The 72,089-nt window shown below is 40.8% G+C and overlaps 1 protein-coding gene across 2 annotated transcripts; it reads left to right on the top strand.

Moving 5' to 3' along the window:
• Window positions 1–20,513: 20,513 nt before the first annotated feature.
• Window positions 20,514–42,636, top strand: SMIM3 (small integral membrane protein 3). 2 transcript variants are annotated; one of them, XM_027081533.1, is made up of 3 exons: window positions 20,514–21,001; window positions 40,047–40,177; window positions 41,335–42,636. In XM_027081533.1, the coding sequence occupies exon 3, from the start codon at window positions 41,346–41,348 to the stop codon at window positions 41,526–41,528; it is 183 nt and encodes a 60-aa protein (XP_026937334.1). In that variant the 5' UTR covers window positions 20,514–21,001; window positions 40,047–40,177; window positions 41,335–41,345; the 3' UTR covers window positions 41,529–42,636. The 2 variants fall into 2 exon arrangements, with proteins under 2 accessions (XP_026937334.1, XP_026937333.1); XM_027081532.1 differs by lacking the exon at window positions 40,047–40,177 and having other exon boundaries at window positions 20,524–21,001.
• Window positions 42,637–72,089: the final 29,453 nt, after the last annotated feature.

Raw genomic sequence — 72,089 nt, 5'->3', positions numbered from 1 at the left:
TAAGAGAAGGGCTGTTGAGAAAGAGGAGGTTGGAAAGGAGACTCAGTGTTTTTAGGGAGATCATTTTAGGAAGTCAAGAGTCTAGAAATTGGTTTCTTTACAAATGAATGTGCCCATGGACTCCTGGCAATTCTTTGTGTGCTCCCAATGATATTCCTAACCTAGTGTGATTAATTTACCTCATCTCAGTTTCCACATCTGCCGTTTGGGACTGGCCTTATCTAAATCACAGGATTAATTTGAGGATGGAGTTAAATTACATACCACATGTAAAGCACCGAGCACAATGTCAGACATAGAGTAGGTATTCAGCAAATAATGGATTCCTTCCCCACCTTTCCAACTTGACATGCCCATTTCTTTTTTACATGCCCAGTTTTATGCAAGTACAATTAATAATATATTTTTTATTTAACAGACTAAACAGCATGTTTTGAAAGGTTATGTTGGGGGAATTCCCTGGTAGTCCAGTGGTTAGGACTCCACACTCTCATTGCTGAGGGCCCGGGGTTCAAACGCTGGTCGGGGAGCTAAACTCCCACAAGTTGCACAGCATGGCCAAACAAATAAATTAATAAATAAATAAGGTTAGGTTGGGACCTAATCAAACTTAAAAGCTTTTGCACAGCAAAGGAAACCATTAACAAAACAAAAAGACCAGCTACAGAATGGGAGAAAATATTTGCAAATGATATGACCAACAACGGCTTAATTTCCAAAATATACAAATAATTCATAGAAGTCAATATCAAAAAAACAAACAACTCAATCAAAAATTGGGCAGAAGACCTAAACAGACATTTCCCCAAAGAAGACATATAGATGGCCAAAGGACACATGAAAAGATGCTCAACATTGCTAATTATTAGAGAAATGCAAATCAGAACCACAATGAGGTATCACCTCATACTGATCAGAATGGCCATCATCAAAAGGTCTACAAATAATAAATGTTGGAGAGGGTGTGAAGAAAAGGGAACACTCCTACACTGTTGTTGGGAATGTAAATTGGTGCAGCCATATGGAGGTTCCTTTAAAAACTAAAAATAGAACTACTATATGATCCAGCAATCCCACTCCTAGGCATATATCTGGAAAAGAGGAAATCTTTAATTTGAAAAGGTACATGTATCCCAATGTTCACTGCAGAACTATTTACAATAGCCAAGATGTGGAAACAACACAAATGTCCATCAACAGATGATTGGTTTAAGATGATGTGGTATGTATACATATTTTATAAAATATACAATGGAATATTAGCCATAAAAAATGCAATACTGCCATTTGCAGCGACATGGATGGACCTAGAGGATATCATACTAAGTGAAGTAAGTTAGACAGAGAAGGACAAATATCAGCTGATATCACTTACATGTGGCATCTAAAAAAATACAAATGAATCTGTATACAAAACAGACATAGAAAACACACTTATGATTAGAAATGAAAACAGAGAAGTAACAACTGACACTGCAGAAATACAAAGGATCATGGGAGATTACTACAAGCAACTATATGCCAATAAAATGGACAACCTGAAAGAAATGGACACATTCTTAGAAATGCACAACTTTCTGAGACTGAACCAGGAAGAAATAGAAAATATGAACAGACCAATCACAAGCACTGAAATTGAAACTGTGATTAAAAATCTTCCAACAAACAAAAGCCCGGGACCAGATGGCTTCACAGGTGAATTCTATCAAACATTTAGAGAAGAGCTAACACCTATCTTTCTCAAACTCTTCCAAAATATAGCAGAGGGAGGAACACGCCCAAACTCATTCTACGAGGCCACCATCACCCTGATACCAAAACCAGACAAAGATGTCACAGAGAAAGAAAACTACAGGCCAATATCACTCATGAACATAGATGCAAAAATCCTCAACAAAATACTAGCAAACAGAATCCAACAGCACATTAAAAGGATCATACACTATGATTAAGTGGCGTTTATCCCAGGAATGCAAGGATTCTTCAATATACACAAATCAATCAATGTGATACACCATATTAACAAGTTGAAGGAGAAAAACCATATGATCATCTCAATAGATGCAGAGAAAACTTTCAATAAAATTCAACACCAATTTATGATAAAAACCCTGCAGAATGTAGGCATAGAGGGAACTATCCTCAACATAATAAAGGCCATATATGACAAACCCACAGCCAACATCATCCTCAATTGGTGAAAAACTGAAACCATTTCCACTAAGATCAGGAACAAGACAAGGTTGCCCACTCTCACCACTATTATTCAACATAGTTTTGGAAGTTTTAGCCACAGCAATCAGAGAAGAAAGAGAAATAAAAGGAATCCAAATTGGAAAAGAAGAAGTAAAGCTGTCACTGTTTGCAGATGACATGATACTATACATAGAGAATCCTAAAGATGCTACCAGAAAACTACTAGAGCTAATCAATGAAGTTGGTAAAGTAGCAGGATACAAAATGAATGCACAGAAATCTCTTGCATTCCTATACACTAATGATGAAAAATCTGAAAGAGAAATTAAGAAAACACTCCCATTTACAATTGCAACAAAGAGAATAAAATATCTAGGAATAAACCTACCTAGGGAGACAAAAGACCTGTATACAGAGAACTATAAGACACTGATGAAATAAATTAAAGGTGATACAAACAGATGGAGAGACATACCATGTTCTTGGATTGGAAGAATCAACATTGTGAAAATGACTCTACTACCCAAAGCAATCTACAGATTCAATGCAATCCCTATCAAACTACCAATGGCAGTTTTCACAGAAATAGAACAAAAAATTTCACAATTTGTATGGAAACACAAAAGACCCCAAATAGCCAAAGCAATCTTGAGAAAGAAAAATGGAGCTGGAGGATTCAGGCTCCCTGACTTCAGACTATACTACAAACATACAGTAATCAAGACAGTATGGTACTGGCACAAAAACAGAAATATACACCAATGGAACAGGATAGAGAGCCCAGAGATAAATCCATGCACATATGGTCAACTTATTTTTGATAAAGGAGGCAAGAATATACAGTGGAGAAAAGACAGCCTCTTCAATAAGTGGTGCTGGGAAAACTGGACAGCTACATGTAAAAGAATGAAATTAGAACACTCCCTAATACCATAAATAAAAATAAACTCAAAATGGATTAAAGACCTAAATGTAAGGACAGACACCATCAAACTCTTAGAGGAAAATATAGGCAGAACACTCTATGACATAAATCACAGCAAGATCCTTTTTGACCCACTTCCTAGAGAAATGGAAATAAAAACAAAAATAAACAAATGGGACTTAATGAAACTTAAAAACTTCTGCACAACAAAGGAAACCATAAACAAGACGAAAAGACAATCCTCAGAATGGGAGAAAGTATTTGCAAATGAAGCAACTGACAAAGGATTAATCTCCAAAACATACAAGCAACTCATGCAGCTCAATATCAAAAAAACAACCCAATCCAAAAATGGGCAGAAGACCTAAATAGACATTTCTCCAAAGAAGATATACAGATTGCGAACAAACACATGAAAGGATGCTCAACATCACTAATCATTAGAGAAATACAAATGCAAATGTAGTTTCTCAAAACTACAATGAGATATCATCTCACACTGGTCAGAATGAACATCATCAAAAAATCTACAAACAATAAATGCTGGAGAGGGTGTGGAGAAAAGGGAACCCTCTTGTTGGTGGGAATGTAAATTGATACAGCCACTATGGAGAACAGTGTGGAGGTTCCTTAAAAAACTAAAAATAGAACTACCATACGACCAAGCAATTCCACTACTGGGCATATACCCTGAGAAAACCATAATTCAAAAAGAGTCATGTACCAAAGTGTTCATTGCAGCTCTATTTACAATAGCCAGCACATGGAAGCAACCTAAGTGTCCATCAACAGATGAATGGATAAAGAAGATGTGGCACATATATACAATGGAATATTACTCAGCCATAAAAAGGAATGAAACTGAGTTATTTGTAGTGAGGTGGATGGACCTAGAGACTGTCATACAGAGTGAAGTAAGTAAGAGAAAAACAAATACCGTATGCTAACACATATATATGGAATCTAAATAAAAAATGATCAGAAGAACCTAGGCGCAAGACTGGAATAAAGATGCAGACCTACTAGAGAATGGACTTGAGGATATGGGGAGGGGGAAGGGTAAGCTGGGACAAAGTGAGACAGTGGCATGGACATATATACACTACCAAACGTAAAATAGATAGCTAGTGGGAAGCAGCCGCATAGCACAGGGTGATCAGCTCGGTGCTTTGTGACCACCTAGAGGGGTGGGATATGGAGGGTGGGAGGGAGGGAGATGCAAGACGGAAGAGATATGGGGACATATGTATATGTATAACTGATTCACTTTGTTATAAAGCAGAAACTAACACACCATTGTAAAGCAATTATACGCCAATAAAGATGTTAAAAAAAGAAAACGCACTTATGATTACCAAAGGGGAAAGGGAGTGAGGGAGGGATAAATAAGGAGTATGGGATTAGCAGATACGAACTACTATATATAAAATATATAAGCAACAAGGATTAACTGTATAACATAGGGAACAATATTCAATATCTTGTAATAACCTATAATGGAAAATAATCTGAAAAAATATAACTGAATCCCTTTGCTGTAAACCTGAAACTAACACAATATTATAAATCAACTATACTTCAGTTTTAAAAAAAAAGCTTATTAACTTGGCCAAGATTACATGAAATCCATTCTATATATTATATATAAAATATATCTATCTCTATATATATACACACACACACACACATACATACATACCTTTCACATTTTCTTCATCCATTCACCCATGGAAACAACTTTTTCCATGTCTTAGCTATTGTAATGTTGCAACGAACACAGAGGTGCGGATATCTTTTCAAGTGAGTGTTTTCTTTTTCTTCTGATAAGCTGCTAAATTTTGAAATACTTTGTTACACAGCAGTAAGATAACTAATATAACCAGCTTCCCTTCCCACCACAAGAGTTAGCCTTTGTTGCACTGTACATTTGTCCTTTCATCTCTGCCCCCTCTACCATCCTTGTCATCACCTTGTGTACTTCACATCACCCAACTATCTGTGGCCAAACCCAAAAGTCATCAAACCTGATGAACCGCTTGTGGTACCAACAGGAACAGATCATGGACTAAACTCGGAATTCGAGGAAAATTTAATAAAGGGACTATTTGCAAAAAGTGTGAGTGGGGTGGAGGGTAATCACAAGGAATACTGCAGTACCCCAGGGCTAGTGGAGGTGGGCTTCTGTTTGTAGCCTGAGGCCTGACAGGGTAAGGGGAGGGAGCACTTGCTGGGATCTGGAGACAGAGAGAACTGTGTGAAGAAGGCCCCTGACAGGAGTTGGACCTTTGGATACGGGACAGAGCCAGGCATTGACATCCCAGGGGTAGAGGGTAGAATGCAAAACACCTCGGTTTCTGCTGGTGCTTCCCTCTTAGCTAAACCCAGCAGAAAGTCAGTCATCAAGGAAACCTATGATAGTTTGGGTTCCCTTAGAAGCAGACTATGCAATAACAGTTTAAGTAAAAGTCTTTTATTTGAGAGGTTCAGGGTAAACTAGTAGAGGAGTGAGGAAGTGACACAGGGAAAAGAAGGTAGGCAATAAGATTGTGTTATTAAACCAGTTATCAGAGTGGGTGACTGGAGCTGAGTCCCACAGAGAAACTCAGGAAAACAATGTAAACACATGCCTCAAAATGGTTCCAACAATTTTTCTGTTAAAAAAATAATTCTATCAAATGGTGAGGGAGTTGGGGTATTTATACCTCTACAGTCTTTGGTTGAGAGCTCTCCTGGGGATGGGTGTTAATTCCTGGGTATGTATGGAATGCCAGGCTGGCAGACTGGCCTTCTGTGGTTCCTGGAAAAGCCCTCAGACACAAAGGTGCAGATAGTAGCAGTTGGAAGTCTGTGGAGAACAGAAGTGAGTGAGGTCCAAAGGATTTGAGTAAGGCATTGACAGCATCTCCTACAGGGCCCATTGATGTGGGCTAGATGTGGTACAGATGCACCTCCCTGTACACAATGCAGAATGGAGAAGTGTGTGGAAAGTGAATCTGGAGGGACAAATAAAACTTACATGCATATCTAAAGTAGCTAAGTAATATTTACCAATACCCTGTAAAATTTAGAAGCACCGTTTGGATTTCAAAACAATTTTTCATTTTGATTCTCACAGTTACTGTCCTCTACCCTCTATCACTGTCATGCATCTAATGGTCTGATTGTGTACTAACTACAACAGGAATTACTCCAGTTCATGGATTAGAAAACAGAGGCATAGAGAGGACTTAACACAGTAAGTCAGTTAGGTGCAGGACATTTAGTCAGTTCTGCCACTTAATGGCTGGGTTATCTTAGACAAGTTAACTTATCCTCTTTGGGAGGTTAAGTTAATAACATTAGGGGTAATAACATTTTCACCATAGAATTGTTACAAGGAATAAGTGGTATGATGTACGGAAAATCCTAGCTACAAGGTACACACTGTTAAAGAAATGTCTTTTAATTCAGTAATCTTTTTTGGGAAAAAAAAGGCAAAGGCTTTTATTACATATATTTTTCTTGAGCTCACAGTTTACATCAAAAATTAGTCCAACTGTACTGAGATATCTTCCAACTGTACTGAGATATCTTCCAGAAAGGCATTCTCCTTTCTCTCAGCTACATGACTGTGTGATAATTGAACACTTTTGAATTAAGCCATGAGAATTGATTCAAATCATTATAACCACATTAAGGAGACCATGTGACCATCACTCTGCTTGAAAGCTATAAAACAGAAACTTTCATTTCCTTTTCTTTCTTCCTGTCTGCTCAGAAACTTGTTTAATCTCAAATTCCACATGTTTGGAGAGTTCCATCATTTTACCTTCTTGACTAATCATTAGTTCAATTAGTTCTTTCAGCTACAGTATAAAAAAAAAAAGTTGTAATTTAAAAACTTCCTGCATCTAGTTTTCAGGCTAAAAGCATATTTCTTTAGAGAATTAGCAAGTAAATGGGGCTTCCCCAAAGAGTAAAAAGGCATTTTGCCCAAGGATGTGTAGAGCAAAAAGACCTTGGGAATTTTTTCAGGGGAGAAGGGGAAGGGAGGGAGCACAGTGATCTCAGGAGTCCTGGTGCCCAGTTCGGGACTTCCTGGAAAGAACTGAGCTGTTCAGGGGCCTGTAAAGAGGGAGCTTATGTCTGAGCCAGGACATAACCATATGTGGAACAAGATGGATCACCTCACATTCACATGCTTTGAACTCAAAACGGTAGTCATTTTATGATCTGTGAGTCTTAGCTTTAAAGGGATTTTGGAAGTGTAAGTGACTTCAAAGAATTCCTAATTTAACTCCTTTTTTTTCACTTTTGGGGTCAAAAGACCTAGAGAGGGGTAGGGACTCATTGAAAATCACATAGCAAACTAGTGATAGAGCCAGCAGAAGAAGCCATGGTGTAGTATGATTTAGTGCCAGTTTCGTGCCCATTACCTTGTGCCCATGCTGCACTCACTTCCCTCTGTCTCCCAGGCCCTCCACCATTCCAGTGGAATCCTCTGCTTGTGTGCCTCCAGTGTAGGGAGCTCATGAACACCCCAAGAAAGCTTATTCTGTTCCATTTTCAGACAGCTCTAAAAAAATTGTTTCTTAGAGTGAACTAAGAGTTGCCTCTCCTTGGCTGACACTCTTTGGTTCTAGGTTGGCCCCTAAGATGGCTTGCTCTGTCCCAGTGTATCTTGGAGCTTTGCTCAGAGTCCACATGGCCTCCATGAACCCCCCATCTCTAGATCCTGGTTTCTTGCAATTCTGTATTTTTCTGGTCTGCTTTAGAAGCTGCGAGGAATCTTATATTCTACACATACGCAATTACCTAGTTAAGGTTTCCTCTGGACTGCGGGAGCACAAATGTGATGACTAATTTTATGCATCAATCTAACTGGGAAATGGTACCTTGATACTTGGTCAAACACCTCTTGGTATTGCTTTGAAGGTATTTTTTTTTCATCTCAAATCAGCAAACATTTATTAAGCATCTACTTTGTGGCAAGAACCATGCCAGGCACAGGAGAGGCAGAGACAAATGAAATCAGGTTCTCAAGGCACTTACAGCCTCCAGGGAGGAAGACTGATTGATTCATTGATTGATTTAGGTTGCGCTGGGTCTTAGCTGCAGCACGCAAGATCTTCGTTGCGGCATGTGGGATCTTTTAGTTCTGGCATGCATGCAGGGTCTAGTTCCCCAACCAGGGATCAAACCCGGGCTCCCTGCATTGGGAGTGCAGAGTCTTACCCACTGGACCACCAGGGATGTCCTGCTACGAAGGTATTTTTTTAGATGAGATTGACATTTTAATAAGTAGACATTGAGTAAAGCAGATTACTCTCCATAATGTGGGTGGGCCCCATCCAATCAGTTGAAGGCCTTAAGAAAAAGACTGTCCAGTAGGTCTGTGTCTTTATTCCCATCCTACCCCTAGGCTCTTCGTGACATTTTGTTTTCTTAGATTCCATATATATGTGTTAGCATACGGTGTTTGTTTTTCTCCTGACTTACTTCACTCTGTATGACAGACTCCAGGTCCATCCACCTCACTACAAATAACTCAATTTCGTTTCTTTTTATGGCTGAGTAATATTCCATCGTATACATGTGCCACATCTTCTTTATCCATTCATCTGCTGATGGACACTTAGGTTGCACAGACCTACTAGAGCATGGACTTGAGGATATGGGGAGGGGGAAGGGTAAGCTGTGACGAAGTGAGAGTGGCATGGACATATATACACTACCAAACATAGGGTGGATAGCTAGTGGGAAGCAGCCGCATGGCACAGGGAGATCAGCTAGGTGGTTTGTGACCACCTAGAGGGGTGGGATAGGGAGGGTGGGAGGGAGGGAGACGCAAGAGCGAAGAGATATGGGAACATATGTATATGTATAACTGATTCACTTTGTTGTAAAGCAGAAACGAATGCACCATTGTAAAGCAGTTGTACTCCAATAAAGATGTTAAAAAAAAAAAAGAATACACAGTACAAAAGTTTAAAAAAAACCAGACTGTCCACCTCTGAGGAAGAGGGAATTCTGCCAGCAGATGGCCTTCGGACTTGAGCTGAAGCATCAGCACTTCCCTGGGCCTCCAGCCTGCTTTCTTACCCTACAGATTTTGAAGTTGTCAGCCTCCACAATCATGTGAGCCAATTCCTTAAAATAAATCAATCTCGTTCCCCCCCATATCTCTTTATAATACACACACACACACACACACACACACACACAATTGGTTCTGTTTCTTTGGAGAACCCTGACTAATACCATGTTTTCAAGCATTGAACTTTGCCTTTAGGCATAACATCAGACCTGGAAAGAGAAACCTTGGTTGATCTCTCAGCATCCATCATTCATTCATTCAACGGAGGGAACATTATTCTGTACCAAGTGCTGGTGATAGAAAAGAAAATATTGCAATAAGAGTTATGAACTTAGGGTCTTGATAAAATCAGACCCTGGCCAAAATCATAGCGCAGAGTGACAGAGAATTTAGGCTCTGTAGTCAGACAGTCCTGGGTTCATGTCTGTCTTTGACAATTGCCAGTGACCTTGGGAAGTCACTCACCCTCCCTGAGCCTCAGTTTAGTTTACCCATCTGTAAGAGGGGATTAGATTAGACAATCTTTAGTTTTCCCTTTAATTTTGTACAAGCAGTGTCCTAATTTATCAAAACTTCAGGAAGTGAAGAACTATAAATAGTATCAGTCAACCAATAGGCTGACAAAGGATGCTGAAATAAGATTGATAAATTAGATGCAAAATGGGTTGATGCTCTATAAGGCAAGAAAAACATCTACTTTAGGGCTCAGGAGAAAAACCTACAGATGAATATAAAATTCATATTTACTATGTATACAAATAAGCAGTGTTATCAGTCATAAGCTCTTTCACGTTCATAAGTTGATCCTATTTCATGCTCACTAAAATCCCTGGAGGTAGGCACTGGCATTCACAGTTTGTAGAAGAGAAAACTGAGACTCATAGATATTAAATACTTTGCCCAAGTCACACAGTTAGTAAGTGCCAGAACTGGGATCTGTTTGTAATGCTGTGTTCTCTCCAAATAGTTTGTCCAAGTATAATTTTGAAAATGTTAAAAATATTCATACATATAAGTGAGTGTGTATCAAAGTTTTATTTAGATGTTTAAGGAAGGAAATAGTAGGATGACAAAGAATGCTGACAAAATATTGATGTTAGATGCAAAATTGGTTAATACCATATAAGGCAATAAAAACACAACTTTTGGGGTTATCTTTTCTATCAAATAGAAATAATTTGCATCTCTACTAGACAAACCAACCAACCAAATGACCAAACAACCAATCAACCAAACAAACGAACTGTACCGTATCAAATTTTCTACAAGTTAGCATCTAACTTTACAGAGTTGTAAAATGTCTGGACCCTAATTAACAGTAAGGGACTTCCCTTGGGGTCCAGTGTTTAAGACATCGCCTTCCAATGCAGGGGGTGCGGTTTCGATCCCTGGTGAGGGAGCTAAGATCCCAAATGCCTTGCGACCAAAAAAACCAAAACATAAAACAGAAACAATACTGTAACAAATTCAACAAAGACTTTAAAAATGGTCCACATCAAAAAAGTCTTCAAAAAAACAAACAAAAATGTAAATTAGTAAATCAAACGTACATATTTCTAGAGAGTCAGATGATCTTTAGGCAGGCTTGTTAGGCCATGCTCTTGTATGATGTTGACAAGACATCCGGTTAACCTTTTGGTTTATTTCTGAGTTCTGGGTAAGTTTTTTTATCAGTCCACCTCTATGACTACAAACTTCAAAAATTATCTATAATCACAAAAATGGCTGATTTCATTATATGTTGGGGATATTTGACCTGACTCACGTGCATAGAAGCTTCATTGTTGTATGGTCAGCAAATCTAGGGCGTGGGTACTGAACAACTACTACAGCCAGAGGACTGACTTCTGTTTGGAGCGTTCACAAAGAACTAGGATTGAATGTTCATTACCCGCTATCATTCCACACATACTTTTAACTTGATGGAGATATAATTCACATATCGTACAATTCATTCATTTAAAGTATACAATCCATCAGCTTTTAGTATGTTCACAGAGTTGTGCAATTATCATAACAATCAATTCAGAAGATTTTCATTATTCCAGAAAGAAGTCCCACATTCTTTATATGCTGCTCTGCACCCCCTCACTACCCCCAGGCCTAGGAAACCATTAATCTTTCCATCTCTATTGACTTACCTGTTTTTGATATTTTATGTAAATAGAATCATATAATATGTGGTCCTTGTGGCTGGCGTCTTCCATTTAGCATAATATTTTCAAGGTTCATGTTGAAGTCTGCACCAGTACTTCATGTTTTTTTTATTGCTGAGTAATATTCCATTGTACGGTCATGAAGATTTATTCTATGTGTTCTTCTTAGAGTTTTACAGTTTTAACTCTTTCATTTATGTCTTTGGTCCATAGGAATCCAGTTTTATTCTTTAGCACTTGGATATCCAGTTGTCCCAGCACTTTTGTTGAAGAGACTCTTCTTCTCCCACCTAATTGTTTTGGCACCCTTGTAATCAATTGACTGTAAATGTCAGGGTTTATTTCTGGACTCTCACTTTTATTCCATTGATCTATATGCTTATCATTATTCCAGTACTACACTGTTTTAATTACTGTAGTCTTGTAGGTTTTGAAATTGGAAAGTGGGAATCCTCCAACTTTATTCTTTTCTTAACTTTGTTTTGGCTACTTGGGGTCCCTTGCATTTTCATATGAATTTAATTTATAAGTTTGTCCATTTCTACAAAAAATACACTTGGGGTTTTGATAAAATCGCATCAGATCTGTGTCTGGTTGAGATAATCATGTTATTTTTGTCCTTTACTCTCTTGATGTGGCATATTACATTGATTTTTGGATGTTAAGCAACATTGCATTCCTGGAATAAGTCCCGCTTGGTCATGGTGTTTTTGTGTGTGTGTGGCCTTGTTGCTAGGTGCATATATGTTTAAAATTTCCTGACGGACTGACCCATTATAAAATGTGGCTCTTTTGATATAATTGGATTTACACCAACCATTTCATTTTTTAAATATCACATATGTATTTTTGTTCTTTTATTACTCCTTTACTGTTTTCTTTTGTATCAAGTAATATTTTCTAGTGTTAATATTGCAATCATTTAATGATTGATGTTTAAAAATTGCTCTTCTTTGCTCATCTATTCCAGTATGAGAAAACCAAAGCTAAGAAATTAACCTCTATCAGGCTTTACTTGCAGTCCCTAAAAATAAGTGAATTCATCTTTTCTCAAGGTCCTCAACATTTGCTAACGTTCCTGACCTGCCAGCAAGTGAACTTCTTACTGTCTTACTAGCATGATGCTGGGCTCTGTAAGCCATAAAATAGGTTTATCAGACCAGTCTCCTGGGAGCACTTCATAGTCTTGCTTCCACAAGGAGGTACAACTCTTGTTCCTTAATGGTTACACAATCATATCTTCTCAAATATAAAACTCTTTGGATGGCTTTGTTTGTATAATAGATTTATCCAATTGCAGCCTGATAAAGATTAAGGGCAGTTTCTTTGAATCTTGGCGGTTATTCTTTGCAAATAATTACATTACTAGGGGCTCAGAGAAAGTATTCACTTTTGAACTCCGAGGGATCAGTGGGAACAAAATATCATTTAAAAATATTTCCTTTTAGTTTGTATAAGCCTATCTTGCTAAACTGAGGGTTAGAGATAGATCAGGAAGAAAGCAAAGAAGCAAAAGAGAAAAACAGGACATCCTCGTAGGCATACCAAATACAAAACATTAAAAATAGTCCAACAACAATATTCTACAATGCATAAGCACAATCTACAATTATGTTCCCCTCATCAACTTATTAGGCTTTTGTGATGTATTCCTGACTCACAAATCTTGGACCAGAAGTGTACTTCCATGAAGTTTTCACTTCTGGACTAACAAGAGTCCTAGAAATCCTGATATAGATACAGATATCTACCTGTGGTTGCAATGTCAGCTTATGTGGAGAAGCCTAGCCCTATAAGTCTATTCCAGTTAAGAGTGCCTGGTGCAATCTTTCCCACCAAGTCATTTGGACTGTCCTATGTTGAAGACTTTAGCATGCAGCAGAAGACTTGAGGTAAGCATGCAAGGAAAGCAAAAGTCACTTGATCTTGATTAGACTGAAGGCTCTGTTAATTTCTTAGAGAAAACAATTATATCAGAATAGAGGAGAGTAAAATTCTATTGGGTTGTGGACTTTGTCAGTGTTTCCTCAAAGGTAAGAATATACTGTGGACATGGGGATACTGACAAATCTACTTTAAAAGATGAACATAGGGAAGATAGAAATCATTTTTTTGATGGGACAGCTTGTCCCAGTTTGTGGGCTTAATATTTAATGCATATCCTACAACAGGATTAAGCCAATTAAGAAATATGGAGCGGGCTTCCCTGGTGGCGCAGTGGTTGAGAGTCCGCCTGCCGATGCAGGGGACACGGGTTCGCGCCCCGGTCCGGGAAGATCCCACGTGCCGCGGAGCGGCTGGGCCCGTGAGCCATGGCCGCTGAGCCTGCGCGTCTGGAGCCTGTGCTCCGCAACGGGAGAGGCCAAAACAGTGAGAGGCCCGGGTACCAAAAAAAAAAAAAAAAAAAAAAAAGAAATATGGAGCATACTGAGACTTCCCTGGTGGTCCAGTGGTTAAGACTACACGCTCCCAATGCAGGGGGCCTGAGTATGATCCCTGGCCAAGGGACTAGGTCCTACGTACTGCAACAAAGATCCCATGTGCTGCGACTAAGACCTCGTGCAGCCAAATAAATAAATACTAAAAAAAAAAAAAAAAAAAGAAATAGGGCTTCCCTGTGGTGCAGTGGTTGAGAATCTGCCTGCCAATGCAGCGGACACGGGTTCGAGCCCTGGTTTGGGAAGATCCCACATGCCACGGAGCAACTAGGCCCGTGAGCCACAATTACTGAGCCTGCGCGTCTGGAGCCTGTGCTCCGCAAACAGAGAGGCCGCGATAGTCAAAGGCCCGCGCACTGCGATGAAGACTGGCCCCCACTTGCCGCAACTAGAGAAAGCCCTCGCACAGAAATGAAGACCCAACACAGCCACAAATAAATAAATAAAATAAAAAAAAAAAGAAATATAGAGCATATTAAACACAGCTAATTAACTTTACTATCCCTCCTGATTGTGAATGACACATCGTGGGTTATATGGTTAAGAGGCCAAGCCTTTGTTATTTTAGTCATATAGGAAGCAACAAAGATGGTTTGACATGTAAAAACACATTAATAATTACATTTTTATAAACTATGGAACAGATCTTGGGAAGGTAATATTGAAAAGAATTTTCAAAAAACCATCAGTAGTTTAAGATGGAAGCCTAGATGCCTGGGAACAATGAATGGTTGTAGCTTGGCTACCTATTAACCAGCCTGACAATACACTGGTGCTAAATAAACGTAACTGTAGGTATAATTATAAGGAACTTCAACTATCTAAGAAATGAGGAATTTCTGCTACTGTTTTTTTTGTTTTGAAATAATCAAGGCCATGACAAAGTCAGCAGAAAGTACAGACAGTTCTTCTGGTCAGATATATAATATCTGATATTTGGGCAGATTACACAGAAGTGAAAAATAACTTTTACTATCTCTTGTTGATAACAAACTAAATAGTCCAAGACTAGTTTGTCATTTTAACATAAAGGAAAAAAGTCAAGTTCTACTCTTGTATTAATATAACAATTTGCAGCAAAGACCTTTTTAACAAGTCCTATGAGTAAACCCATTAAAGCAGAGCCAATTTTGTCAAAAGTTAACATATTTCATTCTTTCTTTTGAGACTTACAATTTGTAGGTATTATAAACCATAGAAAACAAGGCTTTCTTTCCCTCAAACTTCTACAACTTACCTATTCAAATTTTGTCTCTTACTAATCTTCACATTCTGGCACAGTCAGCCATTTATTTTACTTCAATACAAAATTGCTCTTTTTACGTTGATAAACACAATCACACTCATAATCTTACATACACGTTCATATTTCTTTGCTACTTCAATTCTTAATATAGTCTCAATGGCCCATATAAATTAAAACTTAAAAAAATAAATTTATTTTATTTTTGGCTGTATTGGGTCTTTGTTGCTGCACGCGGGCTTTCTCTAGTTGTGGCGAGTGGGGGCTACTCTTCGTTGAGGTGCGCGGGCTTCTCGTTGCGGTGGCTTCTCTTGTTGCGGAGCATGGGCTCTAGGCATGCAGCCTTCAGTAGTTGTGGCTCGCAGGCTCAGTAGTTGTGGCTCACGGGCTTAGTTGCTCTGCAGCACATGGGATCTTCCTGGACCAGGGCTTGAACCCATGTCCTCTGTGTTGACAGATGGATTCTTAACCACTGCACCACCAGGGAAGCCCAAATCTTTTTAAGCTTATACATTTATTTGAAGAGAATTGACATTGTCACAACTAGATTTTTCTTCTAGAAAAGTGATAGGTTCATACATTTGTTCGTATCTTATTTTGTGTATTTCAAAAAGATTTTTCTAGTTCCCATCATATTGAATAAAATGGGATCCTAACATAACAGAGAGCCTAGAAATAAACCCACACACCTACAGGCAATTAATCTTCAACAAAGGAAGCATTAATATACAATGGAGAAAAGATGGTCTCTTTAGCAAGTGGTCTTGGGAAAGCTGGACAGCTGCATGTAAAGCAATGAAGTTAGAGCACACCCTCACACCACACACAAAAATAAACTCAAAATGGTTTAAAGAGGGCTTCCCTGATGGCGCAGTGGTTGAGAATCTGCCTGCCAATGCAGCAGACACGGGTTCGAGCACTGGTTTGGGAAGATCCCACATGCCACGGAGCAACTAGGCCCGTAAGCCACAACTACTGAGCCTGCGAGTCTGGAGCCTGTGCTCCGCAACAAGAGAGGCCGTGACAGTGAGAGGCCCGTGTACCGCGATGAAGAGTGGCCCCCGCTTGCCGCAACTAGAGAAAGCCCTTGCACAGAAACAAAGACCCAACACAGCCAAAAATAAATAAATAAAATTTATTAAAAAAAATGGTTTAAAGATTTAAATATAAGACATCATATCATAAAACTCCTACAAGAAAACATAGGTAAAACATTCTCTGAGATAAATCATACCAATGTTTTCTTAGGTCATGCTCTCAAGGCAAAAGAAATAAAAGCAAAAATAAACAAATGGGACCTAATCCAACTTATAAGCCTTTGCACAGCAAAGAAAACCATAAACAAAATGAAAAGACAACCTACAGAATGGGAGAAAATATTTGCAAATGATATAACTGACAAGGGCTTAATTTCCAAAATATACAAACAGCTCACAGAACTCAATATCAAAAAAACCTAGCAACCCAATCAAAAAATTGTCAGAAGAACTAAATAGACATTTCTCCAAAAAAGACATGGAGATGGTCAAAAGGCACATGAGAAGATGCTCAAAATCGCTAATTATTAGAGAAATACAAATCAAAACTACAACGAGCTATCACCTCACACTGGTCAGAATGGCCATCAACAAAAAGTCTACAAATAATAAATGCTGGAGAAGGCATGGAGAAAAGGGAACACTCCTACACTGTTGGTGGGAATGTAAATTTGTGCAGCCGCTATGGAGGTTCCTTTAAAAACTAAAAATAGAGCTACCATATGATCCACCAACCCCACTCCTGGGTATATATCTGGAAAAGATGAAAACTCTAATTTGAAAAGATACACGCACACCAATGTTCATAGCCACACTATTTACAATAGCCAAGACACAGAAGCAGCCTAAATGTCCATTGACAGATGAATGGATATATATATATATATAATGGAATATTACTCAGCCATAAAAAATAACTAAATAATGCCATTTGCAGCAACATGGATGGACCACCTAGAGATTATGATACTAAGTGAAACAAGTCAGACAGAGAAAGACAAATATCATCTGATATCTCTTATATGTGGAATCTAAAAAAAATGATACAATTGAATTTATTTACAAAACAGAAATAGACTCACAGACAGAAAACAAACTCACAGTTACCTAAGGGGAAAGCAGGGGAGGGATAAATAAGGAGTTTGGGATTAACAGATACAAGCTGCTATATACAAAATAGATAACCAACAAAGTCCTGCTGTATAGCACAGGGAACTATATTAAATATCTTGTGATAACCTATAATGGAAAAGAATCTGAAAAAAATATATATATATATCTCACTTTGCTGTACACCTGAAACTAACACAGCATTGTGAATCAACCAAACTTCAATTTAAAAAATGGGATCCTATCCATTTCTCTTTTTTTCCAGCTTTACTAAGATATAATTGGCATTTAACATTGTATAAGTTTAAGATGTACAAAATGTTGTTACAAACTGTAAAATTATTACCACCACAGTATTAGCTACCATCTCCATCCCATCATATAGCTACCATTCCTTTTTTTGTGTGTGCTGAGAACATTAAGTTCTACGCTCTTAGCATACAAATTACAACTTTTAACCAATGTAACTACCTTCTAGTTCCTCATGGAGGTAACTGTAGGCAAGTAACTGAATATGGTTTGAAATACACAAACATTTAGCTACGAGCAAAGCAAACATAAAACTTCCTATGGCCACACACATCCCTTTTAAATTTCTTAAAGGGGCAAAACTGAACATACACATTAATATACCCCAAAGGCTTATCTACTCTCAAACATAAAAATAAGAAGCATGTGCGGTGTGTGTGTGTGTGTGTGTGTGTACATACCATGCTTGGTGACCAATGTTTTTGTATTCTATCTTCCTTAGAAATTATTCAGCCATCTAAAGATTATTCACCAACTTACTTGATTTAATATCAGTCAAAATTCTTAAAGGCTTTGGAAATTATGTTTAAGCTGATATATTACAGAGTAACATAATCACAAATGACATAAACAATTTAGGAAATTCAGGTTAACTACAGTCTCCATGATAAAACACTCTCCATCACTGTATCACAATAACTTGTTGTTAGTCTTCATGGTTTCACAAACTGATATCATCTCGCTTATTTATTTGTTTACTTACTTATTGTGAACATTTTACCACTAGATGTAAACACAATAAAGAAAGAGAATTTGGGGCTTCCCTGGTGGCGCAGTGGTTAAGAATCCGCCTGCCAATGCAGGGGACACGGGTTTGAGCCCTGGTCCACGAAGATCCCACATGCCGCGGAGCAACTAAACCTGGGTGCCACAACAACTGAGCCTGCGCTCTAGAGTCCACGAGCCACAACTACTGAAGCCCCTGCGCCTAGAGCCCGTGCTTCGCAACAGGTGAAGCCACTGCAATGAGAAGCCCGCGCACTGCAACGAAGAGTAGCCCCCACTCGCCGCAACTAAAGAAAGCCGGCCCACAGCAACAAGGACCCAACACAGCCAAAAATAGATAAATAAATAAATAAATTTAAGGAAGAAAAAAAAAAAAGAAAGAGAATTCGCCTTCCTTGGTGACCAGAACATGTAGGAGACTTTCAATGAACAGTTTTGAATAAAGAAATATATGAATACTCAATAATTGTATCAGACAGGAGGAATAGGTCTCATTTTACTACTTTACAAGTGAGGCAACTGAGGCATTAATGATCATTTAGCTACTGAGTGACAGACTCAAAATTTTGGTTTCCTGATTTCTAACGCAACATACCACATTATTTCTCACAACTAAATAAATGCTCATGTGCAAGTGAAAAATATACAAAAGAAAATATACTGAAGAAGAATATTCTTGCACAGATGTGATTCACAGAGAGGGTATCAGAAATGGATTGCATCCTAGTGGGGGCACCTTTAGGCAGTGCTTTGATAGAAGCCAATGTCATCAGACTACAGCTTCTTTTATTCAAACTCCCCCCACTATGCGGGGGGAGGAGGGTGGAATCTCCCAGTAAGTATTACTTATTTCTTTGAGTTCCTGTTGTTTTTCCCTTTGGTATACTTGTAATGGAGGATTAAGAAAGAGAAATGTGAGTTGTCCCCTGATTTTTGTTGTAACAAAAGCTTGTTGCTGAAATTAGCTATTCTCCCCCTCCTACTACCCCAACACAGCATCCATTATTCTTCCCTTCCAAAGCTGTCTTGGTGAAATCAGCCCAGCTGAGACACCAGACCTAATGTGGGATATCTCCCATAGGATATTCAAATTTCTTCTTCTGGCTTGCCTTTTGGGTGCCAGGGCAAATCATTATGAAAGAGAGACTGAGACACTGTCAAATGGGAAAGGCAGACCAAGCCTGGCTGCAACTGGCTCTGTTCGGGGCCTCTTCATTCTCTAAGAAGGAAGCCAGTGTTTATACAGGGCACATGGAGTTACCAGCTGTCCATGCAAAGGAACCTCTGCCCCCTTCCACTAACCAGGGAATATTTTGTATTAAGTTGAGATTATCCTCCTTTAACTTTTTATTTTTCCCTGTCAATAGTTTTGTATTAAACTACTCAGAATTGTGTGGTACTTGTTTTTAGGATTCCATACTTCTCTTTTCATTAAAATATGCTGTTGAGTGACAATTCCTAGAATTTTCGTCAAATAACTTCTCATGTCAGTCCCCTTCATCCTCATTGCTTGCCCTCTAAAAAACTGGCATCTGGTAGTGATGATTTAGAAATCATTTCTGCTCACCTCATTCCTGATTCAGAGAAAAGAGTAGGGGTTAAGTCCGGCGCTTACGCCATATGAAATTTGGTCCTGAGCAAGTATGGTTCCTACTGTACATATCTACTGGGCAAAGGAAGAAACTGAAACACAGCTGGGCTCCAAGACTCCTCAAGTTTGCACTGATGGTCAAGGCCTGAGCTCCTGTCTTTTAAAATAGTAAAACTGAAGAACGCTGGGCTACTGAATTAAATATTGTAGGTGCCGAGATGGGACTGGGAGTCCCCTTCACTGGGTAGATCACAGAGGTGTGTAGGAGATTGCAGAGTTGGCACTGTCCTTGTGGAAGATGGGTGGGGAAATGGTAGGGCCTGGGAGGCCTCTCAGACACTGAGCTCTAATGGGCCTCAGATTGGGCCATTTCACTGTTATCACAAAATAAACAGGAGGCACAGAGGCACGTTATAGCAGGCAACCAAGCAATGTCATTCATGCTGGCCCTCCAACCCTGTCCTCACAACACGACTGGGAGACAGGTGTTCCTGTCCTCATTTTACAGAGAATGCAAGAGTCAGCGAGGTGAAGCCTCTTGTTAAGGATCCTACGCTCAGTACATTGCAAAAGAGGAGCTTTGAGTTCTGCTCCTCCATTCAAACCTCCTTCCAAAGCCAACTCCAACCAAAGGGCTAGACTTTCCCATGTGTAAGACTACAGCTGGAAAGGATCACAGAGGACACATTTTAGGTCAATTCTCTCTGTTTACAATACAAGAGAGTGGAGACCCTCGACAGAAGTGATTGCTAAGGTCACAAGGCGAGTGCGTGACAAGTGGCACTCTCGGAACCCCAAGACTCGGTTTCTTCTTTACTGTGCAGCCCGCTGGGGAGGCAGGGGGAGGAGTTGAGCCGGGCTGCAGCTGCCGAGGCCCCCGCGTTCCGGGGGCGGTCCCTGGCGGCCGCGCATTCCAGAGCCTCCAGAGCCACCCGAGCAGAGCGTGCCCCGTGCCCAGCCGCGCGTCCCGGCCACTGCTGCGCGCTCCCGCCTGCCCGGGGCTTGGAGCTACGGGGCACATTCGGGGCCGAGATCCCGGGGCTAGGGGTCGCATCCCACTGCTAGGACCCGTACCGTCCGAGGAGACCTGGAGAAGCGTTCCGGCTGCCTCTACCCCAGGAACTTTTCGCAGACCTGGCACGATCCAGCAGCGGCGGGGGCCGTGGGTTTTCAAAGGAGCTGTGCGGATCCAGGGTGAGTGGGGTTATTAAGTGTAGTGCCTGGGACTCTGGCTCTCGTGCTGCCTCTACCCCAGTGCCTTCCCAACTGCCCTCTTTTCTTCCACATTTCTCCCCCTTCATCACTTTTGCTTTTCTCTTTTCTCCTTCTGTCCGCCCCTAAGTTCCAAAGACCTTCGGCGCTCGATCTTGGGCTTCCCCGGAGGCCGGAGCTTGGATGGGTGGGCTCCCAACCCCACCGGAAACGGGCCTCTCTCGCGTTTCCCTGCTCCTGCCCGGGGTTGGGGAGCGCGACCCCTCCTCCAACAGGCTCTGCTACCTCTGCTCTCCAGGCGCGGCGTCAGGGCTCAGCTCCCCAGCCTGAGCACCGCTGTAGGCGCTGTGCCGGCAGTTTGGGTCCTTGCACCACCCAGAACAGCAGGCTATCTGTCTTACTTTTCTCAAAGTCCTGCGTGGAGGGCACCAGGGATTTGGAGTCAGGGGTGGTGGGTTCCAGCCCTGGTCTGTCACGAGCAGTTTCTCTGTGAAATGGAGAAAATACCCTTTGCATACAGATCAAATGAAAAGGGAACGTGCAAAGTAACTCGGAGAGAAGCCTTCCTCCCAAGCTCCCTCCTCCTGCCGCTTAGGACTTGGTTGTTCCAATTGCCAGTTCTCTTGCACCTCCGAACCCCCTTGAGTGTAGGGACTGTCTACACTCCTTGAGTGTAGGGACTGTCTCGCATCCTCAGCGCTTGGCACGGGGCCTGGTGAACCGGCGCCCGATACTGCCTGCTGAGTGAGAGAGAGATGTAAACCGTTAAAAACCATACAACTGTCAAGGTTGTTTTTTGGATTCAGTGGCCAGGCTGGGCTCTTATGCATGCAGCTCCACTTGTTTCTTCTTGACTCGTTTTAGTCTTGTTGGCACCTGGGAGCTCGAGTCTCACATTTGTCTATAGATTCCCTCAAAGCTCTAGGCTGTAGTGTTGAGAGCTGCTCACTTATTCAAGGATGAAAGGTTCCCTGATCATCTGCTATGATCTGTGGTCCCAGTGTGGTGGGTAAATAGTCCATAGTCCGGAAGGATTGTGAATGCTTGAATAGGGTGGGGCTGGGGGTTGGGTGAACCTTTCCCTGGGAGTCAGGAGACACTGAGTTACCTTGAGGGGTTTCCCTATCTGGACCTTGCTTCCCCCACCTATAAAATGAGGAAGTGGAGGTGGAAAAGTTGGGTGTCTGTGGTTAAGGGGGATGTGCTTCGGGGGTTATTCAGGGCACTCAGCAATCCTCTGAGCACATATGAGACAGCCCAGCTGAGCCTCAGGACATCATGTACTTCTGTCATAACAACAACCAAAAACAGCCATGAAGAAGCGTTTCTCTGCTCCAACCGAGACCTCCTGTTTCCAGCTGTCTTGGGGTTATGAATCTTGCCACGGGGGTTATAACTCATGCCCCATCAGATCTTCCAAACACTGACCTCTCAGAGCGTCAGAGCTGTGGGCTCCGCCGTCCCATAAAATGTCTGGGGATTCCCTTTCTCTGGCCCAGCCTGAGAATCACTGAGCCGTGGTGAGGTGTTTGAGACATAAATCAGAGACTCTGGGGACCAAGTGTGGTTGGGTCACATATTGGGCCCAGGGGTGCCAGACCAAGGGGGTAAAGAGGTAGTTACAGCCTCAGATGCTTTCCCAGCCATATTCTGATCCTTTTTTTTAAAGAAAAGTGCTTCTCAGAAAAAAATGACTCACAAGCAATTTTTGTTAGCAGTAGCTAGAGAATGGGTAACTGACCATTCTGGTGAATGTAGTGGTGCACCTGGTCCTTCTTGTGGCGTTTCTAAAAGAGGCCCCCGCAAAGATCCACCTTGTTGACTATCAGGTAAAATAAAAGAACATATTCTAGAGGAAATAATACCTACAGGACTTTAAAAAAAAAAAAATGCCACCAGAAAGCGTAGAGTCTGCTCTTCCAGACTCTACACTTCAAGCTCTTCAAGATCAGTGAAACACGGTATATTTGTAATAGATGTTCTGTTCCCCTACACAGAGGTGCCTGCTATACTGCCTATCACACTCTAACGAAATATTAGAATGCTTTAGTGAGACATGTACAAAGTTTCAAATAAATACATGAAGTGCAAAAAAAAAAAAAAAAGAAAAAGAAAAGTGCTTCTGTTTCTTCTCCATGGATTAAAGCATAAAAACACAGGAAATATTTCCAAGGAAAGAGGATCTTTATCTTGATTGTCTTACATTGCCACTATTGGCAGTGGTATCAAAGACGTGTACTCGCACTCACAGTTTATAAGAGTAAATGTACTCGCACTCACAGTTTATAAGAGTAAATGTTGGCATTACCACACATTGCTGACCCCCTCCCTGATTGGCCAGGTAAGCTGAATAATGTAATAATAATCATACTTGACATTTATTGAGTGCTTGCTATTAGCCAGGCATTATTTTAAGCATTTTACATAATGCTATGATATTTACCATAATCCTATGAGGTAGTGACCATCACTGCATCCATTTTATAGATGAGGAAAGTGAGATCCAGAGAGAGTAACTCACGCATGATCACACAGGAAGTAAGTGGCAGAGCTGCAATTTGAACCCAGGCAGTTTGGCTCCAGGGCCTGTGCTCTGAACCTCATTGCAGTTGGGGGGATCTGGATTCAGATCTTGCCTCTGCCATTTACTCACAGGGTGACCTGGGGGAGTTAAGTGAGAATTTGACAGCCACTGGACTAGTGAATCACTGCGGACCCTAGTACCCTTCCAACTCACTAGGGAAACAGACAGTGAACCTCAAGTGAGAGTGGTGTACATCTGGGAGTAAAGGCTAAGAGTTAGGGCAACTCTTAGCCTTAACTAAGGAAGGGCAACAGGTCAGAATTATAATTGCCTGGCACATTAAACAACAGCAGAACAGATTCAGTGACTAAATTGTGTGACTTTAAACTACTTAGTTGTGTGTAGATACAGCTTCCTTATTTTGTTGATTTGGACCCCGGTTGGCTGATTGGGCATGTGAATTGCTCGTAACCCACTACATAGGACCGGGGGAAAGAAATGGAGGAGGGAGAAGGAAAGACAGAGAAAACAACTGGGTTCCCCAAATCAGTTTCAATTAATGATGACATATATCTGTCACACACATCACTCCTCCTAATTCCCTGCCCCAGGCTGACACTGGTACTCAGGACTTTTCAACAAACCTCCACGGGGCAGGAGAATCCTTCTTAACACGGTGCTCTGGACAGCCTCTACGGACTGATTGTGAAGCGTCTGTCTAGCCCTCTCAGACTTCCCACTTCGTTCCTCTGGGATATGTATGGTCAAGGAGGTAACGAGGGGCAAAACAGGAGACCTTTCTTTTTGAGTGCCCCGGGTGGCATCTTAGGAAACACCCTGGGGCTTTTTAAAGATTAATCTTCTTTTTCCCTCAGTCTTCTCTATGTTTTCTTTAATGGTTTTCACCCCAACACACCATCCTGACCTGGGGCGGAGCTCTCCGGGGAGCAGACTCAGTCTTTGAGAGCTGGCCCCTTAGGGGGGTCACCTTGTCCATCCTCTCCTATTGACCTACAGGAAACTGAAGCTCACTTTGAAAGAGGGACTTACTGAGGATCACGTCCTGCATTCGTTTTCTAATGCTGTAACAAATTACCGCAAATTTAATGGCTTCAAATATATTGTATTACAGTTCTAGCAATCATACATCTGGCATGGATCTACCTAGAATAAGTCGAGGCCTCCTCAGCCTGCGTTTCTTTCTGGAGTCTTTAGGGGAGACTTGGTTCCCTGCTTATCTGAGTTGCTGGCAGAACTCAGTTCCTGTGGTTGTAGGACTAAGGTCACTGTTTTCTTGCTGGCTGCAAGCTGAGGGCCGGCCATTCCCTGCTTCTCAGGCCACTGCATTCCTTGGCGCATAGCCCCCTTCCTCCATCTTCAGAGTAAGTAACAGCCAGTCAGGTCCTTTCTCTGACTCTGCTGCCTTCCGCTTCACTTTTAAGGACGCATGTGATTAGACTGGGTTCACCTGGGTAATCCAGGATACTCTCCCCATCTCAAAGTCCTTAACTTTAATCACAGCTGCAGAGTCCCTTTGCCTCTTCCCCTGACTCCTCCCTCTGAGCCATGCGTCCTTGTTCATATTTAAGGTTTGAGGACCGGGATATGCACATCTTTGAGGGGTCATTATTCTACCTACCATACACAGCAAGGTCCACTTCAGCAGAGGGACTTGTTCTGGATCACACATCTCGGCAGGGGGTTCGCACCACTGTGGTGCCCTTGCAGCTCTATCACTGACACCCCTCCACCCCCCAGCCCCCCGAGAGCCGATCTCATGGAGGTCTCCTTTGTCAGCCCAGCAGCAGCAGGCACTTAGTCACTGGCAAATAACAATGATGGATGGTAGAGGCTTAAACAGGATGCTGTGGATTTGGCCCGGGTTTCTCCTCTGCTGGCTCCCTGTTGGTTTCTAAGACTCTGTTATTGGCCGGGTCAGATGGTACGTGCAGTCTTGAACAGCTCTGGCTGCTTTCTGATCTCTTTGAAATATCCTGGTGTTTTTCCATTTTTCCAGCCACAGAGAGCAGATAGAAACTCAGTCAGGGAACAAGTCTTTAGACTGTTAAGAATTTTGGAGGAGATAGAAGCCAACTGGGGTTAAATGAGAACAGAGTGCTCCTCAGGGACCTCGGGTCATTGGAGAAAGTCCTCTGATTTCCTTTTTTCACATTTTTGATAGTTGTGTGTCCTTCCACTGGCCCCTTTCTTTGGAACAAAGGTCCCTGGTGAAATGGACTCCTTGCTGAGTTGGTAAATAATTGAGGCTAACTATTACATAACACTGTTTCCAAGAGTAAATGTGAAGCTGGGATGGCCTTCTCACATTGGACTTGTCGTGAGAAATCCCCTTCCCTTTTATCAGCCTCTCTGTCCTCTTTGGAGAACAGAGAGAGAAAAGGCCATACTCCGGGCAGTAACCCCCCAACCCCTACACATCCACCTCAATGCCCAGCCCCTGAACACAGGGAATCAAAACCTGAATTTGACTCACCAGCCCAAGCAAGTCAGTAGGTGGGAAGCCTAGAGGACATTATTCTGAAAGGCCAGTGCTCCTCTGCCTTGCACGTACAAGGTGGACTGGGAAATAAAGAGGCCCCATAATCCTTCCTCAGTGTACAGAGATCAAGTCAGAAGGTGTTATTCTATTCAAGAGATAAGGTTCTGGGGGCTTCCCTGGTGGCGCAGTGGTTGAGAGTCCCCCTGCCGATGCAGGGGGCGTGGGTTCGTGCCCCGGTCCGGGAGGATCCCACATGCCGCGGAGCGGCTGGGCCCGTGAGCCATGGCCGCTGAGCCTGCGCGTCCGGAGCCTGTGCTCTGCAACGGGAGAGGCCACAACAGTGAGAGGCCTGCGTACCGCAAAAAAAAAAAAAAAAAAAGAGATAAGGTTCTGACTTCAAGGTCATTGAACTTCTACAGGGATGAGGATCCTTTCTGGACCTCCCCCACTAACTAAGTTCTAGGAGTTAAGCTCAAATCTAAAGTTCCCCATCTGTCCATATTCATTTCTTTGTCAATCTCACATTCATTGGGCACTACTGTGTCCCAGAGCAGAGCCTGTGATGGGTACTAAGTGAACAGCAGAGAACAAGAGATGATGCATCTACTCTCCTAGGACTTGCACTATACTTTGAGTGGGCAAAGATGGCCAATAAAAACAAACAAGCAAACAAACAGGCTAGTTTCAGGCTGTGAAAAGTCTATGAAGAAAATAAAACAAGGTATGAGATAGAGGATGGCTGGTAGATAAGATGGTAATTTAATAGGGTGGGTCTGGAAAGGCTTTTCCAAAAAGGTGGCATTTAAGTTGAGATCATGGCCACTGAGACACTGGATATTGAAGAGATCCGGCGGCAAGAGCATTTTAAGAAGAGGGAACAGCAAGCGCAAAGGTCTTGAAATGGAACAGCGCTTGGGACACAGGTCACTAGGTACCCCAGGCTACTAGGTGGCCAGTGGGGTCCCTTCTTGGTACATGAGTTGCCCTCTCTGTCTGGCCTAAATGCTCCATTCTTTTCTGACAATCTCACCCGCTCTTTCAGAGGGTAGAGCCTTACGAAGAGGTGCTATAAACTGGGCCTTGCTGGTAAACCCCCTAGTCTACTCCCCTGTGAACCATTACCTCATTGTTCACATTCTGCAAGCTGCTTCAAGAGATGCCTCCAGCCCAAGTGACTCAGAGCTGGTTCTAGCTGCCTCCTCCTTGGCCTCCGTGTCTAGTGGAAAGGAATCATCAGCACTGTCTGCTCAGAGCTCTGGCAGTGCCGGATTAAGGCCACACCTGCAGGAAGCCACCTGCCTCTATCTGCCTTTTCTCCCACTCTGGCATAATTAAGTTTGCCTGCCATCAGGAAGTCATTTCTTTTATTGCATTCTTCCTTGGAGAACTCCTTGGTGGTAAAACTGGTTGGATAACCACTGGCAGTCTCTCAAAAGTTAACTGTTAGCTGCAGTTCAGATGTGGAGAGTGTGCATTTCTGGTGGAAGGTCAAAGCTGGGACAGACATCAACGGCTGTTTGTTTATGAAACTATCACTACAGTTTCCTAGATCAGTCGCAGAGCAGTCATGGTGCCCAAACTAATGGTGGAGGCTCTGAACTTTGTGTGAGTTTGGGAGCTGTGTTCACTAGCTCAGTTTAACATTTATGAAGCCCTTACTGTGTACCAGGCATTGTCCAAGTGCTTTATGTGTATTATCTCATTCAACTTCCATGGCATCCCTATGAAGAAGTTACTATTAATAGTTATTATTATTCCCATTTTACAAATGAAACTGGAGCTTTAAAAGGTTAAGTTTCTTGCCCAAGCCACCAGGACTATATGTGCTCCCAACACACCAAGTATCTCATCAGCTCTGGGCTTTGTTGATGATGTTTATTCTACTGATCTTGCCTTTCCCCATATTTCTTTCTTTTGAACTCCTACTTATCTTCAAAGTCCATATCAAAAGCCCCCTTTTTTGCCTTCAATTTTACTTAGACAAAAATGAAGGCATGAGGATTAATATTTTTTTGAGCATCTGTTATTTTCCAGGACTCCATACATATTATCTCACTTTATCCTCGCAATAGGATATTGCAGTGCAGTGCTTTTAGTGTCCCTATTTTAAAGATGAGAAGACAGGTTTAGCGTTTTTAAATAACTTGTCCAAAGTCATACTTCTAAGGGTGGAAAGCAGGATTCAAATCAAGTACTCTACTTCTTTCCTCCTTGGAGATAGCATGTAGTTTGTACCTTTAGTCCACTTTTCTGCCTTGTATTGTAATTCATGTCTTTTCCTCCAGAAGAGCCTGAGCCTCCTAAGGGAAAACACTGTATTTCTCTCTGCCTCCTAAGGGAAAACACTGTTTTTCTCTCTATCTCCACACCCACGCCCCGGTGTTAATCACAGTGCCATAAATGTTTACTGAATTAGAATGAATTGCTACTCTACTTGGACTGGAGAAATAGGTCAGCTTAACCAGTGCTGCTGCTGGTTGATTAAAAAAAATTGCTGGGCTTCCTTGGTGGCGCAGTGGTTGAGAATCTGCCTGCCAATGCAGGGGACACGGGTTCGAGCCCTGGTCTGGGAAGATTCCACATACCGCGGAGCAACTAGGTCCGTGAGCCACAACTACTGAGCCTGTGCGTCTGGAGCTTGTGCTCTGCAACGAGAGGCCGCAACAGTGAGAGGCCCGCGCACGGCGATGAAAAGTGGCCCCCGCTCGCCGCAACTAGAGATAGCCCTCGCACAGAAACGAACACGCAACACAGCCAAAAAATAAATAAAATAAAATAATAAATAGCGTTCCCTTAAAAAAATTGTTAATATGGATTAAGCATCTATCTTCTTTGTTGATAAAGCGAAGACACAGTCCAAGTTAGGGATGCTAACAAACTCTAGCCAAAGGGGTGGATATTTGCAGAGAGTCCCTATGGTCAGGAATTATTAATCATAGGACGAACATTTGTAGAGTGCTTACTGTTTGTCAGAACACTGCTAAGTACTATATGTGATTATCTCATGGAGTTCTCCTAACCCTACAAGGCAGATACTATTACTTTCCCATTTTTGTTTTTGTTTTCAGCTGAGTAAATGGAAGCATTAGGAAGTTAAAGTAACTTATACAAGGTAGGTGAGCTAGAAAGTGGTACAGCCACATTTAAATCCAAGCCGACTGGCCTCTAAGACTGGGCTTCTAACACTACTCTGCAGTCTGAGTGTTTAGGAGCTAATTCCCTGCTGTTTCCAAGTATTCTCTCTACTCTAAGAGCTTCCATCACCTTACCAGATTACAGGAGCTTGGGGCTTTGCTGACTTAAGAAATGTTTATTCAGTACCTATACCACTGAGTAGAGAGGGAAGGCATTCTGTGAGGAGAACGGAGCTGTGTTGGGTAAAATCAGTGCTGGGGCAGAGCTGGAACCCAGGCAAAGTCCATTCCTCTCCTAGTCTTTCGTCCTCTATGCATGTTGGCTTTTTTTTTTTTTTTCCATTTTGGTGGAATCTCCCACTACAAGTAGGATTCTATTGTCTCTCCCTGTCTTCTCTGATGTTCTTACCCAAGGTGAGGAATAAATAAGTTACAAGGCTTAGTCATTACGTTCCTCACTGGGTTGATCTGCATTTGGACCTTAAGTCAAAGGGATGAAATACAAACGCTGGAACTATATCCATGAGTGCTTCTGACAGGACACTGCTTTGCTTTGCTTTTGGTGTGTGTGTGTTTGTGTGTGTGTGGTCCTGGAAAACTATCTCCCTGCCTCACCTTTGGGGAAATTGTTTAGGGCTCTGGGCCTAAAGGTCCCCTTAGGTTTTTATGTAGTAAAAAAGGTACAGTCGAGAAGCCTGTACCAGCCACTATGGAAAGCAGTATGGAGGTTCCTCAGAAAACTAAAAATAGAATTACCATATGATCCAGCAATCCCACTCCTGGGCATATATCCGCATAAAACTTTAATCCCAAAAGATACACGCACCCCTCTGTTCATAGCAGCACTATTCACAATAGCGAAGACAGGGAAACAACCTAAATGTCCACTGACGGATGAATGAATAAAGAAAATGTGGTACATATATACAATGGAATACTACTCAGCCATAAAAAAGAATGAAATAATGCCATTTGCAGCAACATGGATGCAACTAGAGATTATCATACTAGGTGAAGTAAGTCAGAAAGAGAAAGACAAATACTATATGATATCACTTATATGTGGAATCTAAAATATGACACAAATGAAACAGACCATGGACATAGAAATCAGACTTGTGGTTGCCAAGGGGGAGGGGATTGGGGGAGGGAGGTTAGGGTTAGCAGATGTAAGCTATTATACATGAAATGAATTAACAACAAGGCCCTACTGTATAGCACAGAGAACTATCTTCAGTATCCTATGATAAACCATAATGGAAAAGAATATTTTAAGAAAGAATATATATATGTATAACAATCACTTTGCTCTATAGCAGAAATTAACACAACATTGTTAACATTGTTAATGTTAATGTAATCAACTACACTTCAATACAAAAAAAAAAGAAGCCTGGCTGGGTCTCATTCATTATATTAGTTTATTCTCTATCACTGCTCTCTCCAACCCGATGCCCCACCGTCTTCTCCCAGCTCCCATCTGAAACAGGATAGTGATGGAATTGAAAAGAGCACTGAGAATCAGGAGGCCTGAGTTCTCCCCTGGGTCCTGCCATTAACTTGCTATGTGACCCTGGGCAAGTCATGTGCTTCATCTGTAAAATGGAAGGTAGATTATGTGGTTTAAACTAGATAGTGTCTAAATTCTGTGTAGATTTCTAGAATACCATTACTTTGTAGAAGTTTCACCTCCACGGAACAAACCCAGTAGGATACAGTATTGCTGTATTAGTTTTCTATTGCTACCATAACAAATTACCACAATTTTGTGGCTTAAAACATACATTCAGAATCTCACAGTTTCCTTGGGTCAGGATTGCAAGCACAATTTAGCTGGGTCCTTACAGAGCTTCAGTCAAGGTGTCAGCCAGACCTCATTGTCATCTGGGGGATCCATTAGGGCAGAATCTGCCTGCAAGCTCTTTCAGGTTGTGGGTAGATTTGTTTCTTGCAACTCAAGGCCAGCAGAAGAGTATCTTTGACCTAGGGAAAGCTTCAGCCCTCTTTTAAAGGACTTCTACCTGATTAAGTCAGACCCACCCAGGGTAATCTTTTCCATTACTTTAAAGTAAGCAATTCTAGAACCTTAATTACATCCGCAAAATCCCTTCACCCTTGTTACTGACCTAACCTAATCACAGGGTAACACCAGGGAACGGAGATTATGGGAGCCACCTTAGACTTCTGCTTACTGTCATTGCTTTACAGAAATAGCCTATTTACAGTTGTAACTGGAGCATACTAGAGCCAGCACTCTATTTTCTGAGTCAGGTCAAATGACTTAATGTATGAAATAAGTTCTAAAACTTACTTGTTCCTACACTAAAACTACTCTGCTTTGAACTTGCTTTTTGAATGCAATACGTTATGCTTCCCTTTATTCTAATGTAATTACTCTCCAAGTTATTCTCTTCCAATACCATTAATGAATATATAGTTATTCATAGAGGAAATAATCTAAATGTTAACTTTTTATTTTAAATTAGTTTTTCTACTTGAAATTATATATTGTAGAAAACTACTAATTTAAGAAGTTTTCTGTGTCCTTAGGTGATTTCTAAAATCTTTTTGTTCCGTCAGTATTTGAGAGAGATGTGTTGAACTCTCCCACTATAATTGTAGATTTGTCCATTTCTCCTTATAATTCTGAGATTAGGTATATTAAAATTAAAAATCATTTTATCTTTTGACATCTCTAGTTATACTTTTTGCCTAAAAGTCTACTTTTTCCGATGATAAGATAGCTCTACTAGCTTCCAAAATTTGTGATAGATGGTATTTCTTTTGTTTCCATTTACTTTCAAAATTTCTGAATCCCCATGTATCTCTTGTAAAAAAAAAAATTATATTTTTATATGCTCTGATAGTTTCTGTTAGTTTGGGTTTAAATTTACTATCTTTTTATGTGCTTTCTATTTGTCCCACCTGTTCTGTTTTTCCCCCCTTTTTCTTGTTTTCTCTGAAAATCATGTACCCTTTTGCTACTTTTAAATGGCTACCCTAGAGATTACAATATACATCCTTAATTTAACAAAGTCCAATGTTATTTGGTTATCTTGCCCTTTCCCAGACAATGCCAGAATATCAGAACACTTTAATTCTGTTTCTTCTGCTATTTATTTACTGTTATTGAATATTTAAATCCTGTATTTTTATCCGAAATTTTATTTCATCTTAATACTTTTCAGTTATTTTTGTTCACTTTAAAGAAATCATTCTGCTTTCTAGATTACATTGTTTCTGTTGAGAAGTTAGCTCTCAGTCTAACTGGTTTTCATTTGAAGATAATCTTTTTTTCTCTTTGTCTCTGGCTTTCAGCAGATTTACTATAATGCACCTAACTATGGATTTCATTTTATTTATCTCGCTAGGACTTCATGGGGCTTCTTTACTTTGTGAATTGATGTCTTTCATCAGCTTAGTTCTTTCTTTCTCTAATGTTGTTTCTGCCCCATTCTCTCTTCTCTCTTTCTAGGACTCCAGTTACGTGTATGTTGTATTGTGTCACTGTTTCCTCTATACCCCTTACCCAGTTTTCTGTATTTTTCACCCTTTTATTTGTCTGCATCATTATATTTTCTCTCTGATCCTCCACTTCACTAATTCTTTTTTCAGCTATGCTTCATTTGCTGTTAAGTCCATTCATTGAGGTTTTTTTCTTTCAATTAACTATATTCTTCAGTTCCAGAATTTCTATTTGGTTCTTTTCAAAAATCTGTTGTGTTCTTTCTTATAGTTTCCAGTTCTCTGTGAAAATTTTCAATCTTGTTTTATTTTGTCCTCAAACATAGTAATCAAGGTTACTTAAAGTGTGTGTCTGTCTGACAACTCCAATATCTGGAGCCCCTGTAAATCTTTTTTTTTTTGGCTGCGTTGGGTCTTCGTGGCTGAGCATGGGCTTTCTCTAGTTGTGGTGAGTGGGGGCTACTCTTCGTTGCAGTTCACGGGCTTCTCATTGTGGTGGCTTCTCTTGTTGCAGGGCACAGGCTCTAGGCATGTGGGCTTCAGTAGTTGTGGCACGAGGGCTCAGTAGTTGTGGCGCACAGGCTTAGTTGCTCTGCGGCATGTGGGATCTTCCCGGACCAGGGCTCGAACCCGTGTCCCCTGCATTGCCAGGTGGGTTCTTAACCAATGCGCCACCAGGGAAGCCCTGTAAATCTTTTTCTATTGTCTGTTGTTTCTGATGGTTCCATTCTAGGCATCTTGCCTTTTTTCACTGCTGCTTATTTTTGGTCATGATTGGACATTTGAATAAAAAATTTGAAATTTGAATGAAAGTTTGAATTGTGATGTTATCTCCTCTAGAGAGGATGTAAGTTTGCTTCTGCCAAGGACCTGAAGGTACTAGTGATCTGGAACAAACTTAATTCAATTTCAGGGACTGTGAAGATTCAAAGCTGGGTTGCAGTCTCCGGGATTGGTATACTTCTTGTTCACTCTTAGCACTAAGAGCGCTCTTTGAAGTCCAAACTCAAAATGCAGGGGTTTTGCTTTCTCTGTCTTGGGAGTCTTGTACTTTTGAGTCTGTCAGAAACACTGCTTAGCCTCTATCCTCCACTAACGGAAATGCTGCTTCACATGCCAGGCTCACCTCCCTGAATTTCTGTCTTCTTCCAGATCTTAGCCTGGTAATTCTTCATCATTTTGCTACTTCTTAGTGTCTTTGAGCAGATTTTTGGGGGGCCTAATTTTTCCAGTCCTCAGTAAGAAGTTTGGTCGAAATTATCTAGTTTGTCGTTAACAGAAGTGGAAGTCCTGATCTTTGTAGATTGCATCTCTCTTTTTTTAAACTGAGGTGTAATTAGCATATGACATTATATTAATTTCAGGTGTACATGATTCAAAATTTGTATATGCTGTGAAATAATCATCACAATAATTCTAGTTACCATCTAGTCACCAAAGTTACAAATTTTTTTTTCTTGTGATGAGAAGTTTTTTAAGATTTATCCTCTTATCACTTTTCAAATATGCAATACAATACTCTTGACTATAGTTACCGTGCAGTATATTACATCCCCACAACTTATTTATTTTGTAACTGGAAGTTTGTACCTCTTGACCCCCTGCTCCCATTTTACCCACTCTCTGACGCTTCTTCCCTCTGGCAACCACCAATCTCTTCTCTGTATCTATTGGTTTGGTTTAGTTTAGTTTTGTTTGTTCATTTGTTTGTTCATATTTCACATATAAATGAAATGAAATGGTATTTGTCTTTCTCTGACTGGCTTATTTCACTTAGCATAATACCCTCAAGGTCCATCCACATTGTCACAAACGGCAAGATTTCATTCTTTTTATGGCTGAGTAAGTATTCCATTGTGTATATACACCTCACCTTCTTTATCCATTCATCCGTTGATGGACAGTTAGTTTGTTTCCATATCTTGGCTATTAAAAATAATGCTGCAATGAACATAGGGCTGCATTTATCTTTTCAAATTGGTGTTTTTGTTTTCTTTGGCTAAATACCCAGAAGTGGAATTGCTGGATCATATGGTAGTTCTATTTTTAATTTTTTGAGGAAGCTCCGTACTGTTTTCCATAGTGGTTGCACCAATTTACATTCCCACCAACAGTGTAAAAAGGTGCCCTTTTCTCTACATCCTTGCCCACACTTATTTGTTGTCTTTTTTGTAATAGCCATTCTAACAGGTTGAGGTGATCTCTCATTGCGGTTTTGATTTGCATTTCCCTGATGAGTTGTGATGTTGAGCATATTTTCATGTGTCTGTTAGCCACCTGTTTGTCTTCTTTGGAAAAATGTCTATTCAGATCCTCTGCCCATTTTTTAAATCAGATTTTTGTTGTTGTTGTTGCGTTGTATGAGTTCTTTATATATTTTGAATATTAACCCCTTACTGGATATATGCTTTGCAAATATTTTCTCCCATTCAGTAGGTTGCCTTTTTATTTTGTTGATAGTTTCCTTTGCTGTGCAGAAGCTTTTTAGTTTAATGTAGTTTTTTTTATTGTTTATTTTTGCTTCTGATGCTCTTGCCTTTGGAGCCAGATCCGAAGGATCCTTCCCAAGACAAATGTACAGGAGTTTACTGTCTATGTTTTCTTCTAGGAGTTTTATGGTTTCAGGTGTTTAATCCAGTTTAATTTTTATGCATGTTGTAAGATAGTAATCTAATTTCATTCTTTTGCATGTGGCTGCCTAGTTTTCTCAATGCCATTTGTTAAAGAGACTGTCCTTTCCCCATTGTGTATTCTTGCCCCCTCTGTAGTAAATTAATTGACCGTATATTTGTGGTCTTATTTCTGGGCTCTCTATTCTGTTCTGGGCTCTCTGATCTGTTTGTTTTTATGCCAATACCATGTTTTTGTGATTACTGTGGCTTTGTAATATAGTTTGAAATCAGGGAGCATGATGCTTCCAGCTTTGTTCTCTCTCCAGATTGCTTTGCAACTCAGGATCTTTTGTTGGTTCCATACACATTTTAGGATTGTTTGCTCTATTTCTGTGCATACCTTTTCTTAATTCTCTAAATCTAGAATGCCCTTTGACCAAAAACAGTAATAGTCTGACCTGGGCTTAAAAGAGAGCTATGGATCTGGCATCTCCCTGTTCATACTCCTGGGTCTATGTGGGTGCTTTGGAGGTAGCTGTACGTAGTGGTGAATACAGGGTCAGGAGACCTGAGTTTGAATCCCGTTTACTAATTTTATGATCACAAGCCAGTTAACCTCTGTCAGATTTAGTTTCCACATCTGTAAAATAATATATCCTGCACAGGATTACTGTGAAGTTTAAATAAATTAATGTATGGGACAAGGCCTAGCACAGTCCTTAGCAGTTGGTATTTGTTAAACACATGCTGGCTTGTGTGATTCTGTGTTTAAGGGGAGGGATACTTAACTTCTTTGTGCTCCTTGGAATTAAAAGAGTCATGTCTTTTGAGTAAATAATAGTAACTCCTAAGAGAGTATCTTGTATATAGCAAGTACTTAATGAGTGAATGAATGAATGAACACCCTAGACAGAGTTACTAGTCCTGAGAGTGCTCAACCAAAAACTATTAGTGCTCTGTCAGAGAGGTGAAAGTTATTTGTTGGGGAGTGAGTCTCATAATTGAAAGGTAGATAGATAGCACAGATTAGTCACTTTGAATTTGGTTATTCTAAACCTCCTGACTTGTAGGAAATTTTAATTTATGAAATGTATATTTTTTTGTTGGCACTAGAAAATTTGCCATATGATAGAACTGACTGGAAGGATTCTTTTTTTTTTTAGTAAAAGAACTTTCAGTTACTTAAGAAAAATGGTCCCAAAAGTAAAATTTGATGTTTCTGAAGCAGGCAGCAGGGAACCTCTGCTTTCCTTCCTAGACTGGACCAAACAGACTACTTGATAGATGGGATGAATTTCCCACTTTTGGAGAAGGTACAGTGTTTTCCTCCTTTGGAGGAACTACCATTTTTTCTTTTTTTGCCCTTACACTTAGTCTTATTAATGGATACAAAATAGTCATTTTGGGATTCTTAACTTTTCCATTGCTTAAACTCATGGTCTAAAGTTGAGCCATGATGTCTCCAGGTCACAGGGCAGGTGGTGTAGGGCCTAGATGGTGTCAGTGGCTGATGGAGCCAGTGGCTCCTTTGTTTGTCAGCTCAGGGTGACTTTAACATAGATTCTTAGACAAACACATCGAACATATGTTAAAGTTTATTATTTATTAACGAGGTAAATAGATAAAGTATACCAGTTTGAAGTAACAAGAATTTAGGCCTGACTGCTGGTTTACCTTCCGTGGTCATAAAAACATTATATTTTTATCAATGATAAGGTTATATTTGTGACATGAATGGCTTGTACCATATTCCAACTTGACGTATTCATTAGAAATCACAAGTAATATATCTGCAAAGCAAACAATAAGCTTATTGATCTATAGTTATTCATTAGATGTACCAAGAAACAGTTTTATGCCCTCACAAGGAGCCAGTCACCCAGATGCCAGACGAGGTCAAACAGAAGTCAGCGAGTCCTGCTTTTTCTCAAGCCAATTTTTCTAGCATGCCATTAATGGTGCTGAACGTATGGTTTGTGTAGTTCTCATTTGGGGGAAAATATCTTTTCTTTCACAGTGGGGAAAGGTGGAAGTTACTGGAACCTCTGTTACATGGGGGGGAGCAGCTCATCAGAGAATACGCTGGAGGACTGAGAGGGTTGAAACAGGGAGAGGGAGCTCCCTGTGCCCTCTGACTCCTGGCCACGTGTATGGCCAGCCTTAGAGCCCTGAAGGGCCCTTGGAGAACATCACAGCTTGTGACTTTCAATCTGTGTTCTGAGGAGCCCAAGGGGTCAAGGAGCAGCTGAACAGCTGTGCTGTACCAAGTGAGCAGGCTGTGCTAAGTGGGGACACCAGAAAAATAACTGGGAAAAGTTATGTTCTCAGATCTTTTCAGTTAGAAGAAAAAAATGACTTTAATTTCATTATAACATGTACATTTTGGTGTTATGGTTTAGTATTGCTTTGAGTTTGAATTATATATGTGAAGGGGGTGGGCACCCTAATCTCTAGTGCTTAGGGCCTCTAAGGATTCAGCTCTGCTTACTGGATGGGACCCCAAACCCCTCTCGCTGAGCACTCCCCAGCAGTCTAGAGGAGCCCCAATTTTATCTGTTTTTGTGACTGGGTTTTAAACCATTTCATGTGTGAAAAAGTAATAGTGGTACAGTCTGGAACACAGACAAAGTTTCATTTATTCATCGATTTGTTCTGTTTTGTTTTAATTAGGGCCAGTGATCTGATCAGATTTATGTCTTTGAGTGATCATTCTGGAAGCGGGTGGGCTTGAAGGTGGGGGAAGACCTTTGGGCTTCAATGTTGCCACCTGTGAAACAAAGGCTAGTTCTAGCTTCAGTGGTTTTTGGTTGTGGATGAGCCCTGAAGCCTGAGTTCCCGTAAATGACAGGTTTTCCTTATGAAAATCAGCCAGGGAGATTATGTGTTCCTGGCATTTGGAGTTACAGAGACTGTTTGATGTTAATGGGTTTACCGGAAAGGGCTTTTGTGTGGTTCTTTTGGCCCAAGGCAAGCTAGCTATTGATGTAATCAGGAGACCACAACGAATGATTTCCCCCACCCCTGTCCCTCTTTAACAGTGTGCGTCTCCTGTGACTCACGCTTCTGCGCCTTAGACCTTGGAGAAAGTGACCATGTTTCTGAGGCTGAGGCAGGGCCAGCCTGTGCCTCTTCCTCCGGGGCAGGCCCCCTGCCTTATAATCCTGTGGCCCTGAGAGCCTCGCTAGAGGCTTCTCCTCCATCCTAGAATGTGCCCGCATCTGACTTAGACTGGCTACAGAGCACGGAGGAATCAGTTCCCAAATCATGGAGCTAGGAAGAGTGGTAGAGGCCTTAGAGATCAGGGATTCCCAAAGCTGGCTGCACATTCAAATCACCTGGGAAATGGGAGTGGGGGAGGCCCCTCTGGAGTCTAATTCAGTAAGTCTGTGATGGGACCTCGAAGCAACGTTTTTTAAACTGTCCATAGGTGGTTCTCACTTAGCACGGTATATGGCATTTGGTGACCACTAATCTAGTCTCATACTTTAATTTTATTTGGCTTGAAAATTGTATGTGTGTGTATTTAGTCTTTTTTAATAAAGAAAAAACAAAAACAAAAAAGCCCATTTTTCCATCAACCGGTTGACTTGAAAAACATTAAAAGTAAGACATGCTCATGTTTATAAAACTCAACAGTATAAAAAAAATGAAGAATGAAAAGCAGGAACTTTTCCCACTCCTAGTCCAACTCCCAAAGGTAATCACTATTAACATTTTCTTCGGATTCTGCTTATAAATGATTTTACTTTAATATATCCTCACCTATCTATCTACTTAATTCTACAAAATCTGAACCAAAGGAGTTATCCTATACACATTATCCTGCACTTTATTTTTTTCCCCACTTAGGACTATTTTGGAGCTCACTACAGATCATCATTCTTTTTGATAATAACTATTAAATAAGTTAATATTTGTAACACACTTGGAACCGTGCATGGTGTGTAGCAAGCACTGTATATTTGTTAAATAAATGAATGAAAATTGCTGTCTGGTGTTCCATTATATGGATATACTCTACTATTTATGGGTACTCCTGTTGTGTTAGTTGCTATAGCAGACAGAGCAGAAACAAACACCCTAGTATGTATGCATATCTTGGAGACTGTACCTTGGGTATGGTAATCAGTAAAATTACTTAATGAGGCCACAGTGGGCATGGAGCCAAAGGCATTAAAAAGGAAAAGCTATTGATTTACGTAAAAGCAGGAAATAGGACTGGAATTGGGAATTTTGCCTGGGACCTTGAATCACAGAATTATAAATCTTTGAGCTAGAAGGAACTGTAGGAGATTGTTTATTCCGGCCTTGTGACTTCTGGGCAGGGAACACGTTGCACCTGTGGTTCCCGGGTTGTGCGCTGAGCCCTGGGGAGCCGCAGTGAACTCATTGGAAAAGTGTGTGTCTGGGAGCTGTGGGATCTTTAAAATTTTTGACAGGAATATTGATATTTGACAACTCTCAGACGTTGTGCAAACTACTAGTTCAAGATAATTTACAGTCTAACATTAATCATCCTACATTCCTTTTGGTGATGCTATATTTTGTGATGCTGAGTTTTTTTTTGTTTTGTTTTGTTTTTGTTTTTTTTTTGGTATGCGGGCCTCTCACTGTTGTGGCCTCTCCCGTTGTGGAGCACAGGCTCTGGAGGCACAGGCTTAGCGGCCATGGCTCACGGGCCTAGCCGCTCCGCGGCATGTGGGATCTTCCCAGACCGGGGCACGAACCCATGTCCCCTGCATCGGCAGGCGGACTCTCAACCACTGCGCCACCAGGGAAGCCCGATGCTGAGTTTTTAACAGTTGCCATGATACTGCAAGCACAGCACACAAATGAATGTGGAATAGGAAGTGAGCACGGCATCGTCCCATCTGACTCCAAAGTTTGAAAAGTTGTGCAATGCCTCACAGTCGCACACATGCCGTAAGTAACTGGCTAAGAGTGAAATACAAATTTTTTCTTTCAACTTCTGTGTATTATATTTTCAAACAGCTACTCATTTGTTAGGACATAAATGTTTATTAAATTGAACCTAACTACGTAATAAATGGAACTGCGAGGTATATCTTTTGGCCTAGAGTGCTGTGAGAAAATTACTGAAGGTGCTGTGAATCGAAAAAGTTTGGGAACAGCTGATTTACATCTTGATCCATCAGAACTCTTTTAACTGCAAGTGAGAGAAACCAAACTGACACTGGCTTTAGCAAAACTAGAGGATTATTCGCTTATATATCTGGGCCGTCCGAGGTTGCAGATGATGTCAGACTGGCTGGGTTCAGGTACTCAAATGAGGTTGTCAGGACTCCACTTCTCTTTCCATCTCTAGGACATGCTGTCACATGTGGGCAAGACAGCCCCACGCCCATCCTTTCCAGACTCATATCCTTTCAGTTTAGCAATCCCAGCAGAAAGAATCATCTTTCCCAATACTTTGTGAATAAAATCCCTGGGAGGACTTTGGTTGACCTAGCCTGGATCACTTGCCTATTCCTGAATTGAGGCCATGGAGAGTTGTAATGGCCAAGCCTAGGTCACATGTGCTTCCCTGTGCTCAGGTGTGTGCCCTAACTAAACCACACAGAAAGGGTAGGTTCTTCAGAAAAGAGGAGGACCTGTTACCAGGAGAAAGGGAGAAGGGGTGCGAGACCAAAAACAATAAATTTCCCATTTTACAGATGAGGGAGCAGACTGGTGGTATGATAGTTTAACAGTTAAACATGAAGACTCTGGAGTCCCACCCACCTGGCTTTGCTTCCTTGGGGAAATTAACTACAGCTACATCTTTTAAGGCTTTAGAGTCTTCATCTCCAAAATGGAAATAACTGAAGATAAAGGCCAAAAAATAAAAAAGCATGACAATAATAGTCCCTACCGCAAAGGGTTGGTGGTTGAAGTGAGGACTGAGTTAATACACGTAAAGTGCTTAGGATAGGGCCTGGCACATAGGAAGCCCACAGTAAATGAGGCCGTTACTATTATTGATCAGGCAACATTAACTGAGTACACAGCAGCTGGTAAGTGACCTACCTTCTGACTCCTGGGGTACAAAATGGTGAATTCCTCTTTCCTGCCTGTTGCAGAGTGAAGCAGCATGGATGCCATCAGCCAGGTCCCCATGGAAGTCGTGCTCCCCAAGCACATCCTGGACATCTGGGTCATTGTCCTCATCATCCTGGCCACCATTGTCATCATGACCTCCTTGTTGCTGTGCCCGGCCACTGCGGTCATCATCTATCGCATGCGGACTCATCCTGTCCTCAATGGGGCCGTCTGAGAACCTCCCAAGAGGGGCAGGTGATGGATGAGGACAGCGTCCCTGCCCCCAGCTTCTTTCCCTTTCTCAGAAGAGCTGCAGGAGGGACTTTGGAGCATGGACACTGGAGCTCGATATGTGAGGAGACCTGAGTTCTGGTTTTGATTCTGCCACTGGCCAGTGGTGTGAGTTTGGTCAAGGGACCTAATTCTATGAGTTCCAGGCTCCTTATTTTCCAAATGGGGATCATGATTCCTGCCCGTCCTACCTCATGGGGTTGTGAGAACCAATGACCTAGTGGAGGTTAAAGCTGTTGGTGAGTAGATACACAGGTGTTACTGCTGAATGCTGAGAAGCTTTGAAGAACCAAAGACCCTAGCTGCTGATGAGGGGTGAGGGAGACACTGGGGCAGAGCAGTCTTCCCCAGTGCCCCTAAGATGAAGGCAAGCAAAGGCACCCCGTCATCATTCCAAGGGACCAACAGCATGTGGCTCAACGTTCTTTCCTTTGAGGTGCCACTCCCTTGAGTTGTCTAATTTGGGAGGGAATTGAGCATGGCAGGGGGAGGGAGATGGGTGGATCTTCCCAGGACACCGGAATCTGCAGTTTGGAGGGGCTCTGACATTTCTTGGCAATGCCAAGGGAGCTGGGGTGATGGGCTTCATTCTGCATTAGCGTCCTATAGCTTTGACGCTCAAGCAGTGTTGGCAGATGCAGGGTGGCTGAGTTCCCTGGCCAGCTTTCAGGATACCCAGCACCCGCCCCGTCCCCTGTGTGCCCCTCCGCCCCAGCCCCTGCTGTAATTAGGTCCACCGCATAATGTGTACTCCCTTCATCCCCTCCCACCAGCACTGCAACCATTCCAAGGTACGAGATGTTCCCAGCACCTTTGGAACTAACTCAAACAATGATGTTTATTTTAAACGCTACAATTTATATTTATATGTATAGAGAGATTTCTGGACCACTCAAGCTCTTTGACCGAAATAAGGAGCATCTGGGGATTTGTTAAATTATGTAAGAAGATAGCACAGATTATCGGGATATTATTGTGTGAAAATGATGCTTTTAGGTTGATCTGATTTCATTGATGTACCTAACTAATTTCCAATAAAGTGCTAGAGTGAGCATGTCTGAAGTCTTTCTTTAAAGAGCACCTATTAAACTCAGTAAGAGGATTCCACTGAATTTATGGTCTTAGGGACAGATTGAATATAGGAATAGAAAGGGAAAGAGGACAATCAAATCAACTTCAGTAAGTGGGTGAATAGTTGTGCAGTTTACACAGACATAGAATGCAGGAGGGAGAACAGATTTTGGAAGTGAGATGACTTTAGTATCGGGTTTAACATGTTGAGTTTGAGGTGCTTGTGCTATTCAGGTGGGTACTTTCAGGATGCAGTTGGAAACCTGGGAAAGATTTTATAGCTGGGATTATGTTTGGGGGGATTATCTGCATAATTAGACTGGGAGGAGTGAGGTACTAATGCAGAACTGGTAGAATGCTAAAGAGGAGTGGAAGGGGAAGAGGGGGGGAATGACAAAGCAAGGAGACGGAAAAGGTCATGTGATGTGAACTGATTATGAGAGGGATGCAGTCGTACTCTGTGAGCAAAGGAAGGATGGGGGGTTAGGAATTGGAGACAGCGGGAACAGACAACTCTTTCCAGGAATAGAATGTAGTATAGAGGTAAGAGAGGAAGGTTTCGGAGAAAATGGTCAAGGGGGGATAGATATATGTGACAAGATTCTGATTGGTTTGCTCAGCATCTATTCCAATTTTTTTTTTTTTTCCTAATATGCCTTCCTGGGTGGCAGAGGCTAGAAAGTGAAAAACTATACTGAATGTGAAAAACTCCCATTTTCCTAACTAAACTTTCGCCAGAGATTCACGTGTGATTTAGATTTTGCTAATTGGATGCGTGCATTGGAAGCTGAGTTTGGAATCTAGTTGGATTGAGAGAGATACTGCCAGGTGTGAGGCATTCATGGTGCTGATGTGAATCCAATAAGAATCAGTAGACTGGGAACTGCTGGGTGTGTGGCCAAGGCTGTGTGTGCTGCCCAGTCTTTCTGAGTCGGATTCCTGGTCTGTAAGGCAGAGGGTATCAGAATTCAATGAGAAAATCCTTCCAAGGTTCTAGGTGACTGAACGTGAAGACTTTCAGGCAGTGCACCAGATGGTGATACAGCTCTTCTTTCACATGGAACAGTCAGCTCACAGAAGTTTCCAGAGTCAATCCCATCACATTCCTCGCAGCTCAAGAGTTTATTTTACAGTTCTGCTTTCAGACACTCTGGAGGTAACAGAGGGACCATCCAGTCCAACCTCCCCTGTAATGAAGGAATCCCCTTATTAACCCTGGGGTTGCCAGTTGTTGCCTATTTGGTATTTCCCTGTGTGGCCCTAGACCACCTGCCTCAGGTTCACCCAGGAGCATTTGCTTATACGCGCAGCTTCCAGGGCTCTGCTTCACACTTACTGAGAGTCCCTGGCAGAGGGTTCTTGCGTGTCTGCTTTGTAAAAACAAGCTCTATGGGTGATCAGTGAACAGGTCAAAATTGGAGAACCAAGTGCCAGGGAAAAGGAGTCCTCTTCTTGCTGAAATGACCCCTTGATAGCTGTTCTGTTAGAATTCTTCCTTCAGTGAGAGAGAGGTGGGGACCCAGGGGCACCAGCTCGGCCCTCTTGGGGCCACCCTGAAGAGATCAACTTCCTTTTCCTGTGACAATGTCTGAACAATTTGAAGATAGCTATCATGACTTACCTCATCTTCTCTAAGTGAAAGAGTCACACTTTGCATCAGGCATTGGCTGTCATCCTCCCTCCCTCCCTTTCCGGGAGACAGTATAGCCAGAGATTAAGAGCAAGGGCCTGAAGAATCTTGGCTTCGCGATTCACCAGCTTTATGATTGTGGGCAAGTAACATAGACTCTTTGAGCCTCAATGTCCTCACCTGTAAGACAGATGTAAAATTATACTTACATCACAGAATTGTTACGAGTATTAAATGAGGCCACAAATGCAAGGTGAAAAGGTAAAATACAGCAAATAATCAATGTGATCTATATGAATGAGTCTCAGTTTCTCGAGCCTGTCTGATGGTCGTGACAGTTACTTCTGAGTGTGGGGAGGATTAAATGAGATAATGTAAGTAAAGGATTTGGCCAGTGTCTGACTCATAGGAGTCTCTCAATAATGGTAACTATAAGGTAGCCAATAATGTAAAAACACTAAAGGCCTATGATCCTAATGGGTGGGATTTTAAAAATCACTAGTTAAAGCAGTGAGTTTAGCAGAAAACTTCCCCACTGGCACCCTGTAGGATTGGCACTACATTCACAAATGTCCTTAGAACTAATATAAAAATTGTACTTCTCCCTTCAGAAATTATTTCATAACTAACTCACAATAAAATACAAAGTTTTCCAGTTTTAATTCTTCACAGAAATTGCCTTCGAAACTTTTAAGAGTGCAAAAAAACATTTACGATCTTTAAGATAAAACTTTAATCAGGTCTCTACATAATTCTTGCTAGAGAGAAAGAATGGAAAAGTATTGTGAGATGAAATGATAAGAATAAAATTGCCTTTGAAACCCTTAATCCCAAAAGTTGAAGTAGCAACTTTTAAATTGTCCAAATCACACAAATAATTTAATTGAGGTGTATTGAAAGCTCTTCAATTCCCATAAAGATTTACATGCTAGAAAAAAAGTTTCTGTGTTAGCAGGTCTCTAACATTTTTTATGAAAATCATAAAAATTATTTTACGTATTTAAATTTGGACAGCTACCATCATACAGTGAATTGTTGACATGCACAAACTTCTGAGTCAAGCAGACTGAATTCCCATCTGGCTCCGCCAGTGTGTTCTTGAAAGTAGCTGTCTCGGAGTCTTACTGCCCTCATTAGTTAAAGGGAAGGTTTGTTGATCTCTGCAGGGCCACTGGAAGAATTAAGTCAGGCTCTGTACCTAAAATATTTACAGAGAGCCGGGCCTGTGTAAATACTCAATGCGTATGTTACCTAAAAACAAAGCAGGATTGTTAGCTCCGTCGTAGAGAATATAGATACAAGTGGGGCAGTTCTGCTGGATTGGTCTCCCTAGATTGGTTTCACCCAAATACCTCAGGGAACACTCATTCCCAGGGCATGAGCAGGAGAGTGGAAAGGGTGAGCAGGCTGGGGCGGAAGTGGGGTGGGAGACGGTAAGAAACAGCTTTTCTGTGCTCCTGGACCCAGTTCCAAAGTGCATGTGAGTTGTGGAGGTGCGGGCGTTCCCTGCACCAACAAGCAATTCTCAGACACCAGTAGGTGTCCAAGAGTTCAACTCAATTCTGGAACCTGGGAATAGCACTAGATTCTACAGGTAAAGAACTCAGTCCCATAAGACCACCTTCTATTTTAGATGCCAATGGCAAGCCTAGGTTGTTACCTGTCCTTCTGGCCCACTGGCTATAAATCAGGGGGTTTCCATGACCTCCTCCTTGGGTTTGATTAATTTGCTAGAACGGCTCATAGACCTCAGGAAATTTACTCCCTACATTACCCATTTATTACAATGGATATTAAAGGATTTGAATCAACAGCCAAATGAGGAGACATATAGGGCAAGTTCCCAAACAAAGGGGCTTCTGTCCTCATGGAGTTTGGGGCTGGGTAAGGTAGAACATGAAAAATGTTCTGGTTCCCTAAGCTGGAAGCTCTCCAAACCTCCTCCTTTTGGGTTTTTATGGAGGTTTCATTAATAGGCGTGATTGATTAACTCATTGACCATTGGTGATTCATACAACCTCTAGCCTCTCTCCCGTACCCAGAAATCAGGAGGTGGGACTGAAAGTTCCACCCCTCTATTCCTGGCAGCCAGCCCCCATTCTTAAGTGCTTTCCAAAAATCACCTCACAAACATAACCCAGAAGTGGTGAAAAGGGGCTTGTTATGAATAATAACGAGACTTATTTCACCTTTATGCTCTGAAGCGTTTTCAGAAACTGAGAACGAGACCAAATATTATAACAAAAGAGTATTGCTCTTATTGCTAAGGAAATTCCAAAGGTTTGGGGAGCTGAAAGCGACAACTGTGGATGAAGACCAAGTAAAACGAGGAACATATTTTGGTCATCTGAATGACCAAGTATATATATTTCTTATAAATTACAATATCACAACAGCTAAACAGTCTGAGGAGAAATTAGGGTAAGGTAAGCTAGCTAAGGCTGAGTTGGAGGGTTGTGATTGGTGAATGTCAGGGTTCCTTGTGGGTGTTTCCAGTAAACGACTGAGGTTTTGATCTGTGATGTAGGCTGGGCTGTGGGCTCACCCTCCATTTTGTGGCCCAATAAATGAACTCACTTTATCACAACAGTATAAGAAATATATATTAATGAATCTTTAAATTGTTATTAGTGGCTTTAGAATTTCCACTACTGGGGTTTTTTATACATCATTACTTTTAATCAAGATTTGTACCTCAGAAAACATACTTAAAGTTTTGTTGTTATTGTTGTTGCTGTTGTTAGAAAAAATCCAGTATGACTGCTGCTGTGTCACTTGTTCACGGCAATTATCTGGGACATGTATAACAAAGAATGCATAACTAAAAATGAAGATATTTTGTGCTCTAGGAATCGAACTGCAGTTGGCCAAAGAATGATTTATGGAATCCCTGAACATCAGGGCAGTAGATTGCTCTTATTTTCAATTTTTCCATACTTAGTACTAAATTATTTTGAACTTATGGGAAGTTAGGCTAATAAACCACAACTTTTCATTTTGTTGCAAGAAGCCTGACGCTTTCAAAAGGGACTAATACTCTTTCTTGGTGTAATGGATTGAACGGTGACCCCCCAAAGCTTTGTCCACTTCCTAATTCTCTGAACCTATGAATGTGGACTCATTTGGGAAAAAGGTCTTTGTTGATGTCATTAAGTTAAGGATTTTGAGATAAAGAGACCACCCTGGATTATTTGAGTGGGTTCTAAATCCAAAGACAAGCATCCTTATGAAAGTCACATAGAGGAGAGACACACAGAGAGAAGAGGAAGAGGCAATCTGACCATGGGGGAAGAGACGGGAGTGATATGGCCACAAGCCAAGGAATGCTCAGAACCAGCAAAGGACAGAAGAGCCAAGCAATGCATTGTCCCCCAGAGCCTCTGGAGGGAGTGTGGCCCTGCTGACACCTTAATTTCAGACCTCTGGCATCCAAAACTGTGAGAGAATAATTTTCTCTTGTTCTAAGCCACTAAGTTTGTGGAAATTTGTTAAGGCAGCCCTAGGAAACTAATACACTTGGTAAACTGATGTGGGACAACAAAGTTTTTCAACAACTGTATGAATGGACTAAAAATTCTAAAAAGTAAACAATACTGGATAAGGAGAGATAACATTATACACACTAGAAAGGGAAAGGAGAAGGAGAAGGAAGGCGTTTGGGGAAGAGAGAAAAAGAAGGGTGGTAATCATAATGTGAGCTAAGATTTGTCAGGCTTCCAGCAAAAGTATAAACTGTTGGGGTCCAGGGCAGGCTGCTCCCAAATATTCCACAGTGGCACATTATTTTGAATTACAGTTATTTAAGAAGCGGCTAACACAAGAGGGACATGTCAACCCTCCTGTCTCCCGGAAGGCAGGAAATAAATCTCCCATGTGAAAGGTGCCCTCCCCACGTCTGGAGGTAAAAGGACACACTTATCGCCAGAGATAGGGAATTCAGCCTGAGAATCCTGTATAAACAAACCTGGTTACTTCTTTAATTCACTACCCAAGCCCCAAATCTGTTTAGATTCTTCACTCATTAAGCACCCAAAGCCTAAGTTTGTCCTGTTGATTCCTCACAAATTTATTGTTTGTCTAAAAAGTATAAAAGCTGCTTCTTTTGTAGGAATATGCTATAATTTGTTTAGTCGTTTTACTGTTTATGGGCATTTAGGTTGGTTCCCATTTGGGGCTAATATGAACCGGGCTGCTAACACTCTTCTTTGAATCTTTTTGTGAACATGCTTTAATTTCTCTTGGATAAGTGCCTGAGTGGAATTGTTTCGTCATAGGGTAAGATGCAAATTTAATTATATAACGAACTGCTGGACAGATCTTCAAAGGGGCTGTACATTTTATACTCCCACCAGCAATGCATGAGTGTTCCAGTTGGGTTACATCCTTGTCAACATTTGGTATAGTCTTTTTTATTTTACTCATTAATTTTGACATTTCTGTGAAATGATATATCATTGGTGGTTTTAATTTGCATTTCTCCATTGACTGAAGATATTGAGCACTTTTCCAGGAGTTTATTAGCAAACTACTCTTCTTTTCTGAAGTAACTGTTCAAGTCTTTTGCCTATTTTTTTAAAATTGGGCTTTTTGAGAGACCCTCAGATGGCAGAGGAGTAAGACGTGGTGATCACCTTCCTCCCCACAAATACATCAGAAATACATCTACATGTGGAACAACTCCTACAGAACACCTACTGAATGCTGGCAGAAGACCTCAGACTTCCCAAAAGGTAAGAAACTCCCCACGTACCTGGCCGTGTGGCTGACAGGGTATTGGTGCTCCAGCTGGGTGTCAGGCCTGTGCCTCTGAGGTAGGAAAGCCGAGTTCAGGATATTGGTCCACCAGACACCTCCCAGCTGCACATAATATCAAACGGTGAAAGCTCTCCCAGATATCTCCATCTCAATGCTAAGACCCAGCTCCACTCAACGACCAGCAAGATACAATGCTGGACACCCTATGCCAAACAACTAGCAAGACAGGAACACAACACCACTCATTAGCAGAGAGGCTGCCTAAAATCATAATAGGGTCACAGACACCCCAAAACACACCACCGGATGTGGTCCTGCCCACCAGAAAGACAAGATCTAGCCTCATCCACCAGAACACAGGCACTAGTCCCCTCCACCAGGAAGCCTAGACAACCCACTGAACCAATCTTAGCCACTGGGGGCAGACACCAAAAACAAGGGGAACTACGAACCTGCAGCCTGCAAAAAGGAGACCCCAAACACAGTAAGATAAGCAAAATGAGAAGACAGAAAAACACACAGCGGTAAAATCCCACTAGACCAAACAAATGAAGAGGACATCAGCAGTCTACCCGAAAAAGAATTCAGAGTAATGATAGTAAAGATGATCCAAAATCTTGGAAATAGAATGGAGAAAATACTAGAAATGTTTAACAAGGACCTAGGAGAACTAAAGAGCAAGCAAACAACGATGAACAACACGAGACATGAAATTAAAAATTCTCTAGAAGGAATCAATAGCAGAATAACTGAGGCAGAAGAATGGATAAGTTACCTGGAAGATAAAATAGTGGAAATAACTACTGCAGAGCAGAATAAAGAAAAAAGAATGAAAAGATTTGAGGAAAGTCTCAGAGACCTCTGGGACAACATTAAATGCACCAACATTTGAATTATAGGGGTCCCAGAAGAAGAGAAAAAGAAAAGGACTGAGAAAATATTTGAAGAGATTATAGTTGAAAACTTCCCTAATATGGGAAAGGAAATAGTCAATCATATCCAGGAAGTGCAGAGAGTCCCATACAGGATAAATCCAAGGAGAAACACACCAAGACACATATTAATAAAACTGTCAAAAATTAAATACAAAGAAAAAATATTAAAAGCAGCAAGGGAAAACCAACAAATAACATACAAGGGAATTCCCAGAAGGTTAACAGCTGATCTTTCAGCAGAAACTTTGCAAGCCAGAAGGGAGTGGCAGGACATATTTAAAGTGATGAACGGGAAAAACGTACAACCAAGATTACTCGACCCAGCAAGGATCTCATTCAGATTCGATGGAGAAATTAAAACCTTTACAGACAAGCAAAAGCTAAGATAATTCAGCACCACCATACCAGCTTTACAACAAATGCTAAAGGAACTTCTCTAGGCAGGAAACACAAGAAAAGGAAAAGACCTACAATAACAAACCAAAAACAATTAAGAAAATGGTAATAGGAACAAACATATCTATAACTACCTTAAACGTAAATGGATTAAATGCTGCAACCAAAAGACGTAGACTGGCTGAATGGATACAGAAACAAGGTCCATACGTATGCTCTCTACAAGAGATCCACCTCAGACCTAGGTACACATACAGACTGAAAGTGAGGGGATGGAATAAGATATTCCATGCAAATGGAAATCAAAAGAAAGCTGGAGTAGCTATTCTCATATCAGACAAAATAGACTTTAAAATAAAGATTATTAGAAGAGACAAAGAAGGACATTACATAATGACCAAGGGATCAATCCAAGAAAAAGATATAACAATTGTAAATATTTATGCACCCAACATAGGAGCACCTCAATACATAAGGCAAAAGCTAATAGCCATAAAAGGGGAAATGGGCAGTAACACAATCATAGTAGGGGACTTTAACACCCCACTTTCGCCAATGGACTGATCATCCAAAATGAAAATAAATAAGGAAACACGAGCTTTAAATGATACATTAAAGAAGTTGGACTTAATTGATATTTATAGGACATTCTATCCAAAAACAACAGAATACACTTTCTTCTCAAGTGCTCATGGAACATTCTCCAGGATAGATCATATCTTGGGTCACAAATCAAGCCTTGGTTAATTTAAGAAAACTGAAATTGTATCAAGTGTCTTTTCCAACCGCAACGTTATGAGACTAGATATCAATTACAGGAAAAAATCTGTAAAAAATAAAAACACATGGGGGCTAAACAATACACTACTAAATAACCAAGAGATCACTGAAGAAATCAAAGAGGAAATCAAAAAATACCTAGAAACAAATGACAATGAAAACACAGTGACCCAAAACCTATGGGATGCAGCAAAAGCAGTTCTAAGAGGGAAGTTTATAGCAATACAATCCTACCTCAAGAAACAAGAAACATCTCAAATAAACAACCTAACCTTACACCTAAAGCAATTAGAGAAAGAAGAACAAAAAAACCCCCAAGTTAGCAGAAGGAAAGAAATCATAAAGATCAGATCAGAAATAAATGAAAAAGAAATGAAGGAAACAAAAGCAAAGATCAATAAAACTAAAAGCTGGTTCTCTGAGAAGATAAACAAATTGATAAACCATTAGACAGACTCATCAAGAAAAAAAGGGAGAAGACTCAAATCAACAGAATTAGAAATGAAAAAGGAGAAGTAACAACTGACACTGCAGAGATACAAAGGATCATGAGAGATTACTACAAGGAACTCTATGCCAATAAAATGGACAACCTGAAACAAATGGACAAATTCTTAAAAAAGCACAACCTTCTGAGACTGAACCAGGAAGAAATAGAAAATATAAACAGACCAATCACAAGCACCAAAATTGAAACTGTGATTTAAAATCTTCCAACAAACAAAAGCCCAGGACCATATGGCTTCACAGGCAAATTCTATCAAACATTTAGAGAAGAGCTAACACCTATCCTTCTCAAACTCTTTCAAAATATAGCAGAGGGAGGAATACTCCCTAACTCATTCTACAAGGCCACCATTACCTTGATACCAAAACCAGACAATGATGTCACAAAGAAGGAAAACTACAGGCCAATATCACTGATGAACATAGATGCAAAAATCCTCAACAAAACACTAGCAAACAGAATCTGACAACACATTAAAGGGATCATACACTATGATCAAGTGGGGTTTATCCCAGGAAAGCAAGGATTCTTCATTATACACAAGTCAATCAATGTGATAAACAATATTAACAAACTGAAGAATAAAAACCATATGATCATCTCAATAGATGCAGAAAAAGCTTTTGATAAAATTCAACACCAATTTATGATAAAAATCCTCCAGAAAGTAAACATAGAGGGAACTTACCTCAACCTAATAAAGGCGACATATGACAAACCCACAGCCAACATCGTTCTCAATGGTGAAAAACTGAAACCATTTCCTCTAAGATCAGGAACAAGACAAGATTGTCCACTCTCACCACTATTATTCAACATAGTTTTGGAAGTTTTAGCCACAGCAATCAGAGAAGAAAAAGAAATAAAAGGAATCCAAATTGGAAAAGAAGAAATAAAGCTGTCACTGTTTGCAGATGACATGATACTATACATAGAGAATCCTAAAGATGCTACCAGAAAACTACTAGAGCTAATCAATGAATTTGGTAAAGTAGCAGGATACAAAATGAATGCACAGAAATGTCTTGCATTCCTATACATTAATGATGAAAAATCTGAAAGAGAAATTAAGAAAACACTCCCATTTACCACTGCAACAAAAAGAATAAAATATCTAGGTATAAACCTACCTAAGGAGACAAAAGACCTGTATGCAGAAAATTATAAGACACTGATGAAAGAAATTAAAGATGATACAAATAGATGGAGAGACATACCACGTTCTTGGATTGGAAGAATCAACATTGTGAAAATGACTCTACTACCCAAAGCAATCTACAGATTCAATGCAATCCCTATCAAACTACCACTGGTATTTTTCACAGAACTAGAACAAAAAATTTCACAATTTGTATGGAAACACAAAAGACCCCAAATAGCCAAAGCAATCTTGAGAACGAAAAACGGAGCTGGAGGAATCAGGCTCCCTGACTTCAGACTATACTACAAACATACAGTAATCAAGACAGTATGGTACTGGCACAAAAACAGAAAGATAGATAAATGGAACAGGATAGAAAGCCCAGAGATAAACCCACGCACGTATGATCACCTTATCTTTGATAAAGGAGGGAGGAATGTACAGTGGAGAAAGGACAGCCTCTTCAATAAGTGGTGCTGGGAAAACTGGACAGCTACATGTAAAAGCATGAGATTAGATCACTCCCTAACACCATACACAAAAATAAGCTCAAAATGGATTAAAGACCTAAATGTAAGGCCAGAAACTATCAAACTCTTAGAGGAAAACGTAGGCAGAACACTCTATGACATAAATCACAGCAAGATCCTTTTTGACCCACCTCCTAGAGAAATGGAAATAAAAACAAAAATAAACAAATGGGACTTAATGAAACTTAAAAGCTTTGGCACAGCAAAGGAAACCATAAACAAGACCAAAAGACAACCCTCAGAATGGGAGAAAATAGTTGCAAATGAAGCAACTGACAAAGGATTAATTTCCAAAATTTACAAGCAGCTCATGCAGCTCAATAACAAAAAAACAAACAACCCAATCCAAAAATGGTCTGAAGACCTAAATAGACATTTCTCCAAAGAAGATATACAGACTGCCAACAAACACATGAAAGAATGCTCAACATCATTAATCATTAGAGAAATGCAAATCAAAACTACCATGAGATATCATCTCACACCAGTCAGAATGGCCATCATCAAAAAATCTAGAAACAATAAATGCTGGAGAGGGTGTGGAGAAAAGGGAACACTCTTGCACTGCTGGTGGGAATGTGAATTGGTACAGCCACTATGGAGAACAGTATGGTGGTTCCTTAAAAAACTACAAATAGAACTACCATATGACCCAGCAGTCCCACTACTGGGCATATACCCTGAGAAAACCATAATTCAAAAGAGTCATGTACCAAAATGTTCATTGCAGCTCTATTTACAATAGCCTGGAGATGGAAACAACCTAAGTGCCCATCATCGGATGAATGGATAAAGAAGATGTGGCACATATATACAATGGAATATTACTCAGCCATAAAAAGAAATGAAATTGAGCTATTTGTAATGAGGTGGATAGACCTAGAGTCTGTCATACAGAGTGAAGTAAGTCAGAAAGAAAAAGACAAATACCGTATGCTAACACATATATATGGAATTTAAGAAAAAAAAAATGTCATGAAGAACCTAGGGGTAAGACAGGAATAAAGCCACAGACCTACTAGAGAACGGACTTGAGGACATGGAGAGGGGGAAGGGTGAGCTGTGACAAAGCAAGAGAGAGTCATGGACATATATAAAGTACCAAACGTAAGGTAGATAGCTAGTGGGAAGCAGCCGCATAGCACAGGGAGATCAGCTTGGTGCTTTGTGACCGCCTGGAGAGGTGGGATAGGGAGGGTGGGGGGGAGGGAGACGCAAGAGGGAAGAGATATGGGAACATATGTATATGTATAACTGATTCACTTTGTTATAAAGCAGAAACTAACACATCATTGTAAAGCAATTATACCCCAATAAAGATGTTAAAAAAATTAATTAATTAAAAACAAAAAAAAAGAAGGTAAGAAACATACAACAAAATTATTCCCAATAAAGCAGTGGAAGGCACTAAGAGTAGATTAAGAAAACAAAGGAAACTAATAAAAATGATTGATTTAGAAAACAAAGGTAAAATGGAGAGAATCAAGAAAGCCAAAAGAGAATTTAAAATATACATAACTACCAGGGCTTCCCTGGTGGCGCAGTGGTTGAGAATCTGCCTGCCAATGCAGGAGACACGGGTTCGAGCCCTGGTCTGGGAAGATCCCACATGCCGCAGAGCAACTAGGCCCGTGAGCCACAATTACTGAGCCTGCGCGTCTGGAGCCTGTGCTCCACAACAAGAGAGGCTGCAATAGTGAGAGGCCCACGCACCGCGATGACCACGATGAAGAGTGGCCCCCGCTTGCTGCAACTAGAGAAAGCCCTCGCACAGAAACAAAGACCCAACAGAGCCATAAATAAATAAATAAATAAATAAATAAAATTGGAAAAAAAATACATAACTACCAATCCAGTATAGATTAAAATATAGTAAGAGAGTACCATCAAATAATTTATATTGATAATTCAACAGCTTAGATGAAATGACTGTTCCTGATAAAATATAACTTACTAAAATATATCAAGAATAAAAAACCTAAATAGTCCTATAACAATAAATGAAACTGCAAAAAAGTTATTATCTTCTCTTACAGGAAGCACAAGTACAGCAGTTATATAGGCAATTCTCCAACAATTTCAAAAAGAGTTAATTCCAATCCTTTACAAAATCTCTGAATATGAAAAAGGAGGGAACTACATCTTAATTTATTCTGTGAAGCTAGTTTAACTTGATAACAAAACCAGATGAAGACAGGGTAAGAAAGGCACACTAGAGTGTCTTTTTACCCATGAGTGTATATATAAGAATTAAAACAAATTATCGGCACAATAAATAAAGCAGTCATTAGATGATTTTTCATTTTGACAAACAGACAAACATAAATGCAACTGGAGTCCTACAGGCAGAAGAAAGTAGAGAACAAGGTAGAAGTAATATTTGACTAAGAATTTTCCAAAAACAATGAAAAATATCAAGCCAAAGGTCCATGTCTGGAAAACCTCAGGTAGAATAAATAATGAGCAATATAGACAACAAAAACCTCAAATAACCAACCAAATAAACAACTCCACCCACAAATCTAAACCCGTCATTTTTGAACTGCTGACAATCAATGATAAAGAGAAAATCTTGAGACATCGAGAAAATAAAGACATTAAATCAGAGGAATAAAGATAAGAAGTATATGTCATAACTGGAAGACAATGGTATGACATCTTTAAAGTTCTGAATCTCAAAACTGTCAGCCCAGAATTCTAGTCACGATAAAAATATTTTCAAAGTCAAGGTGTCAGGAGCTCAGCTGAGCTAGACAGCTGAGCTGCCAGGTGTTGGAGTAGCCAATTTAGACAACAAGGCAAAATGAAAATAACAGACAAGTTTTTAATCACTTACTGTCACAGTACAAGCAAGAGGCTAAACAGGAGAAAGCACTGACTCCTCCATTCCATTTTCCCTCAAGGAATGGTGCCTCAGTTAAGGGTTAAGTGGATTAGCACAGATGTGGGGCTTGTGTCACTGCTGAGGGAGCCCTGATCAGAAAGCTCCCGCAATTTCATGGACCTGGAAGCCAGGGGCAGGGAGAGTAGGCTAGACTTGGAAAAGTACTGAGTGCTGAGTCAGTGCGGAGAACAAGGCTTCAAGATTCCCTCCCCTCTTCCCAACAAAGGGGTTTCGGCAGAAGTGTCTGACAAAGGCTTCTGCCAAGAGCCCCAGTGAAGAGGCCTCCAGGGGCACTTGAACTAGGAATGCAGATATACATAAGAGCATAGGTGGATGGGGGATGGGGGGGTGGGGGTGGGGCGGTGGATGGGGGATGGGGGGGTGGGGGGGGGGGGGGGGGTGGGGGCGGGGGGGGGGGGGTGGGGTGGGCCTGCGTCACTGACTGCAATTCCTTTCAGAGACTGCAATGCACAGGCTGTGCTCCAAGTCTGGTGTGGGGAGGGCAGCCAGATAAAGCTATAAAAAATTAATAAACAGAAACCTATTAAATAGAGTTGGGAGACCAGAAAGGGGAGCTCTCACACCCAGCGCCATTGCAGAGCCCAAGAGGAAGAAGTCTCCTCTCCTTTCCTGGCAAGGACTCAGCCAAAGAAAACCACTGACTCTGTTAACTGCAGCCCTCCCAACTTCCTTTTCCCCTTTTCTTCTTTTGCTGCGTGGGGACTTGCATGTGGCTCGCCATGGTTGCAGATCCCAAATTGCAATTCTCTGCTGATCCTGAATACACCCATCTTTGCTGGAGAAATATCTGGCAGTCTATGTTTCAGGTCCAGAAAGACTTTGTAATTGCCTATGGCCAGATCTGAAAAAAAATCACACATAGGGTTTTTAGTCAGAAACGGGACTACTTGAAAGATAAAACAAAGACTCCATGACACAAATAAAAGTTGAGAGTATTCACTACCAGCAGAATGTGCTACAAAAATGTTAAGGACATTCTTTAGGGAGGAGGAATATTATAGTAGACAGAAACTGCAACACCAAGAGTGAACCGTAATGTAAACTATGGATTTGGAGTGATTATGATGTTCAATGTCCGTTCATCAGTTGCAACAAGTGTACCCCTCTGATGGGAAATGTTGATAATGGGGGAGGCTGTGCATGTGTGCGGACAGGGGAGTCTATGAGAAATTTCTCTGCCTTCCTTTTCATTCTGCTTCATATATAAAACTACCTTAAAAAAGTAAAGTCTCACAAAACAAAGAAACAGAAAACCAAACCACCACGCTTGCCATCATTTATGTTTTCATTAGTCTTGAGTCAGGGAGGCCTTAGACACCCCTGTACGCCGGCTCTCCTGTGTCACGCTTACTGAGCACCAGGTGCTGTGTTAGGCAGTTTACTGACATTCTCATTAGATTCCTATGATAACTTATGAGCTGAGTATTATTTTACAGAAAACAGAAGTTTAGTTCTAGCTAACACAAGTTGAGCACTTCTTGTGTGCCAGGTATCGTGCTGTCTACTTTTCACAAATTGTCCTATTTATCCTCACCACCAACCTATGAGGTCACAGGTTCTATTATTTTCCTAATTCACAGTTGAAAAATCTTAAAGACAGAGTGTTTAAGTAATGTGCCCAAGCACATACAAGTAGGAAGCATTGGTGTCAGGATTCCAAAGACCCATGCTCTAAGCGCTAGCTACATGGTTGCCTGGAAAATGTGGGAATGACAGTAGAATACAAAGAGAAACTAAAGCAACACAGAAACATGAGAAAAGCAGAAAACTGGGAACTTTTCCACCTGGAAAAAATAGTAAGATTAAATGTGGGAAAACAGTGCTAGCTATCTTCAAATATTTCCAAATTCTGAAGGGGAGAGTTCTCTGTGGTGCCAGGAACCAGAGCTGACTTGGCTCACTGGGGGTATATTTTCATTTAAAGAAGAACTTTAAAGTACAAAGTTCCCTAACATCTCAGTGGGCAGCTTCAGTAGGAGGTGTTCTAATGTGCTGGAGTTAACCATAGTGAGTGATACAGTAAAGGGGATTCCTGCAAGTCAGGCATGGAAAGGATATGAGGAGTCAGAACTACGTAAGTTCTTGTTCCCTTATAACTCTCAGTTTTGATTTCAATACTAACACTACAAACCTTGGTTGGCTAAAAGAGTTGTGAACTTCGGGCTTCCATGGTGGCGCAGTGGTTGAGAGTCCGCCTGCCTTTGCAGGGGACACGGGTTTGTGCCCCGGTCTGGGAGGATCCCACATGCCGCGGAGCGGCTGGGCCCGTGAGCCATGGCCGCTGAGCCTGCGCGTCTGGAGCCTGTGCTCCGCAACGTGAGAGGCCCGCTTACCGCAAAAAAACAAACAAACAAACAAACAAAAACCTTTGAACTTCTGGAGTGACAACCTGGAACCAATGGCAAAGTGCTCCATTTGAAAAAAGAGCCACGCTGCCATCTGGTGATCATAATAATTGTTATTTTTATTCTTTTGTTTTTGAGTGTTTGGAAGAAAATCCATTAATACCCATCAGTAATTAAGATATAAAAGTTTCCTTAATTGTTGACATTTTTCCTTCAGTGCATTGTCTTTGTAACATTCCCTGCTAAAAAGGTCTATTTTGTTTTTACTTTTTATTTCCATAAGTAATAAAATTTTGCATCTATATCCCTACAGTTGTCTGATCTGATACAGTTGTCTGATCATTTCTTTGCAATAATTTCCTAAGAAAGGAGATGCTGTGTCAAAGAGTATTGTTTAATTTTTAAACTTTTGACATGCATTTTCCAATTGTTCTTCTCAGAAATATTGTGCCAACATGCCATCATTTTATAAGGGAACGTTCTTCCCTGCACCCTCACCAGTTCTACATAAGATCTTCAAGCTGTTTCTTTGCCTATTTGAGTTTATTTAATTATATATAGATAGAATTTCCTCTACTGTAAGTCTGTAGTTTCTGAATACTACTTATGTTTAATATTCATATACACATTTTGTAAATTTTCTTGGTTTTCTTTTCTGCTGGTTTTTTCACCTGTTCTTCTTTACTTACTGATTTGAAAGAGCTCTTTATAAAATAAAAGAGTAATACTGTATTTTAAAACATTGAATATCCTTACAGGCCAGGCATACTGCTGCTAAAGCACATATTTGAAAATAGCTCAAATTCTCTAGGGGAGTTTTATTTTTTTCTCTACCCCATCACCATGCAATCAATTAAAAAAAATTAACTGTCTAATATGCACTAGGCACATCACAGTGCTGGTGATATGTCCATGCCTTATCACTCAACCATGCCCTCTTATATATATATAATACAGGAAATATTCGTAGTACCTTTACTAAATTGTGAAACTTTGTAGTGGTTCCAGGAGTCTAAGGGACAAAATTTTTATTGGAATATCAGGACTTCAATTCAGACTCTCAAACAAAAAATATATGTCTATTTTGTGCCAGTTACTGACCACAAAGAAGAGATTTACATAGGTAAATAACACACTGCCCATCTCATTATGGGCTTACAGTCTAGCGTGTTGAAGGGGGGGAATCAAGCACAGAAAGCAATAATAGTAACTACTACTTATGGTACAACTAAGAATCAAGTACTATGCTTGTTACTTTTGATGCATTATCTCTAATCCTTACCACAATTCTGAGATGTGATTTTTGTCCGCATTTAAATAATAAAAGGCTGGAGTAAGATTGGTCAAGTTGGACAGTTCAGGTGAAATAGGGTGGTTTTTCCTGGAAGTAGGGAGTTCAACCTGGAGGAGGTTTAATGAGGAAAACAGAAAGATATTTAAGCTATGATTTAAATTCTGGCTCCAATAAAGAGCCTGTGTGTGACTATCTCTCTAGGGCAAAATGCTGGGGGGAAGTGGGGGAAAGCACAGAATGGGAGCTTCAGAAATTTTCACTTCAGAAGCCATTAAAGTTGATTTACATCCTTTGTGAGAGGTAATCTCTTTGAGAAAATTTTCCATTTTTTTCTGCCCTGACTTGAGTAAATGAGTCATTAAAAATAATTGGAATTATGGTTAAATAGGGAACAATAAGCTAAGTTTGCCTCCTCTCATGTTCAAAACACCACTGTTATGACAAAAAAATTTTTTAAATTAATAAATCCTTAGAGAGAAAATATGCCACAGGGATTACAAAATTCATATGAAGATACTGTGAACTAGTTTGACAATAAATTTGACACCTTAGATGAAATGTATTAATTCCTAGAAAATGTGACTTGCTAAAACCAATTCATGAAAAAATGAAAATCTGAACAAGTCTATCCATTAAAGCAACTAAATGAAACATTAAAAACCATCCCAGGGAATTCCCTGGCGGCCCAGTGGTTAGCACTCTGTGCTCTCACTGCAGAGCATGGGTTTTTCATCCCTGGTTGAGAAACTAAGATCCTGCAAGCTGTGGGAGCATGACCATCAATCAATCAATCAATCAATCAATCAATTTCTCATTGAAAAAAATTAAAATAGGGCTTCCCTGGTGCGCAGTGGTTGAGAGTCCGCCTGCCGATGCAGGGGACACGGGTTTGTGCCCCGGTCCGGGAAGATCCCACATGCCGCGGAGCGGCTGGGCCCGTGAGCCATGGCCGCTGAGCCGGCGCGTCCGGAGCCTGTGCTCCACAAAGGGAGAGGCCACAACGGTGAGAGGCCCGCGTACCGCAAAAACAATAAATAAATAAACAAACAAACAAACAAATAAATAAATAAAAATAAAAATCATCCCATAAAGAAAGCTACAGGTCCAGATGACTTTCATGAGGAATTCTTCTAAGCATTTAAAATGGAAGAAACAAAAATCTCCCACAAACTCTTCTAGAGAATAGAAAAATATGGATACTCTTCACCACATTTTGTAAGGGCAATGTAACTTTGATGCCCAAACTTGATAAGACATTACAAGAAATGAAAATTATAGGGTACTATGTTAACAAAATAAATCAACTTATCTACTGATCTCTCTGTGTTACAACCATATTAAGTTTATTTTCGGAATGCCATGTTTATTAATATTTGAAAATAAATTGTTGAAAACCACCACAATGTTAGAGACAAAGGAGAAAAAACATGACAATCTCAATTTGAGAAGGACTTGGATGTAAGTATTTATTTGGAAGATGATCCTAGGAAACACAAATGAGGAAACTGGGAAAGTGAGACAAGGGTGGGAAAAAAGCTAAGGAAAATATATTAATGAGCAGGTTAATATTGTGGAAAATTGGAACTCTCTGAACACGTGTGAGAAAAATGGCTCAGAATCACACTAACAGAGGACAGGGATGCTGCGACATTTATCCACTGATTGCCATTCCCTGCACTTCTGGCTGCTCCTTCTAGCAGCTGAGAAAGCTCCCCTGGTGCTTGAGAAAGCTCTCAGGCAGAGAAGAGAGATCAAGGCTCCTGATGTGGAAAGCTGCCAGGGCAAATATCTCTTGTGGTTACTGCTGAACCCACGCGGGCCAAGGGAATATGGGACAGGGCACCGACAACATATGCTACAGAATCCAAGAGGATAATGCAAGAGACAAGAAGTCATGCACAAAAATCTGATAAAAATTTTAAGAGCTAATTTTTCTTTGTGGAAAAGAAATACAAATATCAATCTAAATGATCAGAAAACAGTGATATGGAAGGTGACAGAGGGTGGCAGATGCAGCTCCTACTTTCTATGTCAGGGGAGCTATGGAAATGTATTAGCTTTAGAAATTATGTTTACTGTTTAATAAAATAATAGGTAAGATTAATAGAAAGTATATTATATAAACATTACGACAAAACATACCAAATGTTTTTTACCTGAGATTTTTAAAAACTAACTCTCTCCTGTCAGATAGTTATGATAATTGCTATTATCATCCCATTTTCCTGTTAAGAAAATGAAGCTTAGAGAGGTTCAGAAACATGGTTAGGGTCACACCTAGCAAGTAGTGGAACTAGGAAATGTTCCCAAGCTGTCTGACTCCAGAGCCAATGTTTTTACCTACAGTGCTGTATTATGGTTTGATGTTAAAAAGTTAAGCGTAACTAAACAATAGATAAGTGAAATAGGAAACAAATATTGAGATGATGGAGCTAAACCAAAATAAACATTGATTCTATTGAGTGTAAACAGACTACACCAAGTAGATGTAAAGATTGTTAGACAATAAGATACTGAACTACATGTTCCTTATGTGAGACATACATAACTTAAATATAAAGCAAACTAAAACTTTAGGTTAAAAGGTTTGGGGGGAAAAGCCCCATATAAGGTCTAACAAAAGGAGAGCTTGGGTGGCTTGCTAAAATTAGTCAAAGTAGACTTTATAGCATTAAGTATAACTAGACTTATGAAGAGACACTTTACAATTGTAAACAGTTCAATTCACTAGGAACATATAAAAATTATTTCAGCCTAAATATCAGCAGTCATTGAATAATGGCATGTTTCTCTGTTGAGTGACAATATACTCAATTTCACTAAATCAAAATTGTAAAGGAGATAAAATATACCCCCGATCAGGAAAAGATGTCTTTATGTCTTGAAGTAAAGGCAATGCATTCTATCAGGTGAACTCTGTTCTGCAGCTTAAGTTTGGTGGCTCTGTGATTCTGAGTTCCCATGGTGTATGAGTCTCTGATTGTAATCTTCACCAAGTCAGTTGTTGAGGCAGCTAATTCATTCACCCTGTCCTGTCTGGAAATTCCTGTAGCGGGAATGGACTCATATGGGTCCCAGTGTGGGAGAATTCATCACCCTAACAGCTGGAGACAATGCACTTGCGAGATGTCAGGATGACCAACTTGGGAAAAGAAGAGGACTTAGCAGCCTATATGTTTTCTCCAGAGCACTGGCTTATCCTGATTTAAGACACAAAATTAAAACGGGCTTTGAGGGACTTCACTGGTGGCACAGTGGTTAAGATTCTGTGCTCCCAATGCAGGGGGCCCAGGTTCGATCCCTAGTCAGGGAACTAGATCCCACATGCATGCCACAACTAAGAGTTTGCATGCCACAACTAAGGAGCCCATGTGCCGCAACTAAGGAGCTGGCAAGCCACAACTAAGGAGCCCACCTGCCACAACTAAGACCCAGTGCAACCAAATAAATAAATATATATATATTTTTTAAAAAAGCAGGCTTTGAGAAGTCTTGGAAGATTGGAATGTGTCCCTATGGCTTGACTCAAGTAACCTCACAGTGAGGGACATAACTATGGATGAGTTGGATGACGTTAAATGTTGAAGACAGGGCACAATGACTGTGTTTTGTTAACCAAATGTGATTTTAAAAAAAAAGCTTGACAAAGATACTGCTGATAAACTAATGGAAACTTTACACAGCTCTCTACAACCCATCTGGTCTACAGGGAAGGCGAAGCTGCTCAGGGGGTTGAACAAGTGAACTGCAATAGGCCTGGGGCGGAAAAGGCAGGGCGGGGGGCGGGGGGGGGCACAGAATTCAAGTCTGAGGCCTGTGAGTCACTCTAGGGCCGGTAAGACCGTCCCATAATATTGTGTAGGTTGCCCACTGCACAAGGGCACCTGGTTCAGAGGTGAGGGTGAGAGTATACAGTCCAGGCTGCATTACTTTCACCAAGCTGTATAGTCATCCTGGTGCTGGCTTGCCATAGCCTGGAGGCAAGGGCACCTGTCTACTAGCCAAACTGTGTGTCTGAGGGGCTGTGTCTGCCCAGAGGGCCCCTTTGTCTAAAAGGGCACTATGTATGGGTTAACTGCATTTAGTAGGTGCTGTGCTTGTAGATGCTAGGGAAACAGACCCTTATGAGGCTGTTAAGGAAACTGGGACAAGAGATAATGTGTCTTTTCAGCTGTCTTGACAAAATATAGCCTTAAGCAATAAATCTGTGTAACTGCATTACATGGTTCAAATGGCTCAGGCCTGCAAAGACCTTAGAGCTGACCAGGTGAGTCTAGGCATTTCAGTCCCTCCCTTTAAGAATGATACAGCAGAACAAAGACAGTATTGCAAATAATACACTCCGACATGGAACCCAAGCTGTTAGGGGCCTCCCCATGGGAGGACTCCCAAATATGGCATGGATTCAAAGGAAAGAGAGATCTGACACAGCCCCAGAGGTTCACCAAGCCTTTGTGGAGGAAGAGACCTTTGGCTGAGTGTGTAAGGGGGACTGTGGACAGTAACACCAAACAAGGAGGTTGGGGATGTATAGTGGGCCTTGCATGCCAGAGTGAGGGAGGGAGGGAGTGATTCGCACGTACCTTTTTTCAGTAGGTGGCAGGGAGCCATTAAAGGTTTTTGAGCTGAGGCATGATGAGATCAGTGATGTACTTTATTAATCTGAATTAGGGCTCAACCTCTCAAGAAAAAGAGATGGATGTGAGAGGTGAAGTAGAAAGTACAGGACTTGGTAACTCTTTTAACAGAAGGAGTGGAATGTGGCTGGGCCTATTTGTTTTCCTTCGAATTTTTTTCCACCTAATCTCCCACTCTTTGGCTCCCTGTAGGCTGTAGCCCTTCAACTTAATAAAGATATCAATCTGTAGTCATGGAAAAACAACATCTCCATCTGAAGGTTGCCAATAGCTGCTCTTTTTACCTCCTGGTGTGTTGCCCTGAGATCTTTTTGTTTATTGGGAAAACCTCCTGAGACCACCAGGGGAGAGTTCTAGCAGTGCTCAGGCCATCCCAGCTGGGACACAATGCATTTAGCTCCCTTTGAGGCAGAGGACAGGAAAAGTCTAGAAGTAAGACTTAGCAGATACTCTAGAAAATGGGGCCAGGGTGTTTTGGTTCCTGCAAAGTGGGTGGTGCTCTGGGGCTCACCTGAAAAATGAATTGCATTTGGAAGGGTTCGAGACCAAATGAGCCACCATTCAGAGGCCTTGCCACAAGGTTCTTAGTGCTTCCAAAGTGAGATTTCTTAGATACCAGCTCCTCCATTCGAATACCCACTGTTGTAATGCCTTCTAAATCATACTGACCATCCAATCTATTCTTGAACACTTACAATTCCAATACAGGCAGTCTGATCTGTTGCGGGACATTTTTAACTAATAGAAAGTCCTCCCTTTATTTGAGTCCTAATCCATCTCCCTGTGACTGTCACGTATCGATTTTTGTCTACGTCAGAGGTGGTACAAGCTGTGTGCATGTGTACAATTTGTTAGTTGCTATCAAAATGGCCAGCAGTCTCACTTCTAGGAATATATTCTGAAGATATATGAACAAAGGTATATAAAATAAAGGTCTATTGTGGCAGTTCTCTTTCTAACACTGGAACTATTCAAGTAAAACTTGAATCACCATCATATGGATACTAGAGAGGGGATTAAACAGGAGATTGGACTTGACTTCAAGTCAAACTCTTGACTTATTAATCTACGGTAAGAGAGGGAGCAGGCCTTTCTGGTCTCACTCATTTTCTCTATTGGTTTTTTCCCCCTTGGCACAGGTCATGAGTATCTATGGAGAAGGGCATCAAGGTCAGGTCAGAATCAGGTGACTTCACATGATCCCTGAGATATTTAAGGTCATCTCTTCTTGTTATGCTTAGGTGGGAGCAAGGAGGAATCCAGTAGTCCTCCCAGACATACTGTGTTTATGGAAGCACATACTCTTTTGCAATCATGAAACCTATGCTGCCTGACTAAGGGGCAGCAGCAGGGGCCAGGGAGGCAGCACTAACAATAGGAGCCACAGCAGGTGCTATGGACATGGCATCCACCAAGTCTCCACACTCAGGACAGATCAACTGAGCACTGGCAGGAGCAGCCTTCATGGATCCAGGAGGAAGCAGAGCCAGCATGGCCAGGGCAGTTGCTTCTGACATGTCCCCACCTATGAGGTGAGGTCTTAACATGTTTGTGGCAATGGCTGTAAGCATCTTTTTGTCCTCAGAGGGCAATTCAGCATGTCAGCAGGAGGTACGAGTCTCTCCCCAGAGGGCAGCATGCATGTGGTGCTGGCAGGAACAGATACCACCAGCAAGCCTCTAATGGAACAGCTAAAGTTCCAGTGGTGGGACCCCTCATCTCAAGCTTGCAGACTGAAAGCTGCATGATTAACAGGATGGAAGCCAGAAGGTCTCCCAAACCATGCTGAAGCCTAGAGGGAAAGAAAGGAAAATGACAGAACTCCCAGCAGAAGGCATTCCCGTCACCATATGACTGGAAGAGGACAAATCAACCTTAATATCATCCTCCTGCTGGCCCTTTGCCTGGCATGGAACCACTAGGGGTGGAAAAGAAAGAAAAAAGGCTGGAGCAGCCCAGGATGCAGAGGACACAGATCCTCCTCCCATGAAAAACAAAACAAAAACAAAAAGCCATCAGCCTCAGCCTTACCGAAAAGGAGTCTGGGTGGGTGGTCAGATTACTCTTCCTTTCCTACTTTCTACTGACTTCAATACAATTGTGAAAGGCCCTGTCCTCAGGTCTGGGTGGTGAATCAGGGGAAGTGAGAAACAGTAGTCCCCTTCTCAAGGAGCTCACAGTATAGTACAGTGTATTGCCATCTTTTCTCTTATTCTCTTTGCTTGCCCATGAGAATCACTAATGCTGAATCACAAATAGTACAAGGCAGATTGATGAGTGCCACAGGAAAGGAAATCATGTAAAGCTGAAATGATTGGAATGGTCTTCTCTCTGGACTATGGGCTCCAAAAGGATAGGGACATAGCAAATAGGTCAACTCAATCGTGCAGTGGGAAGGAAAACAGTCTTGCTGCTGCCTACTCTGTGCCAGGCATTGTACTTGGCACTTAACCTACATACCTAATTCTCACAACAATTTTATAATGAAGGTATCATCATCTCAGTTTTACAGATTAAGAAAATGGAGGCCCAGAGGACTTGAGTAACTTACCCACAGACACACAGGTAATAAGTGATAAAGCTAGGATTGCAACCTATGTCTTTCTGACTACTTAAACTATGTTCTTGGCAGCAGTCCACAAAAGCTAATTTAATAGGCAAAAACTGACTTACATTTTAAAAAGCCTTATTTTGACCTACAGTAACGTTGCAAAAATAGTAGAGAGTTTCCATATATTCCTCACCTGGCCTCCCCTAATGTTAATATCTTAATACCATAGTACAATGATCAGAACCAGGAAATTAACATTGGTAACAATATTACTAACTAAACTAAAGCTTTCATTTGCATTTCATCAGTTTTTCCACCAATGCCCTTTTCTACTCTAGGATTCCATCCAGGATCCCACATTCATGACTTCTTTTCCACAGTAGTTTCATGCTAATGAGGCTACAAATAATGTACATACCCTGCATTTTGCTGAAATCTTTCTTAATTTTATGACACAGAATGTAAATGACACTTTGTAAATGGTCTGTAGGCACTTGAGAAAAAGTTGTATTTGTACTCTGCTGTTGTGTTGTGTTGTGGGATATCCTATAACCATCAATTAGGTGAAGTTGGTTGAGAGCCATCTTTAAGTCTACTATGTCCTCACTGATTTTTCTTTCTACTTGTTCTATCAATTACTGAGATATTGTTATTGACATTTCTGAGTATATTGTAGATACGTCAGTTTCTTCTTGCAGACCTATCAGTTTTTTGCTTCATGTATTCTGAAACTCTGTTAATTGGCACACAAACAATTAGGATTGTCTTATCTTCTTGATACATTGGCCCTTTATCATTTCTACATGGTCCTCTATCCCTGGTAATATTCCATATTTTGAAATCTAATTTGATTGATAGTAACATGGCTATTCATATAGCCACTTCCGATTCCGTGGATTAGCGTTAGCATGCTATATTCTTTACTATCTTTTTACTTTTCGCAATGTTTATTTATATTTTTATTGGCTTTCTTATAGACAACATACTGTTGTGTCTTGTTTTTTTATCCAATTTGATTTAGTTGGGTCTTTTGAAACATTTATGCTTAATGTTACTATTGATATGTTTATGTGTAACACTTTTCTATTTGTTTTCTACTCGCCCATCTGTTGTTTGCATTCTCTTTCCTCTACTTATACTTTATTTTTTTATTTTTATTTTTTTTGTTACACGGGCCTCTCACTGTTGCGGCCTCTCCCGTTGCAGAGCACAGGCTCCGGACGTGCAGGCTCAGCGTCCATGGCTCACGGGCCTAGCCGCTCTGCGGCATGTGGGATCTTCCCGGACCGGGGCATGAACCCATGTCCTCTGCATCGGCAGGCGGACTCTCAACCACTGTGCCACCAGGGAAGCCCCTTATACTTTATTTTTAATTAATTATGTTTTATAATTTTGTTTTACATAATGATGGATTCTTAGATAAATATTTATAGTATACATCTTTAACCACAGACCACCTTCAAGTAATATTAAACTTCATGGCACTTTAAGAACCATAAAATAGGACTTCCCTGGTGGTCCAGAGGTTAAGACTCCACGCTTCCAATGCAGTGGGTGCAGGTTTGATTCCTGGTCAGAGAACTAAGATCCCACATGCCCTGCAGCGAGGCCAAAAAAAAAAAAACGAGAACCATACAATAATACACTTCCATTTATCCTTTCCTTGCCTAAGTACTATTCTTGTCACACATTTTACTTCTGTGTATGTCATAAAGCCCACAAATATGTCATTATTTTTGCTTTAAGCAGTCAATCATCTTCTGAAGAGATTTAAATATTAAAGGGAAAAATGTCTTATATTTGTCTCTGTATTTATTTTCCTTAAATTTCATTCCTTGTACAAATCTGGATTTCCACGTGCTCTAGTCTCCTTGGGATTACAGGCCTTCCTTTAACATTTGTAGTGAAGCTCTGTTGGTAATTAATTCTTTCACCTTTCTTAGGGATGAATAAGTATTTTACCTTTGCTTTTGAAATTTATTTCTGGTGGGTAAATTGTAGATTGACAGTTAAAAAATTTCTTTTAATACTTTAAAGAAGTTACCCTTACTCTCTTCTGACTTGCATTTTTTCCACTAACAAGTCTGCTGTAATTCTTATTCTTATTACAGAATAAGAATAATGTATCGTTTTTCTCTTTCTGGTTTTTAGATTTTTCCTTTATCACTAGATTTCAGTAATTTGATTATTGTGTGACTTTGTGCAGTTTTCTTCGTGATTCTTATGCTTTGGGTTCGCTGAGCTTCTTAGATCTATGAGTGTTCACTATTTATCAAATTTGGGAAATTTTCAGCCAGTATTCTTTCAAAAAAATTTTAGCTATCTCAATGCAATGCACAACAGTAAATCTACAAGCAAAGTCAAAGATGGATGGATAATGCTCATGATTACAATGCATTTACTTCGCACACAAGTCATGTCACTCAGACTGATGCAACAACAGGTGATTCATTACTGTGAACTGCAAATCATAATTGCCAACATCAGTTATCAGGGGAAAAAACAGTGACAGTGACTAAAGAAGGCAGATAATCTATGCTGTATTCATTTGATATTAAAAAGAGTGTTGCTTTCAGGGGCTTCCCTGGTGGCACAGTGGTTAAGAATCTGCCTGCCAATGCAGGGGACACGGGTTTGAGCCCTGGTCCAGGAAGATCCCACATGCTGCGTGCCTGTGTGCCACAACTATTGAAGCCTGCGTGCCTAGAGCCCGTGCTCTGCAATGAGAAGCCACCGCAATGAGAAGCCCGCATACTGCAAAGAAGAGTAGCCCCCGCTCACCGCAACTAGGGAAAGCCCCCGCGTAGCAACAAAGACCCAACGCAGCCATAAATAAATAAATAAATAAAAGCTAATAAGAAGCAAGTAATAAACAAAATTAAAAAAATAAAGAGAGTGTTGCTTTCAGACCTAGTTTTTGGGCTGCTGCACTGGTTTTACAGTTTTCCTCCAACCTTCTGTACCCATTAGAGAAAACTGGAGATTTCTGCATCATGAAAAGGGGTTTCCTGGGACACATGAATTTCGTTACTAAAACCAGGCTCATCCCAGACAAACTGGGATGATTTATTACCCTAGGGCCAACCTTTTTGAAGCCTGACTGGAGAGCACCAAAGCTGCCAAAGCATGTTTTCACCCACCTCCCCAAAAGAGAGCTGATTCAGCTAAGGAGAGCACTTGGATATGGACGGCAGGAATCAGAGCCTCACAGGCAAAGGAGGAGCTCAGTGAAAGAACCCAGCAGGGGAAAGAGAGAGAGAAGCACCTGTATTAAAAATTGGAATCAATGTAGGGGTTTCCGCTGTGATTCTGAAAATCAACTACATGATGGCCCTTTCAGTGGAATTTATTACTGCAATGATGGAAAACTGACAATATCAATTCTATTCCCCAGTAGACATGTAGCCTTCACATACTTCTTGCAAAAAAAAAAAAAAAAAAAAAGGTAAAAATAAATAATTTTAAAAGAAATGAAAAGAATCCATATTTTTCAACAAGTGAGAGACAGGATTCGAATGGACAGATCAGAAAGTATCCAGAAGTTTTGAGCCGTATTTCCACCGATCCCAGACATACATACTGTTATGGGTAACCAGACTATGCAATGTGAAAAAAGAGAGGGCAAAGACTATAACAAAAATAGTCTGCCAAAATTTACTGTTTCAGATAGCCAAAACCTGGTAGAAACTCAATGTACTGAAATGTCTGTAGTTTTACTTTAGCTACAAATAAGCATATTACAAATTGATGGCTAGTGGGAAGCTGCTGCATAGCACAGGGAGATCAGCTGGGTGCTTTGTGATGACATAGAGGGGTGGGATAGGGAGGGTGGGTGGGAGGCTCAAGAGGGAGGGGATATGGGGATATATGTATACGTATAGTGGTTCACTTTGTTGTACAGCAGAAACTAACAGAACACTGTAAAGCAATTATACTCCAATAAAGATATATAAAAAAATAAGCATATTACAGAGACTGATGAAGAGTAAAAAGATGGAGTTATTGATTTTCAGACTCAGGTCAACTGTGATGAACACATTTCTAGTAGACCATGGAAGTTCAGAAGACATAGAGAATGGAGAGACAGAAAAAATAACTTGGCACACAAGTATGAGTAATTACTAGCTCTCTGCTACTACAATTAGCAAAGTGAAGCATACTGTGAATTCCTGGAAGTGGTCTCAGTAAGCTCCATAGAGAAATTTATTTTGACTATCTTTTGAAAGTTATGAGACTGTGAATCTAGGCATCAAAATGGTAACATTGCTCATGGCAAACAGATGATTAGATCATAAATTACATGTGATGTGTATTCAACTGAATATGAGGTTAAAGGTAAAACTGGCTCGTTCACACTGACCCGGCTGTGGATGAGAGGAAGTGAGAGGAAAGAAGGAAGCGAGGGAGGGGGAAAATGTTTAAAAAATTGTTCAACATGGTTTATATGAGATAGACTATGAAAACAAAGCTTTTGAATAATCTAAAATACAAAGGCCATATAGAAAAATGTAGAGAAAAAACTGGGAGTGAAGAAACTTTCCAAGTGTCAATTCTGAAGTAGCAAAAAAGGTTGGACAATTTTGGAGATGTGTTGGATAAAAGGAGAGGCTTGGGGAGGGGGTAATAAGTGCTCTAATTCAACTGGAGCTCTCTAAGCCCATCCAGCCTTGGGGCCAGGCAAGCCCACTCCATGGAAGATGTTCATGTCCTCCAAAACTAAAGAAAAAGAACTAGGGCAAAGCCAGAGAGAGGTTTGCCCCGAACTACCCAGAAATCAAACTTCGGAAAGGTGCAACAGAAACTATGCTTTGGGTAAAGGGATCAGTCCCAGAACAACTATTACAACTTTTAAAGCGTTTTGAGTCTTTCATTATATTGCAGAACTTTTTCTCTCCCTATCGAAATAAGTGTGATAGGGAAACCACATGGCTATTTACCCCATCACTATTCTAAAATATGTGTTTTGCTTAATATGAATTATTTGGCCAAACTGGACAAATTAAACATACGAAGTCTTCCTCAATGGA

Source organism: Aethalodelphis obliquidens, unplaced genomic scaffold, assembly GCF_003676395.1.
Source record: "Aethalodelphis obliquidens isolate GAN/ISIS:26980383/991018 unplaced genomic scaffold, ASM367639v1 scaffold45, whole genome shotgun sequence".
NCBI lineage: Eukaryota > Metazoa > Chordata > Mammalia > Artiodactyla > Delphinidae > Aethalodelphis > Aethalodelphis obliquidens.
This window is presented reverse-complemented; position numbering and strand designations above follow the sequence as displayed.

Bases quoted from the DNA above. Each gene is read 5' to 3' on its own strand.
- SMIM3 (XM_027081533.1), top strand. From the start codon at position 41,346: ATGGATGCCATCAGCCAGGTCCCCATGGAAGTCGTGCTCCCCAAGCAC.